Source organism: Puntigrus tetrazona, chromosome 7, assembly GCF_018831695.1.
Source record: "Puntigrus tetrazona isolate hp1 chromosome 7, ASM1883169v1, whole genome shotgun sequence".
NCBI lineage: Eukaryota > Metazoa > Chordata > Actinopteri > Cypriniformes > Cyprinidae > Puntigrus > Puntigrus tetrazona.
The window spans coordinates 3,064,726-3,136,814 of record NC_056705.1 but is presented as its reverse complement, the minus strand read 5'-3'; the positions used below and the strand labels follow the sequence as shown (position 1 = coordinate 3,136,814).

The 72,089-nt window shown below is 37.2% G+C and overlaps 2 protein-coding genes across 3 annotated transcripts; one reads left to right on the top strand and one right to left on the bottom strand.

Moving 5' to 3' along the window:
- The first annotated feature begins 25,715 nt into the window (after positions 1 to 25,715).
- On the top strand, positions 25,716 to 32,852 carry hapln1a (hyaluronan and proteoglycan link protein 1a). Of its 2 annotated transcripts, none has more exons than XM_043245747.1 (4): positions 25,716 to 25,989; positions 29,852 to 30,181; positions 30,854 to 31,180; positions 31,267 to 32,852. In XM_043245747.1, the coding sequence occupies exons 1-4, from the start codon at positions 25,926 to 25,928 to the stop codon at positions 31,554 to 31,556; spliced, it is 1,011 nt and encodes a 336-aa protein (XP_043101682.1). In that variant the 5' UTR covers positions 25,716 to 25,925; the 3' UTR covers positions 31,557 to 32,852. The 2 variants fall into 2 exon arrangements, with proteins under 2 accessions (XP_043101682.1, XP_043101683.1); XM_043245748.1 differs by having other exon boundaries at positions 25,719 to 25,989; positions 30,878 to 31,180.
- Positions 32,853 to 34,056: 1,204 nt separating this feature from the next.
- Positions 34,057 to 71,567, bottom strand: vcana (versican a). Its single transcript, XM_043245569.1, has 15 exons — positions 71,420 to 71,567; positions 69,912 to 69,983; positions 68,755 to 69,126; positions 67,784 to 67,958; positions 67,514 to 67,641; positions 66,045 to 66,338; positions 61,696 to 62,868; positions 41,578 to 59,085; positions 41,349 to 41,456; positions 40,828 to 40,941; positions 38,940 to 39,098; positions 38,532 to 38,614; positions 36,478 to 36,622; positions 36,024 to 36,206; positions 34,057 to 35,534 (listed from the first exon to the last, which is right to left on the bottom strand). Exons 2-15 carry the CDS (start codon positions 69,973 to 69,975, stop codon positions 35,389 to 35,391), a joined length of 20,652 nt encoding a protein of 6,883 aa, XP_043101504.1. The 5' UTR covers positions 69,976 to 69,983; positions 71,420 to 71,567; the 3' UTR covers positions 34,057 to 35,388.
- Between the last annotated feature and the right edge of the window lie 522 nt (positions 71,568 to 72,089).

Genomic DNA, 72,089 nt, shown 5'->3' with positions numbered 1-72,089 from the left:
AAAAGTAAATAACTATTGAAGAGCATTTTTTTTTTTACTTTAAAACCCTAAATGAATTATGGTTCATTCATTTAATATAATACTCCCAGTTTTCATTTTTAAAAAGTTTAAAAGCAAGCAGCTTCATCATAATTACAATACAAAAATTGTACTGTAAACAGCAGGGGGCCTCAAATAGATTTGTGAACCACTGATGAGGGTCACTGAGTGTGTGGCATTTGCAAGATATTTCACAAAATCTGCATCAAATTTACTAACCAAGCTTATTAGGTTTAATGTAGGCTCCGTCTCTTCTCTGGTCTTTTTTTTAAACTGTGAAGAGCAATAATATAATTTTGAATCTTGACCATCTATAAACATTTTAAAAATATAAGCAGATAAAGGTTAAACAGATATCCAAACTATACCATGAAAACTGCATGACTTCGGTAAGCTGTAACTGAAATAGCCATGTCAAACTGAAACAGGCAGAAAGAGGTCAGTGCTAACAGTCTTCATGTCAGAAATGTGTTTGTGCCATCTGAAACTGACACTCTTTTTCTCACCACTTCTCTCTATTCTCTATCTCTTTGTCAATAATTCAAGGCCAGAGAGCTGCTGTGAACATACTGTAGATGACCTCAATTGGACCTCCTCTTCCTCTATTGAGAGGTTCTGAAACAGACTTTGGTAATGAAGAGAAGTGAACATTGGTACCATCTATCTATATATATATCTATCCATCCATCCATCTATCATATTAAGAAAATATACATAATACAATAATGTAGTTTTGATATCTTAAATTTAAAGGGATACTCCACCCAAAAATATAAATTCTCTCATTAATTATTCACCTTATTTGTGTTTTTAAATAAACACAGACTGAAATTTAGAGAGTATACACGCACTTACCATTTAAACCTTTTAAAACTTTGGTCAAGTAATGTTTAAAAAAAAAGTTTTAATGTTACAGTAAGTGTTGTACCATAAACTCTGTTCTTTTGAAAATGTTCAAAGAATTCTGATGAAAAAATACTAAAAATGAAAACAACTAAGCACCCAATAATAATAAAAATATTACGCTATTACAAAATCACAATTTTTCTGTTTTTGAATAAGCACAAGAGATGTCTTTTAACTTCTTTAGACCCTGCAGCCTCATATTATATTTTAGTGAATTTCTCTGAGACTATACATGTCACAGTTTTAAGCCTGGATGTCCTGTAAAGAGTACATTCAGGGCTTTTCAGAGATATCTAATGTTTGGATGTTTCACCATGACCTCTCCTTGGTCATCAAATATGAAATAAATTTTGTGACACTCTTAATATGAAAATATTTTTATATTTGTCTATTTTTTTAATTGTGTGTCATAAATCAACCTCTCAGGAAAATGTTATAGGGTTTCAAATCAAAATATGGCTTTCTGTTCCGAAACAGGAAGTTAATTTCATACATGTATTCATATGAGGACACTGGGACTAAAAGCATGTGTATTATGCATTTTGGGAGACATAACAAATGAATAAGGAAAGAAATTATATTTCAGTATTCTATTAAATATTACATATTATTATGAAAATCTTGTTTTCCTATTATTACTCTTCTTTTTTCACGATACGTTGCCCCAAAAACGCATTAATATGCAAATTGGATTTAGTTTATAGATACATTGTACAAGAAAACCTGTTTATGACCTTTTCACACTCATTTTGCTAAAATAAAAATGGTATATCAATAATTCTGTTATAACATAGTTGAGGAAATCATCTTTATACAAAGTCTTATTATCTATTATCTTAAACTTAAAATGTATTGGTGATTTTAAGAATCAATGCTTTGCCTATGCATGTTCATTCATGTATTTTCATTATTTTAAAGAAATTTCAAAGAAATATCATTTGTTATTTAAAAAAAATGTATGCTGATTATCTTTAATATTGTAAATAATGTAAAGACATTAAAACATATATTCATATATATATATATATATTTTTTTTTGCTTTTTTGATTCTTTATAGATATGTTAATAAATAAGCCTATGATTTATTTATTTTTTAATCTGCCCTTTGTTTTTGTTTCCTGAATTAAACATATTTTTTTTACCTGTGTACTAGGGCAGAAAACTCAGCACACAGTTGATGAACTGCTCGAACTAAGCTTGAAAAGTGTTTGAAACATCTAGTTCTGTGTGCTGAGGAAGACAAAACTGATGAAAAGAGCATCCCCTGATACTCAACAGATTATAACAAACTTAATTCAGTGTGCATAGTGCCCTCTGCTGGTTGAAGACAACAAAACCCATTGGGGAGCTGGGCACCTGGGAACTGAGAACACATTGAGCAAATCAGAGTGCATCGCGGTGACCTTAAAACAAAGAGTCATATTTTTCTGTATATTTTAATTGACAACAAAGAATGAGCGTACACTTTTAGGTGGAATAAAAATAGTGTACTGATAAGGACTGACTAGAAAAGAAAATCAAACTCTCCTGTTTAAAATGTTTAGCAGTAATTAATTAGTTCTACCATGTTTCTTTTAGATATGGTAAGAAATGCCCACAAAATTAAATTCAACTCTCAACAATTCTGTGGAAAAAAACGGTGGCTTTTCCTCTCTCTTGATAAGAGGAAACAGAGACAAATTGTTGTGAGACTTAGTGTTAGATTAGGTGAGGATTAAGGTGAAAGATAACTCGAGGGACGTGAAACATTGCAAGCTATCTGCCCTTTAACAAATGACAAATGTTGCCTTATTATTTAAAGCTGATTTCAAGATAGAACCGTGTCGTAACGGCTCTTGAGTTATGTGAATGGAGCTCCCCTTACTGGCCTTGCCGTGTCAACACAAATGTTTCTGGATCAAAGCTACTTCAACCCCCATTCAGGTTCTTAAGAGTCAGGCCTAAAAGAAAGAATTAGAACAGTCTGGAAAGACCAAGTCCCTGAAGACAGGGTTAAATGCTTAAAGGTGGAGTACTGAGATTTATGGGAAGAAATATTTCATTATAAAAGGCCTGTGGACTCAAATGGACTTCACCTAGAGGGTTAAAGTAAAGGGAGGATGAGCATATGGTAACATCATTATGGGAAGGATCTGTTGCCTGTGGAGTCACTTTGTCAGTGGAAATGTGAGGCAGCAGAAAAATGGTTCCCATAGGCAGAGAAACTAGCTGGGTTGAGTCTTCACTTTCCCCACAGGGGACAATGCTGTACAGCGTGTCCCATTTTCTCAAACAAGTTTAGAAAATGTATTTCTTGCACTACAAAGAAGCTCTTCAGTCAGTCATATTTTGAATTAATCTCATTGATTGAAGGGAATCAATACAGAACATTCATAAAACACTGTTATCTATAATAGAATCTTAGGCTGATGATACACTGGGCAACGTTTTGAGCAATTTTGCAGAGCAATTTATTGAGCAATGTTGCTTGGGCACTTTTCAATTGAGGTTTGGGCCCTGTGTTTCACCTGGTTGACCGTTTACAACAACATTTCCTAATGTTGCCTGCAACATTGCTCAAAATGTTGCTCAGTGTATCATCAGCCTTAGGCTTGACAAAGAGTCTCTTATCAAGAAGTACTTATTTATTTTTTTATTGGTTCTTAAAGTTAGTTACATGGTTCTTTATTAAAACATCACTATAACACTTTACAACAAAGTTGCCAGTAGTCATGTATTCTATAGTATTTTTTTGTATAAATGTACAATAATTTTCATGTATTTGGGTGGTTGTTGTTGGTTGTTTGTTTGTTTTTGTTACACTTATCTAACGTTGATTAATTGAACTTTAGTTCAAGAGTTAGATTGTAAGTTCCTCACATCAGTCTGTTGTTTCCACCACAAAGAAAATGTACCACAAAGTGGTTTTCTAAAGAATCAAAGGGCTTAAAATTTACTCCTAATACCTTTCAGGCTCAGGCCCTTTATTTTAAAACTGTGTAGTTCCTCACAATAAGCCACTAACAATAGAAGACAAATGTTCAGCATAGTGTACAGTACTATTTAGAGTTTGCTCAGCTGAAGATGAATGAAGGGAGTTTTATTTCTGTGGCCTGTGGGGAAATCGCCTTGAACACTGCGATCTTGAGCCACCACAACACATGTATGTGTGTGTCTTGGTCAGTGGAGCAAGACGGTCCCCCTGTGATAACTTTAATATACTGTATCAGCCTTGCTGTCTCTTTCTTTTTCACCCTGTGATGTACGACATGATAGGCACTCATTTGTCATGCCTGTAACACCTACAGTAATGGAAAGGAGAAGAACACCACAGTCCGAGGGAGTGGAAAGGCGACACAGGGAGAGTTAAAATGAATTAATAGCTTGGGTGAACTGGCAAGGACAGTGATGGCTCAATAAAAGTACTGCTGAGGAGGAATGATGGGTTCTGGAGTTTGTTTGCTTTGACTTTGAGTGCATGTGTGGGGGCATAACAGCTCTAAGGGGCAATAGTTCAGAGAGAAAGCTGAACTCCAGGTAGCCATATTAAATATCGCACACACCATTCAAAGGTTTGAGATGAGGAATTATTTTTTTGTTCGCTTGCTTTTGTTTTTGAGTCTCTTGAATGCTGCGGCTGTGTATATTTGATCAAACATTGTAAATGAGTAATAATGTAAAATATATTTGTAATTGTGTATTATAGTAGCTGTTTTCTGTTTGAGTATATTTTAAAATTATTCATGTAACGTCAATGGTGAACTTTCAGCTCTTTACTCCAGTCTTTAGCGTCACGTGATCCTTCAGAAATGATTCTAATATGCTGATTTTCTTTTTATTAATGTTGAGATCAGTAGTGCTGCTTTATTTTTTATTATTATTAATCCTTTAAATAATCAGTGTAATGAAATCTTATTAATATAACGTTACATAACATTTTGAATGCATGAAAAGTATTATAATGTAAATATAGCCAATTCTAAATACCCAAAAGTATGCAAATACATTTGATATTTGCAAACATTTGGATATTTAATGTATATTTACGTTATTGTACATTTGTCATATTTACCCTTTTGTATCTACTAATGCTAATGTTTGTGTTAAAGCCAGGACGAATGCTAGACAATTTACAATATAACCTCAGTGAACACCTTTGAGGTGAGCTGAAACATGGACTGTCAGACATATCATCTAACATATAATCTAACATCTTATCATCTAATTTACCTCTCATTATGTCAGAATTGTATTATAGTATAGCAGCTTTGCTGCTGAAGACCTTTTGAACATGCATGACTTAGGCCTACCTTTAGAACTCATTGCATATCTTTGCATGTATTGTTGTTGTTGTTTTTAATGTTTTTTTCCAGTGCAAAAAGACCCTGGGCTAAGAAACATTTTACTATGCAAAAACATGCATTCATTGACATGGACCATCCCTCCATGTCCAGACAGAATCTCTCTGGAGCTTTAAGTCTTAGAACTAAGAACATTATTGCTGATACAGAGTTACAGTAATAGTACATTGTGCTCCAAGGCAAGCACTCTCGTTCTCGCCTATCGCTTTCCCTTCTCTTCTCTGCAGAAAGCTTGCAACTCTAACTTGTGTTTGACACTATGGCAACTTTTTTTTTTTCTTTTCTCCAGCTGAAGTTTGCTCAGCTGGATTTGGAAATGTGTTTATTCTCCCAGCTCTGACATCCTTCAAAATCAGGGCCGTGTTTATCTTTCCTCTGGATAGAAACACTTCTTTCTTTTCTTTATTCAAGCCCTCTTGTATTTCGTCTTGAGAATCTACAAAGTCCATCTCCTCTTTTATTACGAGTACATGAACTCACAATGGAGTACACCTCCTTCTGGCTAGAAACCAGGCAGAGCCAATATTGACCCTGAACATTGCTTTGTTTATTGTGTGTGACCTCTGATCTGGCCCAGACTCCCCAGGCTGCTTAAGATGACTGACATTTCTCACAATATTATGCGATAATAAAAATCTTTTTCTTGTTCTCTTCAAGAACAGACAGTGAAGTCAATTTTATATAATGAAAAAAAAAATTCTACTCTTAAACGAGTATAAATAGTGTACCAAAAAATACCAAAAGTCACAGTAAAGTAGTAAAGACATTTATAATTTTACAAAAGATTAAAAAAAAATATATGTTTTTAAACTGTACTTATTTAACATATTTAGATATTTATATATTAATGTTTGTAATATATATGATCTTATATTGTGTATTCTATTTTTACATTTTAAGTCAAAAAATCATTAAGCAGTGAATACTAAACGACTGAACTGCATCTTCTTATGCATTTAGGGACCAATCTGAGCAGATAATATTAACCCAAGCCTTTTCAAGCTGAACAAAAGAGTCCTTCAGTGGCTTGTGCCCTTCTGCCCCTTTTCCCAGGCTAAATTACCTGACAGGCTGACCAATTGGTTTCTCGGGGAATGGAGAGAAATGACTTTTTCCTGTAATTAAAGGCTTTGCAGACTTTTTCGCTTCCCTGTCTTTGGCATTTTTCATGTGTGGTCAAGTATGTGTAATGATAGCTCATGGGATGTAGTTGTCAAGAAAAAAATAAGTATACTGTGTCATACTGTTCGTGTATCTTTTTGCTGCTGTTTAGATAATGGAATGAAATTGCAGTTCAAATCATTAATCGTTAATCGTTGATGAAAAGTTTGTTCAGTGCAAGGCAGCCAATCTCATCAATTAGAACTATTGTTCTTCTTATTTTCCTTTTTGATTGTTTGTTTGAGAAAGTACTAATACAGACATGTTTTTACAATTGAATAAAAAAAAACTTCAAGTTCATGTATTATAATCAATAATACATTGAAAATGGAAGATTCATGTCAACCACTCATAGCAACACTGTTTGTGTATAACAAAAGTGTTTAACAAATACGCTTTAAACCAAATAAATCTTTGTCCCTGCAGAACAGCTCCCCCAAACTTTCCATGCAATCATGTTTCTTTTCAGCTTTTTATAGCCAGGGGGTTATATTTCAGGGTGGGAGGGCATGTGTTAACGTGAAGGGGCTCACGTAAACCAAAAGAGGGTGATTAAAAAAAAGAAAAAGAGGCTTTCCTGTGTTTATTTCACTGAGACCCCAAAGCCTGACCTTAGCCATCTGTGTGTGCAGTTAGCAGGCAACCTAAACCTCTCACACTCTCTCAACACTCGAGCAGACAGGTCAGGCATGGAGCGCTGCGTAACGTGACAACTGAGCACCTCTGTTTAGTCAAGCTTACCTTTTCAGTAGCAAATTTTATGGACTAATTACTGTGATTATCAAGCAGGTTCTAGATCTGCCATGACATCCCTAAATAGAAATCCTTCTCGCTTTCTGGATAGGACAATAGACTTATTGACTGTGGATGTTACGCACTCAGCTTCAAATAATCAAACCCATTTTTAATTAAATGCCTGAGGCAGCTTTTCATAAGCAGGATGTGAAGAACTTTATATCTGAATTGTAGACTGGGGTATATGTAAATGCTCTGCAAAGTCTGGTTTTCTCTTTGCAGTCAGAGTTGTTTTAGACTTCTTCTGTTGTTTTTAAAACCACATTTTGTTGGAAATGATGGGACTGAAAAATTATGCCATTTTAGGGCTTTGGTACTTACAGTTTAGATTTTCCATTCAATATTTACATGTTTAACAAATTATCAATCAAACGATTTGCCAACTTGTAATATATGTACAAATTTGTCATGAGACTGTTGATTGTGAACATTTTGATAGTTAGGATTAATGATATTATGTTTTTATAATTTTTTCGTTTTTTGTGTAATGTTTTCTTAAATTACCATTTGCAGCATGACGTGAAATTGCACTAACATCCCAAGCATCATGTTCATTTTTTACCATAGGTTCAGTCACAGAACACCAAAGACATTACAGTGGTTTAAAATGCTTCCCTTCCATCTCTTTTTTTTACCATAGGTTCAGTCACAGAACACCAAAGACATTATAGTGGTTTAAAATGATCTCCTTCTATCTCTTTTTGTCTGCTTTAAAAAAAAAACACTGAATAGAGTTTCTCATCAGGTTTTTACTACATGGATTTATTTGCACATGCAAACTGCTCCTTACATCTCTAAAGTACATGCCAGCAGTCAGAGCACCTTATCAGTTGCTTAGCTTACACAGTAAACTGTCCTTTTAAACAGATGGTGTAGCATGAACAGAACAGCTTTAACCTCTTGGGTTTATAGCTGTGGGTGTGTTAAAGTGGATGTGTGTAAAACTTTTTAACACACTTTCACTCTAATGCTTGTTGAACCATGTTATCAAGACAAGATTTCCATCAGTTTATATATTGAGATCATTTTATTCTCCATAACGGTTTAAGTGGTCGTGTAGGTTACTGCATGCATGTCAATTGATAGGCTGTTAGAGCTATTAAAAAGCCAAATGTCTAGAACGTTAATTCTCAACTGTCCAGAACATTAGTTATTTAGCAGGACAAAGAAAAAAATACATTTGAAAAGAGCCAAATGGTTTCTGCACATTTTCATGTGTATAGACATTTCTGGATAAATGAGAGAGTTGATCTTTATGGCAATACTACGTCCCATTCGACTGCACAGAGCAATTGGAAAAATCTTTTTCAGTTTAAAAACATTGATAAACATGGTCATATTTCATGTCACGACATACACAACAATCTACTTTATTTATGATTGGCTTAAACAGTTTTCTAATTAAGGAACTGAAGGCTCTTGATTTGAGGGTTCAGTCATCAGTTGAGCTGCAAAGCCATGTTCTCATTGACAAGGAAGTGCTTCACGGAGGTTGCCTTAAATTGTGTTTACTCATATACTTTGACATTTATAATTACATTTTCTCTTTCAATCATAGATATATACAAAGTTTTAGTAGTGCTCCCCAGAGGAAGATTACTAATACATACTAAAACAATCATTCTTTCAGTAGAGTTTTGGCGCTTTAGTAGGTGTTTAATGGTTGTGGATCAAGTGCTCATGGAAAGTAGTGAGTGTCTTAGGTGGAGTTTGGAAAAGTTATTTCATCATCAATAGACAGTGAATGTGACATACCTAATCATACAAGCACTATGTCGCACCACCCAGCATGTATGCAGTTCATTTTTTGATTTTTGAATTCCAATACAATACATTTGTGCCTAGTTGGTAATGTAAAAACTGACACTGCTTTTTCCGCACCACACATATCAAACATACTTTTTTCTATTGTATGCCGGTGCAGTCTAGTCTTGTGTCTAGTCTTGTCTTAAGATGTCAAGAGCCTGGTCAAGGATTTTCACGTCATGTTCAAAAAAAGGAAAGTTCTGATGTGTTTCACTTAAAATTCTTTCCACTGTCCATGTATAGGTACAGTCAATTGTCCTCTTCAAAGAATGGGCCTTCAAACTCTTAGGCTGATAAAACATGACCGCTCTCTGAGTGCTGGATGTCTTTGTGACTGTTCATGACTCATCACTCATTTAGATGAAGTTCTGTTATTATTAGAGCTAGCAATCAATCTAGCCTGTTCCTGTTTAAACCCCATACCTCTACTTTACATAGTTATCATAAAACACAAACAAAGGCTTTCAGAGGGAAGCTATTCTTAGATGCGCTCTAGTTTTTTACGTTTGTAATGTTGATTGAGACGTCACAGTGCACAAGTACCTTTCAAGCAGGCCGTATAATCAAATATTTTTACTTTCATCATCCCTTTTTTAAACACAAAGTCAGTGTGAGCAATTAGGGTAATATTCTTAAGCATTAAACATACTTGAATTTTTGAACTGTGGATTGAACAATCTATTTAATGTAGCAATTATTTATGGACTAATTTTGAGTGTCGGTTTATGGGAGTATTTATGGACAGAAAAGACGGCACGTTTTCAGTGCTAAACTAAATGTGACCCTGAATCTTGCTTTAGTGCCCAGGGAGGAACAGAATTAGAGATGTGTATCCTAAATTATGACTCAAAAGGGCACATGAACAATCTTCCCCAGGGAGAACTTCACACTAGGTCAACAGCCATAGATTAGCTGCTGACAATTATAGTTTTTTCAGAGTAAAGGCAAACATTTAGAGTAGGACTCATTTAGAGTAGAGGAAAGACCCAAGAAAGAATACTCGATAAAAATTGTATGTGAATGTACAGACATTTGCATAACTTGTATATGCCCTCTATCCATATATTAATCTTTTACAAAATGGATAGTTTTTTTTTTTTCATTATTATTCTAATGGAGCAGTTCATTCCATCTTAAGTAATCTAAACATTATAAAGTTGGTTGCTTTACCATCACTACTTTTCTGGGCCTTGAAGTGTTCATTACTTGGCAGTCAATGTGACAGTCTGCCTTTGTTTTTATCCAAACTATCTTAAATTGTGTTCAGAGGATAAATGAAGCTTTTACAAGTTTGGAATGACATGAGGGTATGGGATTAATGACAAAATTTTCATTTTGGGTTGGAGTAACCCTCAAATGGCTTCTTTTATGTTTAGCCATTCATACAGAGCTAAAACAACATGAGTGTGAGTAAATTATTTAAATAAAAAAAATGTTGTTGAATTATAGACAGAATAAAGAATAATATACAGAATAAAGTATAAATTTGAATGTTTTTTTTAAACACTTTAGATCAGGAGTGCCCTGCTCCTGGCGGTCGACTGTCCTGCAACGTTCAGTTTTTGATTAGAGTTTGGAGCTAGACTTTGCAGGACAGTCAATTGCCAGGAGCAGGGTTGGGCACCCCTGCTTTAGATGGTCTACGGCTAAACCAAATCTGTGATAATTTCTACAAGAATATTATTGCTACTTGCTGTAGGCTTGTGCTGTGATAAAACAAAAAACAGCACCAGGATGAGACAACTGTTCTCCATGCGTGTATGTTTATAACCAGATAAATCTGCTGCAAGATGATGACAGCTTCCCAGCTGTTGGTGTTACGTTAATGGATCAACTTTTCTGTGATGGGACAAAATAACTAAAGGGCGTGAGGGCTTAGTGACGCTAAGACCGGATGGTGTGGCCAACTGATAAATGGCCCACGGCGCAAAGTACAGCTGGATGGGATTCACTAACAATGTGTGGAGGGATGTGAGCATATTGGCTGTGTCTCAAAACCTAGTAAGCTCCCTAAAGAGACGCGCTGTACATACAAAAAAACTGCATATGGAACAATTCCATTAAGAGCGTAGTACAGAATGACTGTTTCCAAGCCTCTGCTGTTTGTTGGGTTTATCGGATACATGGGGCTTACCATTTAATTGAGTAAATCCATCTCCATTTTCCAGAGCTCAAATGAATACAGTTGGAAAATGTGAGAATGCAATGGGGGTTTAATACTTTTGAGAGAAACGATTTATGGAAATATGGTGCTTCTAATAAATTGCTCTGACAAGAATGTGACATCTTGTTTAAAGACAACATAAAATGCAGTGAGATAACCACTGAAAAAACAATTTTGAAGTATGGGAAAGAGTGTTATGGTTAATGCATATACTCTTTATTCTGTCAAAAATGTCTGAAAGGCTTATGCTATATGGAATTTTTGTTCAGACGTTTTGATTTTGGTTTGTGAATTAAAAACAAACACATTTAGTGGACCAATGGTTATGTAATTGTTACTGCAAATGTTGCGTCTGACTGTCTTCAGTGTATCTAAAGACACACACACACACACACACACACACACACACTCTCACTTAAGTGATTCCAAATGTCTCTCTGACAAACAATGAGGCACTGTTTTTTTTTTTTTTTTTCTTTCTGTACTTTTATGCCCAAACCAGAATTTGCTGAGTTTGGTTCAGTCTCATGTAGAAAAATCTTATGTCTGGCATACATTTAGTGTAGTTAAAGTTACCTCCACTGAGTTTTTTGATAGTTTGTGTGTGTGTGTGTGTGTGTGTGTGTGTGTGTGTGTGTGTGTGTGTGTGTGTGTGTGTAGACTTGACAGAGTAATTGCCATTGTGAAGACATGGGGAAAAATACAAAAATGCTGTAAAACATTTCACTTCTGAGACAGACTTTTAATTTCAATTATAGCCTTTGATAAACATAGTTTTGAATCAAATGTCATAATATTTAAAATGCCAGATATGCCTACTTTCTCTCAATTAGCTAGCAAAATAAATTAATTGAAAAGCATTTACATTCAAGATTATTCAGTCATTCTTTGTTTTTTAATGCAGAGGCAGACTTTTTTGTACATGAGCACTAAGGCTGGAAATCTAGAGGGACTCTCTGAAATGTTATATAACTGCATGCTGGACAGTATTGCTATCTGAGGCCTTATAATGTCCAGGATGGAAATGACTATTAAATCAGCGAAGGATGCTGGAACTTTGTTATGTTTGTTCTGATGTTCTTTATTATTCTGATGCAGACCATCTGAGACCGTAAAAAACTGAGATCTTAAACTGAGATCTTTCCCTAATCAAAACCACTACTCATATGCACACGAAAAACAACCATTAGACACTAGGTGGTGCTAAAATTAGAAAATATAATTTTTCCCCCTTTATAACTGTGGAACTATATTTTTGATATCTGTAGCTTTATTTTGAAATGAAGCCTTAAATCAAATTTCTTCAAATCTCCATCTAAAACTTTTGGCAACTTTTTTAATTTTTAACCAAACTAATTTTAAGCTGCCAGTCATTTCAGTTGTGAATGTCCGATCAGTGTAAAAAAAAAATGGTGTTTACCTTTTACTTTAGTTATGGCCTGTAAAAGATAAGAGGAGTTCAAAAAGGTTTATCTTTTATGCAATTTATCTGTTTTGCATAACATTTGATGTGATGTATGCTATCTAGAGGCAAAAAAAAATCACATACATTTGTACACTTGGACACCAGGACCATTATCAGTGCTGAAATTTCAGTTGTGCTGAAATTATGGTGGTGGGGAGTAAGAGAAACCACATGGCTGTGCCACTGTGATCAAGGAAGTTGACACTGCACCAACACTATGCATCCTCTCATTTTGCAATTGCGCTATTTTGTCTTCTTTTCCAGTCTGCTTCGATCGCAGTGATTTTTCTCTTGTGGCTGTATTGAGCCAACTGTAATGCAGGGTGATAATATATGTCTGAACTGGAGGTCCACACTCTGACTAATGCTCTTTTCAGCTCAGTGTTTATCAGGAAATCATTACTTTATACTTCTTACTTATTTGAATAAAAACTATTGCCTGCAAGTGATCTTTGGATTCACAGCTGAAACTGCAATTGTAGTTTAGATGTGGGAACATGTGCACCCAGGAGGCTCTGAGAAATCAGAAATGTGGTGGTAAACTCACATAGTGGGAGAGAACTAGTGAGATGCATGAGGGACGGGAACTGCACATTTCAAAGTATTAGGCAGAATCAGGTTACTTAGCATTCTTAGCAGGAAGCAACTTGGGAAAAGAAGAAAAATAAATAAATTGGCTGAAGTTAAAGAATGGCTGATATCCAGTCGTTATAGAGATCTGAGTTCATGGTATGGTTTTCTGGCCAACCTCACTGAGGTCTCTTTGTTTGGATCAGAGCAGCGGAAGAGGGATGTCTAGACACTACTGCACTGGTGTTGAGGCGCACGTGTTTGCATTGTGTTTCATAACAGCACTGGGCAAAGTTTAAAATTGGGTCCAATTCATATTTTCATATTTGAATTAAAAAAGCTGAATATTCTGACCTTTTTCAGTGGTACAAGAGAAGATTTTAAGATTGCTGTTAATGAAAACATTTGGGCTTAAATTGTATTAACAAAAAGGGCATTTCTCAAAATATCTTTTTTAATTATAAAGTAAGAAATAATTGATGACAGAATTTTTAACTTTGGATGAACTATCCCTTTAAACTGGGTGCATCCACCAGGATGTTGAATTGGAACGATAGGAACAATAACCTGAATTGCAATTGCAATGGAATTCCACAACAGTAAAACTGCATAAGCTCAAACCTTTTTAAGGCAAAATATTTAACTCACTTAAAATAATGAAAGATTACTTTGCAATTTCAATGCAAATGCATTCATTATTTTTTTCAATTCTAAATTAACCCATTAAATACACTGATAGGTAAGAAGCATACATGAAATACGTCAATGTGGGCATGATGAATTCATCACAAGGCTGCAATTGCTAATGTGAGTCTTTAAGAAATTCTAACTAAATTCACTAAATCCATTTTCAAATCGCCAAAATTATGCTCTGCAGGTCTCTGTCAACACACGCTGCATTTCTTGTCATATTGCATGTTACATTTTCCCAATAGACTAGCAAGGATCTGTAAAACATGTCAGAGTTTCTGTTTTGTCTTACTGAAGGAGGCCCACAGCATGTTGATACACAAAGGGGGCTTTAGTGGAGTTTCCTTCCTCTCTCTTAACCCCATTAAATTTCCTCCTCCTTCTCCCACATTCTCTTTTTTCTTCCTGACAGTATTTTATCAGTAACTCTTTAACACTGCAGCCGTACCATTTTTTTTCAAAGTTTTTACTTCAGTAATCTCTTTGTGGCCTGCTGGTGGGAAAACAGACAATGGATGAAAGACAGCTTGACTCTCCAGTAGCCAATGAGTTTTATTAGCTTGCTGGGAGGGGTAAAATAGACTCTATGGCCAAAGCGAACAACTCAGGTTTGGCAAAGTAGAAACTAAGTATTTCAGTATGTACAACCTGCTCTCTTATGTTCGCCTCACATGACATGAAGTGCGCTGTACATACGGGACACGTAAGTAATAGGTTCCATGAAGTAACCCTGTCATAGAGCTCTCAAGCCCCCCCCCCAACATCCAAATGGAGCAGCTGGCTCATTATACAAGACTGATGAAAGGGCTTTCATATAAAGGCACCCGGGCTCCAAGGACGACCCCCTCACGGCCTCTCCTTGTTTCCCACTGCCCTCCCTCCGCACTGTACATGTGGAAATTATTTGCACGTAGCCGTCCAGGACTCCTGGTTAGATGGGAACAGGACATGGAGAGGGGAGGCAGCTGTGGGCTGTTGTAATGGCAGCACAATCAGGCAGTCAGGCCAGAGCTGATTTAAACCAGCTTCCTCCGAACATGCGTTTGTCCCTTAGCTGCTTGACAAAGAAAGGCAAAGAGCAGCAGGGACAGTCAGCACTGACTGGTGCAATGTAAGACTAACGGAAGCAAGCCTGTCATAAATCAAAACTGAGGCCTCAATAAGTTTTCATCGCTTGCTGATGGATGACATTGAAGGTCAAAGATATATTAGTCTGAAACAATTAGTCTTTTACTGGCATGCTAATATGCAGAGTCTGAGTGCAAATCCTTAGCAGTGTTTTACACTAGGCCATGTGTTCACACACAAATGCCATTGAAATTCTGAGGCAGACAATTGGCATAGTGTTTTAAGGGCCAGTATAGTAATAACGATTGAAATTTTATAGTCTTTAGAGTCTTGCATCAAAAACTACTAATCACCACGTCATAGTACTTTATAATAAAAAGCAAATGTCCTCACAGCTCTTGGCAGTGGTGTCTTCAACTGCGTCCAGATGGGATTCGACAGCTGTGCTGTGTCCCACAACACCAACTCCTGGACCTATGGGAGTTGTAGGGTGGTCTATACCCCTATGGTGCTCTTCTCAATCTTTTCAAGATTTTGGGGTGGTCTCAGCCATGCCCCTGCAGTGTTTAACTTCATTTCCTGTATGGAGCTTTGTGGCCTAGCGAAGATGACGAAAGATTGAGGAGTTTTATAGATTGTTGTGTAAACTGAACTTTTATGTTTAGAGCTTGTCAAACCTTTGTTGCTCTAGAAGGGTTAAGAGTACAGTGAAAGCAGTTTGGCTCCTTGCAGTCAATAGTATATTTAAAAGGGTTTGTTTTCAAAGTTTATTTCATAAAAGCTGGCAAAAACAGTTTTGAATGGTTTTAAAATCAGAGGCATCAGCATCAGCAGGCGGATACATTGCCTTCTAAAACAATAGGCACTCTTTTGGTGGTACATCCTCCTGAACCCATCCAAAAACACATGAGGGCCCTCAGCTTGTAGATGCTACTGAGATGCCAGGAAAAGGTCTAATGCAGATCATTTATTTGCCAGGAAAAGGTCCGGTCTGGCTATAAAATTGTAATGAGCTGAGGCAAGCATAGAACTGCCATTATGGGAATGGTTTTAATCCTTTCTAAGTCTTTGTCTAACTCCAACATGCAAAAAAAGTTTTTGAAAACGGTTGTTTGTTTGCAGTGGTGCCCGAATGGTTTTTAAGTAATATTCACTGAGCCACTGTGTTGCCTAGAGCTTTCCTAGTGTACAAATGCTTATCTTGCTTTTGAAATATGTGGGCAGTTATCGGGCCACTGATTTAGAGAAGCTTTTTGAGTTTGCAATGACACACAACCTAGGGCAACTTTGAAAATTCTTTACTTAGAAGTGAAGGAAAAAACAACAACAAATAGAACAATCCACCAGAGTTTTTTAAATACCCCGTGATTCTTTGGTTAATTAGATTAAAAGGACCAAAGATGCATTATATTGTGTATTGACTTCATGTCTGGCTATCTGTATTATGTCCTAAAGTTTTTAACTTCTGACTTTTTAACTTTGATTCTCATGGCATTTTTGAATGTTCTTTCACAGCCCAAATAATTTCTGCTGTTTCTAATGGATAGCGTCTCTATGTTTTGATTCTAGTGGTGTCCTTCTTCTTCTTTCACATCCGGAGACGATATGTATTAAAGGTATCCATTTTCCAATCTGTTCTGCTTCGTTTGTGGGTTGCTCGCCATGGGACAACAGAGCTGATGTTAAAATAGAGGACATCTGGTGTGGAAATTTTTACAAAGTCAGTCATAATTCTGTGGAATTTTTACATTTAGTTGTGCTTATTTATTGTGCTTATTTTCTAGCTTTGTTACAGCTGCTAATAATTGATAAAAAAATATATATAAATTATAATTGTAATATGTAATTGTATATGTAAATTATTATATGTTGGGGTATGATTTTTAGACATTTTTGAGCATCTAACCTGACCCCTGCCTCAAACTGATCCATTTTACAGTATATATAAAAAAAATAGAAATATATAAATAAAAGATTGATAGCAAATGAGTTCCTAGTTTATCTATATAGCAATGCCAAGAGGTACCTTTAGAGCCTAATATTGACAGCCGTACTTTGTTTTTGAAACAAAAATGGATTTTTCATTTTTTGAATTGTTTTGAAATGAATTCAAATGGATTGGATAAACTTCTGTGCCATAGATTTTCCAACATTTAAAGTAATCTTTTTGATTTTTTTTTTCATGTTAACTGCTGAGGCATTTTGAAACCTGTCTTTAAGAATTTGTAACTGAAGTCCAAGACTTCACATGAATTAACACACATAGCTTATGTGATAGATAAGGATTGTGTTTCTTATAGGCTTGATTTACAAAGAACATTATGTTCTATTTTACATGTTCCAAGTTGTGTTTATTGTTATGAAACTGAAAAAAAGTGCACATATGTTTTTCTATTCATGCAAACAAGCCTAATGTTTTTTAGCGTTTGTTTTGTTTGTTTGTCTGTTTTTTCAGATGTTTCACATTTGTCCACTGCTTTTAATCTCAGCTTGTAATTAAATGACACAACAGCAATATGAGACAAAAGGAGAACAATGGACAGCCTGGATTTAATTTATAGGTTTGGATGTTTAGCTGAGGAAAGCAGGTGGTGGTGCAGACCACCGCCTATGTCTTTGGCAGACACTGGATTTGGGCTCAGTAGATAAACAGATTGTTTGAAATGTTACAACTGCATTTATACAACAATAGCAAAAAAATACATGTGACTGTAAACGTGACTGGAACTCATGTGTATTGGATTATCCATTAGGTCCACCCAATTTCCCATTCATCTACTGTTCATTCTTCTTCACTCAACATATTATTAGCCAAATAGAACAGTTCACTCCTTTCTTCACAATAGTTGATTTCTCCAGAGTCTTTGCTCCGAGTCCAAACTAGCCAACTTTGCTAATAACTCGAGAGGACACTCCTAAACCTGACATCCCAGGTCATCGTTTATCTCTCAACCAACGCAATTGGCTGTATTTTCTTTTTTCTGATTGTGAGAGCTACATCTAGCGTGAAACCGCAATCCAAATAAATTGCCAAGCTTTTATTCCTGTTCTCCTTGGCACCTACGTCAGCATTGTCTTGTTCATCATGTTCTTTATTTCAGACATGAAGGAACCAAGTCTGTTGTCGGTTAGTCGTCATCTTGTGCTTTGTGAGCTCCTGGCGCCATACCAGCAACTGTTCTCATGGCTCGAAGGGCCATTTTTCATCTTTTTAATGGGATCCAGAAGAATATTGGTGAATGTAATTCATACCATTATCTGTGCCCTTGTGTTTGAGCTGTTTTAGAGGGATCAGCAAATGAAACAGAACATGAAGAACATACTTCATACACTAATAAATGAAAGGTGAAGAAAAAAGTTTTGAATACATTTCCAGTACAACTGTTGCTCTAAGATTATAACTTGGTCTTATAAAAAATGTGTACCTTACTGCACGTTTCACCATAGTTTCAAAGAGAACTATCCACTGGGTGGCGCTAAAATACTGGTTTAATACGTGAACCATTGCATATTTTTATTACATTTACATAGGTAATTTTTGCTGGGTTTTTTTATTATTACGTTGCTTTAGTTACATATTGCGACGGTTTAGAATTCAAATTTTCGGGGACTGTCGCTAACATTCAATGCTTACCCGATAGTGTTAACAAATGCAAAACTAATATCAAAACGCATTTGTTGATGCAACCGTACCATTTCAACTGCCTTTTACGCAGATTTGAACTGTAAAACTGTTGTTTTACATAGGAAGTGCAACAGCACATTATGTGAGTAAACCCTACAGTCAATGAAAATCCATAGATATGAAGTTTGATATGTGCGATGCTAACATTCAAAAGCACCACTTTTCAAATCTCCCAACATATTAATATTGTTTTGATCGAAACTCTGTACATTTGCATGAATAGGAATAAAAGTCTTAAGTTTCACTATTGTTTCACTAGTGTTCATTTATTTTGGAAACTAAGTACTTATTGGCATGCATTTCGTGGCTCGCTAAAAAGTTTCTGATTTCCATTCACGAATCAAACCAGAAACCACAAAGTCACTTAATTTGTTGAGAAAACAATATTTGTTGATGCACATCTACAAATGAATTTGATAAATGTGTGTCTTTAGTCTTTTTGCCAAATAAAAACTGTATCTTAATCAATGATGTGAACACGTTTTGGAGGGAAGAAGAGGTTAATTGAGGTTTTCACCCAGCATTTTATGCAATATTAAAATGTAACGTATGATGAAATTCTAATGTAGGTGAATAAGTTTATGCATTTTACAATGCCAGTGGCTTTGGCACATAGTTTGGAGTGTTTCGTTTTCACATAATGTTAAGCTATTGTGCACTTATGCCAGACTTATTCATTTGTTCATTTTGTTTTCTAGTTAAAAAATTTAATACATTTTAAGTATTTAAAGTATCTTTTAAGTATTTAATGTAGCGGTCATTAAATGTTTATATAAAAAATAGTTCTGTACTATACAGTATAAAATGTTTGTACAATGCTTTGATGCTTTTTATGAATATTGAGATCTTTCTGTGGCAGCTAGTGGGTTAGTGTACTGCAGATGGCAAAGACAACACAGCTCAATGCAGAAAGCAATATGTGAGCATTACTCCATTTAAGTAGGTCCTCAGGCTGGTCAGGAAGTGTGGCCCAGTTTCTCTTGGATGTGACAAGCAATGGGAGCACAGCCATTGTGGAGTGGAGCTGATCACGTCCAACCTGTGATATATATATATATATACTACACTGATTGAAAACCAGCCATGCTCCTGGAGGAAAAGTTTCCCAGATTCACTTCCTCAGAACTCACTGCATGATGAATATGTTATTCAAGTACACGTCCAGGTATAGTGGCAGTCGAATACTGGTAGGCACTTTGAGCACTGGTCATCCATCTGCTTTAATAGCAGGGTTTAAAGGCATACATTTGAAGTATAATTTCCTGTTGCCAAAGCCTTGAACCTAATGTGCTGTTGTTTAAATAATCAAGCTGTTCAAGTATTATGAAAGAGTGTCACTCTTTCATAATAGTTAAGTGCTACTTTACGTCTTCCAGAATTTAGCTTGACCCATCTGTTTTTCATTTGATCCAAGGCTGTATTGATTTCACCTCCTCCTTTTGGGGCTGTTGCACCCTAACCACAAAGAACACAGTTTAGTGAATATGCATCACAGAGATGTGCAAGAACAGGCAACTGCCATAGCATGTTTTGGACAGTTACTCTTCAATTACACTGTCTATTCCACTGGCCCCGCTCTACGGGGTAAGCCTGGCAATGATCTCATTATTTCAGTGGCATCAAACGCTGCATGCCAAACTCGACTCTTAACACCAACACTTACATAACTACAACAAATATGGTCTATAAAGTCATGCCCAGAAATACAGTGTTATTCTTTTGCTGTCAGTACAGGTTTAGATTTAGTAGGAATTTGCAGAGGCAAAGTGCTGCCAATAGCAAAATGCCTAATCCTGAGCATTGCATGATTTGAAGCTATAAAAGGTCGTAAGAGGCTAGATAGCATAGTCTACTTTTTTTTTTAAGTCAGTAATTGAGTAAAAAGCAAAATTGAAGCTTGCTCACTGACACAGGTTCCTAGAGCCTAGATGGAGAGCAGGGTTGGAGCGAGGAGAGAAACATCGTAACTCCTGTAATGAATATTCTACTGAATTCACACATACAGCATGTTTTTTTTTCACTTTCTTGTAAAATGGATTCAAAATCATTACTAATCACTACAAAATCAAAACTATTCTAGGAGGTCCACCAATTATCATTTGGCCTTGCCTGTATCACCTGTATCTGATGCTAAATTATCAACATCCACGCATAAGTAGCGACATAAAATCAAGTTTAAATATGAGTATCAAATATGGCATAACAAACTTTTAACAAATATTCATTTCTAATCTCCCAGTCTTGTATTGCATTGCCTTATATATTTTGGCCCTTACATTAAAGGTATATAGTGCACTTAAAAGTGAAGATTTTGTTACTGACTATAGAAAGTGATGCAAATACAATGTTTAAAGCCCAAAAATGTTGTAAAGACATTGTTAAAAGAGACCATTTGATATCAGTGCTTCAATCTTCATTTTAAGAAGCTACAGCAATATTTTTTGCGCACAAAGCCAACAAAAATAATGACTGAAAATGAACGAATGTCTTAAATTGTAATGACACGATGAACTAACAAACAACTTTGTTAAATTAACTTTTAAATGTTATTTTCTAAGACATATTATTGGGAGACAAAAACACAACTCATGTTTATATGTACTTTAGCAAAGTAGTTTTATGAATATATAAGCATTCTGTCTTACTTTTTGGCCAGATAAATATCAGTAACTGCAACAATTTGATAAATTATACAAGGTCCCTACCCTGTCTCTCAACCCACCAAGGAGTTTTGACTTAAAAAGTTTAAAGACCCATAGATTAGTAAGGTTGGCATGTAGACTGAGTGGTCATGCGAAGGGAAAAAAAAGTTCTGAATCTGGAGAAAGTTAGATGTTTTTGTTCTCTTACCAAAGAGCTCTGTACTTGATGGCACAATGCAACTGTTTAATAACCCCAAATGCCCCAGTGGTTTTATAGCTGAAGGATCACATTTCAATTATTCAGCCAACCTGTATCTAGGCCATCCTGCTGATGGTTTTGGGCTCACATAGTGACAAGTAACTGGAAGCGATAAAGGCTCACAGTGCCATCATCACCTTATATGCCAAGCATTGAGCACAGATGGTATATCCACATATTTGTGCCAGGCATGTCAAGTCACAACAAATCAAATGCATACGGGAATCCACGTTGACATCACAGGAGATACTCCCTTCATCTCATCTGATCTGATGATCTTTAAATGCTGACAAGAGCACTGCATCATCCCACACTCCCACAATTAATCAGCACCTTCTGTGCTGTTCTCCTGCTTCTCTAGAGAGCTTTTACTAATGATACAATCCACTTTTGAGGGCCATTTCAACAATAATCAGTCTTGATATCTCATTATTTGTGTTTTGAAGTCACAGGAAAATCTGGAGCAATGCAAATCATAATACGGCCTTTGTCTTCTCGTGCGCCAGTGAAACCTTTTGAGGTGCTTGTGCACGTCACACAACTTACCCATGAGAGCAGTGCCTGTGTTTCTAATTATTGTTTCAACCATGACGTATGGGTAACACGTATGAGCTCACGTTTCAAGGGTCACTGGTCACAACTAGTTGTTGCTGTTGAAAGTTGACTTTTGCTGTTGACTTTTAGTGCTGCAGGGAAACATTGACTACAGCTTCTTATTAGTCAATGGAAGTCAACTTTTCTTCCAAAATATATATTTTTTTACTTCCACAAGCTTTGAATGTTATCAAACCTGGTATCGTAGCTTTTTACATGAGCAGTCCCTTGTTTGCTCATGTTTTTGTTGCATTGGCTGAGCTCTTAAAGCCATTATGGCAGGCGACCAGAAAACATCTTGACAGTGATGGGAACTATACCACCCTGCCAAATGCAGAAAGCACAGAGCATCTGCATGATTTGGAAACTGCTGGCCAGCTGTTAATGTGCTCAGCGACTCAGACACTTGGCTCTAAAATGGTGCAAGTTTGGGGAAGGGTCCTGGGTGGGGCAGGGGAGATTTTTTAATGCGCAGTACCACTGTATGTATTCATACTTTTGGTTACGCTTCCTTACACGCTTACTCACTCACTGAGTCAGAAACACATGCACGTTTGAGTAATTTAATAACTGTCCTGGTGCAGTAGAAACCCTGTATGTTACGTGGGAAAGCAACATGAGTTTCCTGCCAACACACACACACTTGAGTGCCTTGTTTGTTTTGAGAGCTTTCCCCTGTAAAGCACTGTGCAGCATATCAAATCTGAATCTTTTGCCATTGCTTATCAAGATGAATCTGTGCACAGAGGCAATTAAACTATAAGGATACCCATGCTTCTAAGGTAACAGGGGATCAGTTGGAGGGTTTAAAGAAATAGATTACCTACATGTTGCTGATGTGTAAAGACTTTTCATTAATTGTTGCCGAAACAAATAACATGAGGGGTTGAGACTGTAATTGTGAACCTTCATACTTTATTTTTGTAACAGGAATTCTCATTCAGTGTAATGGTTCTATGTTTGCTTGATCTTTTACCTTCCATGTGTTCTGTGTTTTTGAATTAAAGGTCTAGCTCACCTAAATATTTAAGTTCTGTCATCATTTACTCACTCTCATTTTATTCCAAACCCATTAAACATAGATTTAAGAAGAATTAAAAAACTAGGGAACTAGGGATTTCTGTCCCTAAAAGTTAGTTTTACAATTTTTAACGCTTACTTATTTACGTACTTACTTTCATTAGAGTGTAAGTAGACTGTCTGATTTTTAGAATGTCTGATTATTATCTGTTAACTGTTTATTGTGATGACCTCCCAACAGACATTCTACTGACTATAGGCAACTTCTCAAGAACATGTCAATATATTCTAACCCTGACCCTGCCAGTGTACTAATACTCTGCTAACACTATAGTGAGAGTTAGGAGATATGTAGGTGCAACTTTACTTATAGTCAACAGAATTTGAAAATTATAGTCCTGGACACCATTTGTTTTTGTTGTATGGAAAAGAGCATATTGGACATTCTGCCATTCAATTCTCATTTTATGTTTAATGAAAAAAAGTCAAATGAGGGTGAGTAAGAGATTTTTTATTTGAACTTTTTCTTCAGCGTGAAGTGAGTAGCATGCGTCATCTATTAAACACTGGGAGACTTGTTTGGTAGGTGTTGCTGTAAAAGCCTGTGTTTTTATTATGTTGCCATCACTAGGCAGAATTAGGGGAATTCAAGAGTGAAAAATGAGTTCTTGGTGAAAACTGTGAATCTGAATAAACCTGAAAAGAACTGTATAGTTGCATGTACCATAAATGCTCCAGATGTGCACTATGGCTTATAGCCATATATTGTGCGGTACAACCAGGCATAGTTTCAACTCCCTAGCCTAACTTTCACACTGAAATGGAGCAAAAGGATTTAGGTCAGGATTAAGCTCTACACTTTCTGGCTTTAATAGAGATAACTAAATCCTTTTATTGGTTATATATCCTGAATTCCTTTGTTCACTGACTTTAACAGGGCTTCACAGTGTCTTTTAAAGCTTTTGTTCTCTTTTGCCATTGTACAATAGTCAGTCATATAGCAGCGAACAAGTAAAAACCTATTTTCTCTTAACTTAAAAACTCAAAATTACACATTATTACACTTTTACCAAAATGGCCTCAATTTCCGAATTAAGCAGTAAAGAGCAAACAATCAAATTGCCCACACTAGCTTTCATAACCACAAAGATCATTTCAGCAAATTGCTTCTTTTGTTTATAAGCATTTGGAAAAAAAATAGTAAGTAATCCATGCCATCATCTGGTGCAATCAAACATTAGTAAGTGTTTAAAACCCACATTATTACCATTCGGTAAAGTAAGTGCAAAGCTATGAAGCACAAATGAAAATGAGTCATCCTCACTGAGGTGAGATTTCCAGTCAGTCATGCTCCAGTCCTGAGACCCTTCCTCATTTTCCACAGTTTTTGTGTAAATCAGTCACTGTGATAGCATTGGCATAATGACCCATGTCTTCTGTGTGCTTTTTTTCAGGGTGGGGAACATATGACTCCATGGAGCTTTAGTCAGCACGACGAGGCCCTCCGGGGATGAAAGGTGGTTTTCTCACCTACAGTCTGTAAATCACAGCTAAAATAACTGCAATGAGGTTTAAAATATCATGTGTGTTGAACAGGTTACTCCCTTTCACCATCACTCCATTGGGACCACTGAGGAAACATCCTGAAAGACCACACATTCTCATTCCACATCTTCATCATATCTCTCCAATGATAATGAGGTCTTCTTATGGTCCGGACACACTTTTGTTTAGGTCAAGTGGGTCATATCTTTATCCTACCTTATCAATGCAAGGGTCCATTAAGTAATCTGAAAAGGGGGTTATGCTAGGTGAAGAAGAGTTTTCAAGAGGAACCAAGGAGAGGGGCAGATGGGAAGGTGGGTGATTGTTTGTTGGGTTTCTTGGTTGATCATAAATCTGTCAGGCAGGCTCTGACGTACAAAATCATAACACAGCAGGTACAAGCAAATGAAAAATCAATCAGCAAAGTCACGTTGCACTAGATATGTATTACAAACAGGTGGAGTGGTTGTGTAATTCTGCATTTGGAGAGCATATGAACGGCGTTCAGTGTTCTGAATTAATATTTTCTTAGTGGGGAGTCCATTGTTTCCAGTGAGACATTATCACTATTTGACAGATTTACTTTGAAGTGCCTAGACTGCATGTTGAGAAAGAAATATTGAAAATGGTTTTCTGATTAAACTGCCTGCACTGTATTTAAATGAACATATTGTGTCACAGTCCTTTAAAAATTATGTTAAAAGGTTTAAAAATAAAAATATGTCCAGTTGTTAAAACTACATTTTGTAGTTTTGAAGACATTTTTAAATAATGCATCTTGAACAAACACCACATTGTAGTCTGCATATCTCCCCTAAAATCTAAACGTAGAGACAAGCATGGCAGGAAGGGAAGCTGTTCTTAAATGAGGGAGTCTACACACACACACACAAAAACGTAGGGTGATGGGCTTCATCTCTCTCTAAGGGGAGGGGGAGTGGCCACAATTGGCCAAGGCTTCAATATAAGCCTTTTGTATGGACCTCTGAGGAGCCCAATCTTTCTTGTGGCACAACTACCAACACCTACACCTCTTCATCGACAACAAGGGGAAGAAAGTATTTTTCCATACTCCTTCCAGATTTATTACCCGATTGCGTTTTTTTCGCCCCCGGTTTTTGTTCAGTTGCTTTTCTAGTCAAAAGGCCTTTAGGCAAAGAACAAAAAAAGACAAGATGATCGCTCTGTTTTCCTTGACATTGGTGGTCTTTGCAAGCAGTCTGCATGCCGAAGCACAAGGTAAGAACCACTTCTGATCCCCTTGTGCATGAATGAATGAAATTATGGTTCAGCATGCACATTTCTTCATTTGTGCATGTGAAGGTGTGGCAGATAAATGTAATACTGAAAAACTGCACGACGTAAATTGTAAAATGTGCGATTTATTTATTATTTATTATTTATTAAGCTGTGAGATGCTAATAAGATTGAGGAATACGATTCCCAATGGATGGACGTAATTTCTTAGATGTTATTACTTGATGCAGACACAATGAACCAGATTTTAATATTCCACTATTCTTCTCTAAAAGACTCCTCCCACTATACAAATGCACACACACCCACAAAGATTTGGCTCACCACAGACTTTCATAAGCTCTAAACCATGTGCGGCAGGTAATTTAGCAGTAGTTTAACAGTTGTTGGCAGATAGCTGGGAATGTGAGCATCACTGAACTGACTGTGAAAAGTGGCTCTGCTGATCACATCTGAGAGCAGTTCTAAGACCTTTCTTTGAGGGTAAATGCAAGATTGGCTTCTGATAGCCAGTGATGCCAGGAGCATACTGGTAAAGGCACTCGATGGACCTTTATATTTCCAGGATGCAGCTGTATGGTTGTTGCCAAATCCTCCGAATTTACACTGATGCTACTGAATGTATGTGTTTGACAAGAGCTACAGCAAGATTAACAGCCCCTGAAAATGTAAAGAACCCCTTGCTGAATACAGTCATTTTCCTTCTGAGGTAATGGTCTGTAAAGTGATGGTTTGCATGAATTGGGCTGGGCTGGGGCTGACGGAGAAGAGGTGGAGACTGGAGGAAGGAGTGAAAGTTTTGTATGGTTTTTGGCTCTTAGAGGCTGCTCAAGATGGGCCTGTTTCACTGACGCTCTGTTCAAGAGATAATGCAGCCATTAGTCAGGCATGGTTGAGTAGGGGGTGTGTGAAAAAGAAAGAGGATGGCTTTGTGTGTGATGGGTGAGAGAAAAGGAGAGATAGCAAAGGAGAGACATTCAGATAAATGGACTATAATAAATACAAAGAAAGAGAGAGAGAGACACCCTAAATGTCAATGCACAACTAGGATGGTTGAGCCCCATCCAGTTGTGTGCAATAATTCATGCTTATAACTCATACTGACCTCTGCTTGCTCAGCAAAGTAGGAAGTGAAGTTTAGCCGTCAAGGCTGTCTGACTGTGAGGGAACGATTCCATATGACACTTGTATACACAGATGTGAAGCCCTAATCAGCGTGTTTTCATGCATTTAGTGTACCTCACACAAAGCGTCATTTTGTACTGTAAAGTGCTCCAGCCCCACTGTTTATACAGCAGATGTGTTCAAGCTGCCAGTGAAGAACAAATACATTTATTAAATGGCCATGTTGATTGAATGTTTATTTCAAAATTGTAGCACCCTCGCTGTTTATGTTTCAGTTTACAAATGTCTCTGATGTACGTGTGTGTGTGTGTGGGGTCATTAATTCAAATGTAACATTTATGTTAACATCTAATATTATAAAATCTAAAATAAAATATAATTATTACACTGTTAAACCAAATTGCTCAGTTCTTAAAGGGTGGGGAAATGCTATGTTAAAATATTTACCCCTTTTTTCCTTGTGTTTGCTTGCATGAGAAGGGTGGGTGGAGATGGGGGATGGTGGAGCATGAGGATTGGTGGGAGTTGGGTACATGGAGAATATTATCAGTTAGTGGCATTGGGATGATATTTGAGGGTACAAAATTGGTACAAAATCTCACCAGCAATAAAGTGTATGTCTTCTGCGAACAAAGAGATGTGTGGAGACCAAATCTGAAAGTCCTAGTTCTAAATTTGCTAAATTGGTAGCTGCTGTCACTGAAAGGTGTACGTAATCATTTTTGAGACATTTTTCATCTGTTCTTTCGGGTTCCAGTCTGTAACTTTGGCACACTGTCTCCTAAGTGAGAGTTTATTAGGAAGAAAGTGAGAGAGAGTGCATGACTCACAGTGAAGTGCAAAAAGGGATCAGATGTGTGGTGTTAATGGTTTAAACGACTGCAGGGCTCAGTTTTAATTACTTCAAGAAAAAGAGCATAATCTCTCATCATTTGGTCATAATTTGAGAGATGTGCTGTATAAATAAAGATGGAAACAGTACCGTTTGACATAGCTTCTGATCCATGAAACATTCAGATGTTAAAACCATTTGTGCTTCATTCTGAGCACAAGTTGGGATCATGTCATTATATGTGGAAAGGCTCCAGCTCATCTGAGTAATAATGGACTAAGGTAAGGTAAGCGGTTTGAAGCATAAGGGTGAAAGTCGCGAGTGCCTGCTAATGAGTCCCATATTTGCTTCAAACATGTGGGAAAGATTTACTGACACACTGCATCTGAATGTTAAGGTTAGTTGTAGAACATGATAGACAGAAGCACAAAAGCTTAAAGCTAAGAAGTCGCTGACTGGAAGACAATTTGTTGTTGCACATAAACCTAAAATGTACTTTTCAGATCAAGTACTCAGATTAGAGAATGCATGAAAATCATTAGATTGCTATGATACTGTATAGAGAAATGGAGAAACAGAATGATAGGACTTATTAAATGTTGTTGTTTTTGGTAACACTTTACAGTAAGGTCTAATGCATTAACATTAATGTATTAGATATCATAAACTAAGACACCATCAATATTTTACATTATAGGAACATTTTAAAATATATTCAAAAAGATTTCTAATGCGTACCAAGGCTGCATTTTAATAAAAAAAAATACAGCCTTGAAAAATACAGTAAAATAATATTGCAGTTTATGTGATTGTAAGTGTTGTCTATTTTAAATATATATATATATTATTTAATTCATTCACTGGATGGAAAAGCCATCAGCATTTATTAGGTCTTTTAGTGTCACATGATTGTTCAAAACACTGTATTACATTGATTTTTAGCCCAAGAAACATTTTTTTTTATTAGTATCACGGTTATAAAATGTCTATGCTGTGGAAACCATAATATAGTCTTTGATTACATTTCATTAAATGGAAATCTTTTTTTAACATTATATATGTTCTTACTGTCACCTTTGATTTATTGTGTCCTTGCTGTACAAAAGTATTCATTTCTTTAAAAAAAAATAATGGTTGAATAATCTGGCAAAACGCATCTGTAGACAGTTTAAAACCACAGAAAAAATGAGAGACTCAATGGTGCCTTAAGCTAAATCTAATCATGTCTGCTGTGCAGTTGACACTTTGATGGTGAAGTGTAGCCAGCCAGGAGAACTCTCGGGTCGGTTTTAGTTTCCTCGGTATCCATCAAATGTTCCATCAAGAGTTGCGATGGACTGGGGCCTCCAAGACTCAGACAGAGATCAGGAAACATCTTAAGGAGCTTAATGGGACAATTATGCCCCTAACCACAAACAGACATAGCAACTACTACCAGAGATATAGACACAACATCTGTGAGCAAAAAGTTGAGCTTTAATGAGAGAACATTTGTCTTCATTGACATAAAAAAGGAAAGTGGTGTCTGTGGTTCCCCAGTGTGTGCGCAAATACATCATCTGATTCCTGTGAATTATAATTAGATTATTTTTTTAAGCTAAGATTTGTGTGCGCTGTGTTTCTTTCTTATTTTGGCTACTGCAGGCTCCTTCACAATGTTAAGATAATATATTTGGATAACCATTCAATCAAACCAATAAAAAATAGTAGCTAAGAAGTTTAATATAATCCAGTGGACTGTAATTACATCTTGAGTAATAAAAGAATCGCTATACTCTAAAATCTTGCTTAATGTTTTTGTAAATCTAAAATAAAACAAATAGACCTGCTATTTGTTTCAGTATAAATAAGCCATTGTTACAGAGGTCCCATTTTGTTTTATTTCAGATAGTGAAGCAAGGATCAAGGTCTACGCCAACAGAGGTGACAATATCACCCTGCCCTGCAGACTGGATGGTCTGTCCAATTTGTTTGGAAACAGAATCAAGTGGACCAAAATTGAAGATGACTCTACAGAAACCGATGTGCTTATCTCCATGGGGTTCCACAAGAGAACCTATGGAACTTTCCAGGACCGCGCTTACCTGTTGGAGATGGATGACAATGATGCTACTTTAGTTATTACAAACCTAGATCTGAACGACTATGGCACATACAGATGTGAGATCATCAACGGCATGAACGACAAGATTGTTGAAGTGGACCTTGAATTGCAAGGTAACTTTATTATTTCACGATTTAGTTATCATTTCACCATTTCACATCATTTACATTAATCAAGTCACTTACTGAAGTCAGCAGTAGATATTTCCCATATATGTCTCTGTATTGCCATATATGCACTGGCTGTAATCTGCAAACATAAAAAAACATTTCATTCACTCTCTACATTTCACAGGCCACATTTGAGCTGTTCATTTCAATAAATAATCTTCATCATTAGCACTTGAAATGTGAAGACACTCTTTTTTTCAACACTTTTGTTTTTGCCACTTATCATTTGCTCGTTCTCCAGTAATATCCTGTAATTGGTGCTCTTGGCCAAGACCACCATTGCAGACTTGGCTCCAGAGAAACACTGGGGATCTTTACACAGAAAAAGTGAGGTGCATGAGCATAATGAAACAGGCTGGCGCAACTAGTCATTGTTAACCTTGGAATTTTGTTAACCTTTTGGAATTGAAAAGCCTAAGCCCTGCAAGTAATTTTCTCTCTCTTTGAAAATTTTTTTCTCTAACACCGTACCACAGAAATCTTTTCAACTAAGCAGGGAGGCTCTTAGACAACTAAAACGTTTTACTAATATCCAACTTACTCGTACAGTGGGGTGGTCCTAAAATACGTTCATCAAACCAGCCTGATGTTAAACTCAGTTGAACTTTTCCTTAGGGGAAAATTCACTTTCTTTCACAGGGGTTGTTTTCCCATACTCCCCTCGTCTGGGGCGGTACAACCTCAACTTCCAAGATGCAGAGGCCGCGTGTCTGGAGCAGGACGCGGTGGTCGCCTCCTTCGAGCAGCTCTATGGGGAATGGAGAAGCGGGATGGATTGGTGCAATGCCGGTTGGCTCAATGACGGAACCGTGCAGTATCCCATCACCAAACCCAGAGAGCCCTGCGGAGGAGCAAGCACCACAGCCGGACTGAGAACCTACGGCCGACAGGACAAGTCCAACAAACGCTACGATGTGTTCTGCTTCACAGCCAGCCTTAGAGGTTAGTTAAACCATTCAATTCTAATATAAAATGAAGCATAACTGTTAGTAGCGTCTTTGTCCTCAACTCTTTGGTTCCCATCACAGGACGCTTTTACTACTTGATTCAGCCTAAAAGGCTGAGCTTTGATGAGGCTGTTGACGCGTGTAAGAGAGATGGAGCTGAGATCGCAAAGGTGGGTCATATATACGCTGCCTGGAAGCTGCTGGGATACGACCGCTGTGATGCCGGTTGGTTGGCCGACGGTAGCGTTCGTTACCCTATCTCCAGGCCCAGGAAGAACTGCAGTCCAACGGAGGCTGCAGTGCGCTTTGTTGGCTTCCCTGACAAAAAGCAGAAGCTGTACGGAGTCTACTGCTACAAACCTCAGCCGTGAAGCTCTATGTGTCACGTCACCAACCAAAGAGCATCTATACACAGGTTTCTACATCCAAACTTATGAAGGACTTTTTGCATGAACTAGCCATAACTGTGACAATTATAGAAAGAATACTGTAAAAAAAAACAGTTTCATACCGCAACATTCTGAATATTAATGTAAACAGTTATTTTACCTATCATTACAGTTTGTACACTATATGTATTGACAATGAAGCGACGGAGAATAACACAAATTGCATTCAGGAAGGATATTTAGCTGGAAGGAACATCATTTCGATCAAAACCCTTTTAAAGTTTGTCAAGAATCTCCATTGTGATAATTCAATAAAATATTTAAATATTACTGAATAGTATAAACTTGACAGAAAGTTTTTGAAACTTGCCCAAACTGAAATTAAAAATGGACCTGACACTTTTCTTTTCCTAAAAAACTTTTGCCATCTTACTAATTTCTTTAAAACTATGTATTTTCTGGTATTTCATATGGTGTTGGTGTCTAGTTTTGGTGTATTAGCCAATGCTCTGAACTGTGATCTTATATTGTCTGTTTGAAATATCAAATGAATGTGTAGTTTTACGATGCTTCGTATTCATAACTTCATGAATATACTTTATATTCATCCATTGTTCCATTGTAACATTCATTCCTCGTGGCTACCCTTTTTTTTAAATGTGTATTCTTTTTGTTGTTGTTGTTGTTTAAATGTGTTTGTCCCTTGATATATTTTCACAAGTATTTCATCAGAGATAGAATATGACACTGCTGATGATGCATTAAAATTTGTTATATGGCAGAGAACTACAAACAGAATTTACACTGAGAGATTCTTTAAGGACCCAGTTGTATATTCAACATTTCACGACTAGCTTGAGTCTAACTGCTTAAGTGTACATGAATCTCAAATGAATGATATTGTTGTATTCCGCTGTTCTCCGCGAAAAGAGAACAGCAGTAAAAGCCATATACAAAATCATGCCCAAGATTGAACACTAACATTGGAATGCTGTGACAGGCATCGTGTGGACGACTTAAGATAATGAGATCTGTTTACTGATTATTGTAACATCAGTTACTTGCCACTTTGAAATATGTTGTTTATGGGAGGGGAATATATTCTCCACTTATAACTTCGCTTTGAACTGCAGAAGCCACAGTGCACATAAACGACATTATGCTTGAGTTTGTCTTTTTTATGCACAAAATATCTTTTCTTTTTTGGAAAACTCTGACACGCATTGTAAGGTTTATGAAAGAAAATTTAAGCGAAAAATAAAACCCATAAAAATGGAATGGCTTTTGTTTCATTCTCCATTAAACTGTGATGAGTTCTCATCCTGTTACAAATACTTTCTGCCCTCTAGCCTATCTAGATAATTATTATCTATGCATATCCAGCAATCGATACGGTATTTTCTAAATGTGTTTGATCTGTGACTTAAGATCTATGAAAAGCCTTGGAAGCATTTGCAGAAAAAGCTTGCTACAGTTATACAGTGTTCTCTGGCTAATTCTGCCTTTTTACGTAAATGAATTCCAGTTGTTTGAAAATAAATAAATCAACGATTTCTGCAATGGAAAATGGCAACGTGTTTTCCAAGTCTTAAATGAGAACCCGTCAATATTAACGAACAATGACACAGCGGTACCAGCGGGGAAACACATTCATGTCAAATTAAATGGGACTACAAAAGCACAAAGCACATCAAAAGTCGGTCTCTGTTTGTCCTTCTAGATTACACGGCACAATGTTCTTACAAAACCATAATCAACAAAGATCCCATGTTGTACACTCAGTGCAATATCTGAATATCATAACAATATTAACCAAAACATCAAACAAAATATTCCCTTCCAACTAATTATGCTTATATCTCAAGGTCATGGTGGATACACGATGGATACAAACAGGTATCACAGACCTGGAGGTACAAGTGATACTGTGGATAGTTTTCATTTCAAACTAAAATATTTAACGTATTCTTTTGTTGCTAAAGTTATTTAGGATAAATGTTTAAAAAAGAACATATCGCGCAATCCAATCCACGTTATGTCTTATCTAGAAACTTAAACAGGTAACTAGTCTCCAAAGGTTCTTACATTGTGTGCTATGTATTTAATGTATAGTATTAATGTTGAAGTGAATTTAATTTTTGCAAAACATAACTGGTAGAATTATTCAGGCGTTCGAGTGCCTTTATGTTAGTGAACTTGTACCATCTGGTGGTCAACATTAGGCACTGCTGATGAAGCACATACTCCAGTCACGGTGTTTTATTATGTATATATATATATATATATATATATATATATATATATATATATATATATATATATATATATATATATATATATATATATATATATAAATCTAATTATTACGTCCTATATTATTAACAATGTCTACCATTAAGCCCTTTCAACAGGACAAAATTCACTTCATATCAGAAGACAAAATGACCAGGAATGCAATTAGAATATAATAAACTTTGTTTACACAGAAGGCATAAAAAAAACATTCCTTACAATTTTTCCATTTCACAAACATTCCAGACAATCACATTTGACAATAAACAAGTTATACTATAAATATAAAAAAGATATGTGCACTTTCGAGAGGGGAGAAAATGATAAAAACACACAAAAGAAAAGGTCTTAAAGAACAAATGCTTGGGAATAAACAAATGGATGACCAGTTCAAAAAAAAAATTGGTGTTAAAGCTGTTACTGTGAATCCTCTTCTTTTGGTCCATTGATACACCCCAAATGTCAAGAAACCCATCAAAAATTAATCTATTAGTCACATCACTGCCAGCTATTGACACACCGTCATCTAAACTAATGTACTGAACTATATCACTGTGCAGTTTGGCCAAGTGAAGTCCTCAGTGTGTTCTATATCGCTACAACAATGAGAAAACAAGGAGCAGCTCAAGAAATAAATTATAGGCATCTTGTTAAAAAGGCACTCGTTCAAGTCTTTTAAGCATCTCACAAAGTACATTCTCTTTAAAGTAGTTTTAAATTGTATGAAAAACAATGAAAATGATGATGAAAATGATGTGAAATACATACAGTAAGTTTCATTTGGTTTATAGATAACTGACGGCGGAATGAAATGTATGTGAAACAGATTTGCATTGTAAACACTCCAAGGAAACATCAAACCGAGGAATATAAATAGTCTAAAATCTACATGGCTTTTCAATAGTGAATAGCTTAAAGTCAATGTATTAAAATGTATTGTGTTGACTTTAAGATATCAAAACCGTCCACTGCATTGGATGCAGTTTTTTAAATGATATTATTGGCCTTTTTGTACCACAACAAACACTGACTCCGTGTGAGCCATTGCTCACTCTCTCTATATAAATATATTTTTTCACATTCTTATGTATGATTTCTCGTTTGTTCAGTAAGCATGCAAGGTGTCTGCATACACCTGTGGTTCTTGTGGTTTTGTGTATCAAAATGTACCATTATGTTTAGAAGCAAAAATAGGTTGCGCTATTATAGCTCGCTCGCATCTGGATTGTGAGTTAAAAATTACGAAGGCACTGTGTATTCCCCAAAAGAAGGGGAACAGATGGAGGGCAGGTCAGATCATCTTTTTTTGTGTTTTCAGAGGCCAGCTGAATGTGTCCTTTATGTTTGTTCTTAAAAACCATCTCTCTTCAAAAGATAAAAAGCCACTGTCTCGTTCCAGTGATATTCCACTCTTTTCTGGTCCTTTTCATAAACTTTTCTTTTATAATCTTTTCTTTCGGCCAGCAGGCAGATCCGTCATATGCTATCAAAATACATTGAAAGGTTTGTGTTAAAATAGCAACTATTGTTGCGTCCGATCGCTTTTTAAACCATGGTGATGATGGTGTCGTCGGGGGGCATCAGCAGACGTTTCTGCCAATCTCTTCTGATGACTGCGAAAAACTCTGTATGTCTGATACCTTGCATAGGACCTTTGGAAGTTGGAGGCTGGAAAGAAAATACAAGTACATTAAATTAAACTAATATATTTTTAGAACTTATATATATATATATATATATATATATATATATATATATATATATATATACTGTTTCACAATACTGTTTTAAAGTTTGGGATCGATAAGTTTTTTTCCTTTTTTGCAGTAAAATGGATGATAATATTCATCTTGAGCAGAATGGTTTATAAATTATCACGTGACCCTAAATATTGTAGTTACTCAGCTTTGCCATCATAGGAAAATAAATTTCAAAATAAATCAAAACAGAATACATTTATTTAAATTGTGTATATTATATAAAATATATAACATTTCACAATATTAATGTTTTTATATTATATTATTTTAGATTTTAAATTCGACAACTGCTGACTTGGTGATCATAACACACCCTTTGAATACAGTGTGTATAAAATGATCATTCAAGCTCTATAGGGATTTTGTTGTGATAGATATCTACGGACAGAACACTTACGATTCATGCAGGAAATCCTGGGCAAATCCCATGAACCGTCTCCTCTGCAGCGAATGGTGGGAACATGTCTCTGGATGAAGCCGTCCATGCACTGGTACCTGATCAGGGAGTTGATCTCATAGCGTGGGCGCAGCTGGCCAAATGTGCGGGCGTTAATAACAAGAGGAGGCTGACTGCAGGACACTATTGAAAAAGACACACAGTAGAGTAATCAGTAACTGAGGAATGATAAATGTTATTTCAGAATGTTAGCTGATTTAAACCACTGAGGTCGATAAACAACCAAACATATATCATCCTAGGGTACAGCTATCATCCAAAGTTTCACAGATTCCCTATTATACAACATTTTTATTTAGAAACCACTGGAATTTAGACAATTAGAAAATAAATGTCGACCTATGCATGTCCTATTATTTTAGAAATGCCCCTCATCCGTGTGCTAAAAGCTCACCTGTGCCTTTCTTGCAGGTGAATGTGAGGTGGTAGTTGCAGGGAACATCATTCCACTGGCCGTCCTCGTGCCAGATCATTACCACACAATCCTCCCCTGAGGAAAAGAAACTGTCTGGCTGGTTCGGTCTCCAGTTTTCGTATTGCTGCGGGGGAAGAATGTGGATAGAGATGAAAAAGTTAATGTGAGGGAGACGATTACACTATAGAAGCACATACAGATATGATACAATTTGAGTTATGAGTTGTGTCATTGTATTTTTGGAGATTGCATTCAACACACCTGAACAACTTAAAACTAGACTCAACGTAGAAATATATGGCTTGTGGTGTATGTATTCTTTTACATCCATATGTACGATTTCTTGTTTGTTGAGAGTGCAGCAGGATGCCTACGTACACCTGTGATTCTTTCATATTTATGGCAGTTATCTATATTCAGATCCACATTTACCCTTAAAAATCTTTTATTTTTTCAAAATTATAACTTACGAAAAATGCTTGTAAATCTCTCATTATATCTTAATATTATCACCGCTTCTTGTGTTCTTATTTGTTTGTTTGTTTTGTCAACTTGTTTTATTTCAATTGGCACATGTAATGTAATTCTTCATGTACCTTGCAACTAAATTTTCGAGTGAAATAGCATTATTTGAGGGTAATTTTTTGTGCACACACTCAGATCAACAAGGCCTACATAGTAACTGAAGAAAAACATGTTTATGAGATGTTAAATAAAAAAAACTAAAATTATTATCACATTTAAACTACAATTATTAAAAAGAATTTTTTTTTTTAAATAAAGTGTGAAAGCAATTAAATGCTTTCGAGCTGAGTATGAAAGGAGCACACAGAATGGCAAAAAAAACATGATCATGATAATACAGGCACACTCCAGTAGGGGGCGCCAAGCACACACATCACCACTAAACTGCAACGTGCATCTGCAGTGAGGAGTGTAATGCATTTGGAAGATAGTATTTACAGTTGTAGTTATAGTAGTACATTTATATACAATTGTCATGGCTAAAATTCTATCTTCAACTATCATGGTGAAATTTAAAGTGTTTGGAGGTATTGCTTATTCCTTTACTGAGTTTAGTTCAGACTAAATTGTAAAGTATATTACTTTAACATAATAACAATATGGATTTAAATGTATATTGGCACTCTTCCACCTAAATTCACATTTTTCACATATATTAAACATTATGTAATGATACCCAACCAAGACAAGCTTAGAGCTCCGTTCTTTCAGCAACCCACCGAATACTACACCAACCACACAAGAAGTCCTGTTATTATCCTCTTACAAAAGGAATATGTGCTTCCTCCTGAAACTGACGTAATGCAATTTTTGACCCTCTGGATAACTCCAGTGGCACATACTTAAATACATTACCAAACATCAACTCTTGAGATAGCAGCTCTTCTGTATACAGAATACAATAAGAGTGTTTGCAAACTCCAGAGTACGTGTTTATAGTCCCTCACTGATGCCAACTGGACTGAACAGTCACACGCTCACATATTAGGTCTGGACTGTATCTAGTGCAGCCTTTTCCAGGTGCTGCTCATCCTTCACACCTCCATTACCTGTCCACACCTGCAAGCTTCCTCTACCCTTATTTATTTTCATCCTCCAGTCCTGAGAGGACTTTCCACAGATGAAAACTCCTATCTCTTGCCCTCCAGGGCTTTGTGGCCCTTCCCCTCAAAATACTGCCGTTGTCTTTGAAGTGAGAGCCCAGTCAGGACTAAACGACTGTAATTAGCCACTTTCCTGTTCAATAGAGGAACACCTCTAGAGATGGTTGCATATGTCTCCTGTTTTACTTTTTTCACATTAACCAATTCTTGCATAAAATTACCAATGTTTTTAAAATTCATAGCTTTTTAAAAAAAACTAATCTTCAGCATCGTGGAAAATACGACGATAAACAAATTTTATAAACAAATATTATAAAGATTTAATCTAGACTTTCCACTAATAAAAGTGTGTATCAATGCCATCTTTCTACAACAGAATAAGAACATTTTGAAGAATTTTCTTACCACAACACTACCATCCGTCCACCGGAAATCATTCTCAAACATCTTATCATTCAGACCAATCCACTGGTAGTCATGGCCAAGGCCTACAAGAGAAGACAGAAACAAAAGTCAATTCACCAGCCATATTAGGAACTCTTGGTTAAAAATAAAAGGCATTTTTGTTCTTATACATCACACTTCCTGCATAAAAGGCCGGAGCAGCATTTGGCCCTTTTTACTGGTGAGAAACTAACCTTTCTTTAATGTCCTCTTTAGCTAAACAAATCTTAAACCAGTGGTATATTCTACAGTCCTGACCACTTTTGCAGCAACAAAACAAAACTAATAATAAACAAAACCTTATCCTTCCTCATAAATAACTGTTAGTTTGCATGTAACTGATGATATTAAGACAGAATGTATACTCACGGTTGATGTACTGCTGCTCCTCGTGGGAAAGGACACTAGCAAGGTGTGCCCCCTGGAGACGACATTCGCGCTCTGCTGTGTCCCAGTTACGCCGATGAGGAAAGAATTTGTAGCAGTGGCCCTGGAACTTGTGCCAGCCATAGCTGCATGTTTCTGTGTCTGTAGAAAATCATGTGCGAGTTTTAGGTGATGCACTACACATAAACTTGACATGTAGATACTGAAACTGAGATAATCCTTTTGCTAGAAGTGGAAAAAAAGAGCTTGATATTGTCTACTGTCAATTTCTTTTTATTAGCCCTTTACCTTTGGGCTTACACTGTGAGGCTGTTATCAGTATAATAAATCAAACTCTTTTTTTGTTCAGTGGCACTCTTTTCAAGTGAGAATGATTTTCCACTCATGCTGGACCTGAGGGAATATGTTTTAACTCCCTTTTCAACCTCATTTTAAATTACATGTCAGTCAAACAAGATCACTTAGAGCAAGAGTTACACCCTTGTGTCTATCATATCAGCAAGCCAATTTTGCATAAGAATGTCTACAGTGCAATGGAGAAGAATGGGTGCTTGGCTCTCAGGCATTGTTTAAGAAAGAGGCATTGAAGCAAAGCAGACCTTAAGCAGCCACTAACCATTTGAAAAAGCATATTATGAACCCGGAAATGTATTAGTCTTGTTAACTTTAAAATGATTTTAAAGCTTCTAGATCACCATTTGATACTGTGATCTTATTAATTTGCAAATAATGTGTGTCCTATCAGTCACGGTAAGTATGTTTATGCACACTGTTATAATCAAGCTGAAGCTGGATTTTGAGCTACAGTCTCTGCTGGTACAACTTCAGTCAGACTCACATGATATTTTAGAAAGACAAATTATTGTTTTAGTCCAGCTGAAAGCAAACTTTTAAAGTGCTTGTAAACGCACTTACTGACTGTTTGTGGATCAACCCAGGGCTGTTCTACATCAAGCTGAGAGCTTTGATTCCTTGTTTGAAATCACTGTGATTATAGCAGACTTGCCCTGACTTAACCACTAATTGGAGTGTGTGTGTGTCTAAATTTTTTGCAATTAACATACAGGAGGGAAAATATCAGGTCCTAATGTGTCACTACTGCAACAAAGAATAAACCATACCAAAAAATGTAAATCATTAACAATTAAATCATCCACAACATCAGTACAAATGCATTTCAAAAAAGCAAGAAGCAGTGCTGGCTTATGATTTTGGCTTTTCATTTAGCATTTATTGCATTTAGCAGCCTTTTTTGCATTTCTCTGTAAGCATGTCTGAGACTAAGCCACTTGCATTCACACTGAGTCACTGCAGAATCACTGAGTAGTGTCTGTAATGTTGATGCTATCTCAAGTTTTAGATGGAAATCATGTTCAGAGTACTCAAAGACAGTTCGCTCATGACATCGACTTTCATTTGTTTTAATTCTGACAAAAGTCAGATGTGAGTTGAACTGAAGAGATTTTGCTATTAGCATTTTAACGTGCATAAATACTTTGAAGTGGATAAAACTCTCAAGAAAGTAACCTCACTCGTTTAAAGAGTAAATTAATATCTGTAAGTAATAAGAGAAAGAGTGATGGTCTTAACAGCTGTGCTCAAGTGAGAAGGTTAAAAAATGGTATCCTCTTAAATAGTGGAAAGTACCATCAAGTAAAAATATTTTATCTATCAGGATCTACCGAATCACATTTACCGTGATCATTTTTATTCACAATGAAATCATTTGAAAGCTTAGATGGTATACATGGTATATCTCCACAGTAGTTTCTCGGGCTACATCTGCTTCACACATTGTCAGCAAGTTGATATAGCATTATGACCTTCCACAGGTATCTACAGAGTAATTATATGTTAAATAAACTCTTACCTTGCTCACACAGTGCTCCTGCATAACTTGGGAGACATACACAGCTGAATGAGTTAAGGCCATCAATACACGTCCCTCCATTATGACAAGGGTTTGTGTGACATTCATCAATGTCTATGAAAATAAATCAGAAAAAGTTGAGTAAATAATGTACTTATGTGCATCAAAATTATTTGGAGCTAATGAGCATTTAAATGTGCAATACAGAAAACGTTTTTGTGTTTAAAATTGAGCAAAATCCAATTATTGAATAAAACTTTGGGTGAAAAATAATAATTCATATTTTGAGCAGGTAATTTTCTTTTACAGCATTTGCATTGGTATACTTAATTTTCATAAATAGAGTAAAGAAGGTCTTGTAGTATAGTGATAGACATGCTACTTCATGGCTCAAAATATCAAATTCATTTAAGCAGAAATGATCTAACTTGTCATTTTATGTTTCGCTACAGATGGCAATATTTATCCCAAAGTTCTGTAGTGCACCTTTAATAAATGAATGAAACACTGACAAAGCATACCTATTTCACACTGGTCACCACTATATCCAGGTGGGCAGCTGCAGATCTGTACCCCGCCTCTTTTTACACAAGAACCTCCATTCAAGCAAACATCATCAGAACAGGAGTCTGCAATAAGAGAGAGAGAGGATATATAGGCATGTTATACAAACACACTGGTATATGTTTAGCGTACACATTCTGTTAATTTAAATTTATAGATATGAATAAATCCATGTTTACATCCTACCTGGAATATCAAATGTCTGCCCGATCATTGTGTATGCAAGGTCTGCTGTACTGTGTGTTGTGCTTTCATTCTGTGCACTTGGAGGTGTGCTTTTAACTAAAGAGGCCTCAGAAATGTCTTCAAGGGAGGAAAATGGTGTTGTCGTCTCACTTTGGGTTGTAGGTACTGATGATGTCATCTGATCTTCATTTTGAATTGGAATCTCAGTTTTAAGAGTTACAGCTTCCTCAATATGACCAGCTGCCTCTTGTTTCCTTGAGGCGGTTTCCTTACTAACAATCTTTATATCAGAATACGGTGTCATAAGTAAAGGTGAGGTTGTTGCAGTAGACAGAATCACTGCCTGAACCTCATCAGATGATGGGATAAGAACTGAACTACTCTTCAAACTACTGAAAGTTACAGAGCCATCAAACTGAGGTTGTATGGTGGTGCTGAATCCCGTATCAACTTTTTCTTCCAAGAATTTCTTTTCACTTATAGCAGCAGAACTTGGTTTATCTGTGACATTAGAAAGTCTGGCAGTGGTGTGATGCTTATTGAATAATATGGTGTTTACCTCCCCAGATGTGCTTCTCTCTGAACTACTTGTTCCACTGTTTGGTGAGCTGGTGACTGAAGATTGAGGCTTGACTGAAGTTCTTGAGGTCCTCTCAGAAGTAGTTTCACTTTTAATGTCTGGTTGCACGGTAGTCTTAAAGCTTGATTCAGTGTCAAGCTGAGAGGTAGTCTCAGTATCTAATACTTCTGCTTGTGTGTTTCCATCAACAGTTGTCAGACTGTCTTCCTGAGATGTTGAGAAGGTCTCAGTGCCAGTGTCAATTTTTGATTCTGGGGTGGTTTTGAAGCTAGATACAACTTCAAGCTGTGAGGTGGTATCAAAGCTTGTCTCAACGTCAGGCTGTAAGGTGGTCTCAAAGCTTGTCTCAACATCAGGCATTGAGGTGGGGAAGCTCTTCTCAGGTTGGGTGATGTCATCAATGCTAGACCCAACTTCTGAGCTAATGTCAGTCTGGCTGTCAATGCTTGTTTTGTTCTTTAAATCTGGTATGGAATATACTGTTATATAAGGTTCAGTTTTTGTATCATAATCAATTGTTTCATCTGTCTCTTCCTCAGAGAAAAGTGGAGCACCTGTTTTGTCACTCAGCTCTGGCATGGATGTAGATGAAGGAGATACCAATAATGTTACTGTGCCTGTAGTCATATTAAACTTTGATGCAGATATAAGAGGTGTGGCAATGGTTGTTGATGGCGATGGCATGTCTTCATCAATCCTGATGTCTGTGTAGGCATTCTGTGTCACTGCCATCTCAGACAAAGCTTGGTGATATGGTTCCCCATCAGTTACTGTAATTTCTTCAGGCAAAGAGGTTGTTGCAAAGTGAATCTTAATATCACTAGATGCTGACAATGAATCATCTTCAGATACTGAAGGAGAGTCTGTTAAATCAGACAGACCTGTAACCATTTCAGTTGTTTGATCACCTGAGCCATAATCTGTTGAAGAAAATACTGCACTTTTGGTTTCCTCTGAAATACCAGATCTAGTTGATACATCTGTGCTTGATAATTCACTCCCCTGAATTACCTTATCCGTAGAAGGACTACTGAGTTCAGTGTCATCAAAGCTTGTCATGTACAATGTTTCCTCTGTGTCAGCTGTTAAGTCATTAGTATCAGTTGTTGCTGTTTTGGTGTATGTACTTGTAGTCGTTTTGATAGGTTCAGTCATGCTAGCATTTGATGCAGTATGGAAAGGTGCAGTGCTTGTTAATTCCAATATTTGAGAAACTGACTGTTCAGAGTATGAGATATCACCTGAATATTGTGAAGAAACATTTTCTCCAGAACTTGATTGGACTGATGTTACATCATCCCCAGTATGTGTTGATACATCTTCAGATGAGTCCTCTTCAGCTGAGAACATTTCTATGATTTCTGTGGACACTTGAGATGTCATGGGGGTTAAAGTGGATGTTTCCAGAATACAGTCATCCGTAGACAAAGTGTCTCCAGAGTGTCTCATTGTAAGTTCTGTGGATTCTGTGAAGGTCTGACCATCTTGTGTGTGTTCAGATACATCAACATCAGTAGCTTCAAAAGACTGTGTTGCTTTTGTTTCCTCTTCTAAATATTTTGAACTGCTCAGCAGGATGTCTGGGGTTGATTGGGTTTGTTGAACTATTAACCTGTCTGTTGTGGTTGACACATGTAAATGAGGAAACTCAGAGGCATCCATTCCAGATCCTTCTGGCTCCTCTGTCATAAATCTTGAGGGTTGTGCTGTCATGAAAAGTGGAGTTGCCCCAGCTGCTTCTTCTGTAACAACTGTAGGGGCAAAGGAGGAAGAGTGCTCTAAAACAGACAAAGTATCTGCATCAATGATCATGTCATCCTTAGTGAAAGCTTCTTGTTTGATCGTATCATATCTTATACTCTCAGTAACAGTTAAAAGTAGCTTATCTTCATCTTCCTCCTCCTCTGTAAATATTAAAACTGGACTTGTTGGAGTGACTTGCTGATCACCACGGTCCATAGACAAGATCAATGGAGCAGTGGTGGACACAGGACCTTGAGGTGTCACGAAAGAAGGCAATTTAGTGTGGCTGGTTATCACACCAGATGGTGTTCCAGGGGCTGTAAAGCTAGTGGCTGCTATATCTGAGACAGAAACACCAGAATGGTCCTGCTCTGTTGGTGTTGTGACTGAGACCAGAGCAAAACCTTCAGCATTTGTGTTTGTATGTTCCTGTGAAACACTGTTGACTGAGTTAAAGGGTGATATTTTAATTGTTGTTTCTGTCATCTTTGAGCTTGATAGCAAAGGTGAAGATGTCACAGGAACCAAATCATCACCAGATCCATCTTCTGCTCCATCCCCTTCAGTTGAGTCTTCCCCACTGCCATCCTCTGAAAGTGAAGTTGTTACAGTTGACTGGGTAGCGGTCAGGAATGAGGAAGATGGGGATAAAGTTGACTGATGTGTGAAATCTGTACTGCTTGTGACTGGTGCAACACTTGAGAAACCTGTATTCTCTCTCTCTTCAACTTCTGCCTCATCAGTTCTTACAGTTAGGTCCTCATATGCCTTTGTTGTTGGTGTCTTGAATATCTCAGCAGTGGGATCCCCCGGTGAGGTAAATTCCTTTTCATCTTCTGTAGTTGATAATTCAAACCCATTTAAGTCAGTTTCTGGACTATTTGGCTGTAAGGTACTCTTTTGTGTTTCAGAACCTAATAAAGCCTCAGATGTGTTTGATAGTATTACAGCAGCTGTTGCAGCTTCGGTTTTCTGTGGTTGTGTGATTGCAGTTGAATTTGTTTTGTCCTCAGAGGGTATATCTTGAGGAGGAATTGACTCAAGAGTTTCCAGGGTAGATAAAGATCTTACTGCTGTTTGGACAGTGCTAGACAATAATGTTGATCTAGTTGTGAAGGACATAGAATGGGAGGAACTTACAAAACCCCCTGGCTCTGGTGTGGGGTTAGTCTCACTGATTTCTGCCTCATCAGTATAATTGTGAGACATTTCCTCTGTTGGACTCACTCTCTCCTCTTCACCAGAACCTTCCAGTTGAGTAGTTTCTTGGTCATCTACAATACCGGAGCCTTCTCTGTCTACAAAGGTGGAAGTGATTGAATTTTGTGTTATGGTAATGTCTTTGTCGAGTTCTGTGAAGCCAGTGCTAGTTGTGTGAACTATAGGAGAAGTTTGAGTTTTGATGTCTGCTGATGAAACATGAATGACAAGGGACACCCCTGATCCATCATCATCTGTTGTGTCATCCTCTGCATCAGATGAAACTGTTGTGTGAACGCTATGGCTTTTGCTGGATGTAAACATTGTTTTTGTGCTAAGTGCCGAAGTTGCTTTGTAACTGGCAGTGACTGATGATGTTTGGATGTGTTTGAAAGGAACAGTTGTTGTTTGGATAGCTGAAGGTGTGGTGTGGTCATCTTCAACTGTTGTCACTAAAGTGAGACTAGGTTTACCTGATCCTATTGCAGTATGACTAATAATTGATTCTGTGGTGTGTTTAGTCAACTGTGATTCAGTAATAGTCTGAGAAGGTCTAGAAGACAATGAGGTCTCTGTGAGTCTTGTACTAACAGGTTCTGTTGTTGTGTAACTTGATGTTGTACGGTGGGTGCTAGGTTCATCTGTAAATTTAGTATTTGAAGAGGCAAACTCTCTTTGAGATGTCATGACCTCCTCACTGGTGACTGTTCTGATCATGTTTTCTGATGGCTGCACTCCAGAAGCAGAAGTTGTCTTGTCTTCTGATGGTTTAGGAATGTGAGGTATTGATTCTACCATAGCAGAAGATATGTCCTCAGAGCCATCATATTCAGCTACTGTATTTTCTGCAATGTCTCCACTACCTTGTTCAGAAGAATAGTCTGTAACTACGGTTTGAAATGTGCTTGAAAACAATTCATTTTCATCATTTGATTTGGTTGTTATATTAAGTAAAGATATACCAGATGGCTCAGCTGAATGATCATACGCTGAAGATGGCAAAGCGGAAGTAAAACTTGACAGTGAAACTAAATCTTTGGATGTTGTCCACTTTGGTGGCACTGTACTTGTGAGTACAGCATCTGTTTTACTAGACTTTGAGACTGCTTCTGTGTTATACGGTGTTTCTGTGAGTTGTTCAGTTGAAAAATAAAACGGATGAAGGGTGGTGAACTCTTTGCTAAACATTTCAGAGGTCTCGTCTCCTGAACCTTTGGGCTCTGTGTATGGCAAATTTGAAGAAAATGTTGATGGTAAAAGGACATCTTTGAGGTCTGAGGTTATTGTGAATGTGCTTTCAGATAATATCTCATCTAAATGTCCAGTCTCAGCAGAGGAGAACAGAGTCTCTGAAACATTAATGATTGTGGATTCAGATGATTTTGCTGAAAGATTTTTGTCCTCCATTGGAGTATCAGTGGTTGTTGCTATAGATGAAGTAACATCTTTACTTGTAACTGTTTCTCCCATTGAGTGCCCAGTGCTAAGTGATGAAAATGTATGTACAGCACTAGTTACAGTAGAGTCAAGAGAGAAAACAGGTTCTCTACTATGTGTCTCAGTTGTCTGATCTCTTGTAGCATCAGCATCCGTTGAGCTAGACATAAAAACTTTTTCTGCCAAGTCCAATAATGTTTTAGTAAGTTCATGTTTAGATTTAGTTGGAGTATATAATGAAGTAGCTGCTGTTGTAAACTCCTTGCTAAAAATATCAAAGGGTTGATCTCCTGAAGCTTCAGACTCTGTGGATGGCGAACTTGAAGAAAAACTTGATGACTTTACTGCCTGAGTTGTCTGGTCTCTTGTAGTTTTAGCATATGTTGAACTGGACACTGAGATTTTTTCTGTTGTGTCAGATGATGTTTTTGTAAGGTCATGATCTGATTTGGTTGGACTAAAAAGTGAAGAACTTCTTGTTGTGAACTCTTTGCTTAACATATCAGTGGTCTCATCTCCTGAAGCTTCAGATTCTGTATATGGCACACTTGAAGAAAAACCTGATGGTGACATTACATTTTGGATAGTGGTCTTCTCCAATATCATTGTAACAGTGCTTTCAGCTAATTTCTCATCTAAACGTCCTGTCTGAGCAGAGGAGAACAGAGTGTCTGAAACATTAATGATTGTGGGTTCAGATGGTTTTGTTGACATATCTTTCTCATCCTTAGCAGCTGTAGTTGTTATAGGTGATGTAACATATTTACTTGTCACCGTTTCTTTCTTTGAGTCTCCAGTGCTTGGGGATGAAAATGCATGTACACCACTAGTTACAGTAGAGTCAAAAGAGGAAACAGTTTCTCTACTTTGTGTCTGAGTTATCTGATCTTTTGTAACTTCAGCATCTGTTGAGCTGGGCACTGAAATTGTTTCTGTCATGTCAGATGATATTTTTGTAAGTTTTTGGTCTGTTTTGGTTGGAGTATAATGTGTTGTTGTTGTGAACTCTTTGCTAAACATATCAGAGGCTTCATCTTCTGAAGCTTTAGAATCTGTAGATGACAAGCTTGAAGAAAGACTTGATGATGTTACATCTTTGGCAGTTGTCTTTTGTGAGATTATTATTACAGTGCTTTCAGATAACATTTCATCTAAATGTCCTGTCTGAGCAGAGGAGAACAGAGTCTCTGAAACATTAATCATTGGGGATTCAGATGGTTTTGCTGACAGATCTTTGTCCTCTATGTTAGTAGCTGTGGTTGTTGCTATTGGTGATGTAACATCTTTACTTGTAACTTTTTCTCCTGTTGCTTCTCCAGTGCTTGATGATGTAAATGTATTACTTACAGTGGAATAAAGAGAGGAAACAGATTCTCTAGTAAGCACATCAGGTGACTGACGTCTTGTAGCTTCAGCATCTGTTGAGCTGGATACTGAGATTGTTTCTGTCATGTCAGATAATGTTTTAGTAACTTCATGGTCTGATTTGGTTGAAGAATAAAGTGAGGAACTTGTTGTTGTAAACTCTTTGCTTAACATATCAAAGGTCCCATCTCCAGAAGCTTCAGACTCTGTCGATGGCAAACTTGAAGACAAACTTGATGGTGTCATTACATCTTTGGCACTTGTCTTCTCTGAGATCATTGTAACAGTGCTTTCAGCTAATTTCTCATCTAAATGTCCAGTCTGAGCAGAGGAGAAAAGAGTCTCTGAAACATTAATGACAGTTGATTCAGATGGTTTTGCTGACAGATCCATTGGAGTAGCAGTGGTGGTTTCTATAGGTAAAGTAGCATATTCACTTGTAATTGTTTCCCCCATTGAGTGCCCAGTGGTAAGTGATGAGAATGTATGTACAGTGCTAGTTACAGCAGAGTCTAGAGAGGAAACAGGTTCTCTACTATGTTTTTCAGTTGCCTGATCTCTTGTAGGTTGAGTATCTTTAAAGCTGGACACTGAGCTTGTTTCTGTCATGTCAGATGATGTTTTTGTAAGTTCATGATCTGATTTGGTTGGAGTATAATGTGTTGTTGTTGTGAACTCTTTGCTAAACATATCAAAGGTCCCATCTCCTGAAGCTTCAGACTCTGTGGATGGCAAACCTGAAGATAAACTTGAGGGTGACATCACATCTTTGACAGTTGTCTTCTCTGAGATCAGAGCTGTGCTTCTTGTTGAATGAGATGTAACATCTTTACTTGTGACTGTTTCTCTTGTTGAATCCCCAGCGCTCGTGGATGAAAATGTATGTACAGCACTAGTTACAGTAGACCCAGGAGAGGAAACAGTTTCTCTACTTTGTGTTATCTCAGTTGTCCTGAGATCTCCTGTACCTTCAGCAACTGTTGAGCTGGACACTAATATTGTTTCTGTCATATCATATGATGTTTTGGTAAGTTCATGGTCTGTTTTGGTTGGAGTATAAAGTGAAAAACTTGTCGTTGTAAACTCTTTGCTAAACATATCAGAGGTTTGATCATCTGAAGCTTCAGACCCGTGAAGTGAACTTGAAAGAAAACCTGATGACTTTACATCTTTGGCAGTTGTCTTCTCCAATATCACTGTAACAGTGCTTTCAGATAATTTCTCATCAAAATGTTCAGTCTGGGCAGAGGAGAACAAAGTCTCAGAAAGATTAATAATTGAGGATCCAGATGGTTTTGCTGACAGATCCTCCATGATAGTAGCTGTGGTTGTTGCTGATTGAGATGTAACATCTTTACTTGTAACTGTTTCTCCTGTAGATTCTCCAGTGCTTGATGGTGTAAATGTATGTATGGTATTAGTTAAAGTAGAATAAAGAGTGGAAACAGATTCTCTAGTAAGCATATCAGGTGACTGATGTCTTGTAGCTTCAGTATCTTTTGAGCTGGACACTGAGATTGTTTCTGTCATGTCAGATGATGTTTTTGTAAGTTCATGGTCTGATTTGGTTGAAAAATAAAGTGAGGAACTAGTTGTTGTGAACTCTTTCCTAATCATATCAGAGGTCCCATCTCCTGAAGCTTCAGACTCTGTAGATGGCAATTGTGAAAAGCTTGATGGCAACATTACATCTTTGCTAGTTGTCTTATCTGAGATCATCATTACCGTGCTTTCAGATAATTTCTCATCTAAATGTCCAGTCTGAACAGAAGAGAACAGAGTGTCTGAAACATTAATAATTGTGGATTCAGTTGGTTTTGCAGACAGATCGCTCTCCTCCATGACAATAGCTGTGGTTGTTACTGAATGAGATGTACCATCTTTACTTGTAACTATTTCTCCTGTTGAGTCCCCAGTGCTCATGGATAAAATTGTATGCACAGCACTAGTTACAGTAGAGTCAAGAGCGGAAACAATTTCTCTATGTTGTGTCTGAGTAGCCTGATCTCTTGTAACTTTAGCATTGGTTGAGCTGGACACTAAGATTTTTTCTGTTGTGTTAGAGGATGTTTTTGTAAGTTCATGATCTGATTTGCTTGGAGTAAAGAGTGGAAAACTTGTTGTTGTGAACTGTTTGTTTAACATATCAGAGGTCTCATCTCCTGAAGCTTCAGATTCTGTATATTGCAAACTTGAAGAAAAACCTGATGGTGACATTACATCTTTGACAGTTGTCTTCTCCAATATCATTGTAACAGTGCTATCAGTTAATTTCTCATCTAAATGTCCAGTCTGAGCAGAGGAGAACAAAGTCTCTGAAACATTAATGATTGTGGATTCAGATGGTTTTGCTGACAGGTCTTTCTCCTCCATGATAGTAGCTGTGGCTGTTGCTGAATGAGATGTAACATCTTTACTTGTAACTGTTTCTCCTGTAGATTCTCCAGTGCTTGATGGTGTAAATGTATGTATGGTATTAGATAAAGCAGAATAAAGAGAGGAAACAGGTTCTCTACTAAGCACATCAGGTGACTGACTTCTTGTAGCTTCAGCATCTTTTGAGCTGGACACTGAAGTTGTTTCTGTCATGTCAGATGATGTTTTAGTAACGTCATGGTCTGACTTGGTTGAAGAATAAAGTGAGGAACTTGTTGTAAACTCTTTGCTAAAGATATCAAAGGTCCCATGTCCTGAAGCTTCAGACTCTGTCAATGGCAAACTTGAAGATAAACTTGATGGTGATATTACATCTTTGACAGTTGTCTTCTCTGAGATCATTGTAACAGTGCTTTCAGTTAAATTCTCATCTATATGTCCTGTCTGAGCAGAGGAGAAGAGAGTCTCTGAAACATTAATGACTGTGGATTCAGATGGTTTTGCTGACAGATCATTCTCCTCCATTGGAGTAGCAGTGGTGGTTTTCATAGGTAAAGTAGCATCTTCACTGGTAACCGTTTCTCCCATTGAGTGCCCAGTGCTAAGTGATAAAAATGTATGTACTGTACTAGTTACAGTAGAGTCCAGAGGTGAAACAGGTTCTTTACTATTTGTCTCAGTTGCATGATCTTTTGTAGCTTCAGCATCCGTTGAGCTGGACACTGAGGTTTTTTCTGTGTCAGGTGATGTTTTGGTAAGTTCATGATCTGATTTGGTTGGAGTATTAAATAAAGAACTTGTTGTTAACTCTTTGCTAAACATATCAGAGGTTTCATCTCCTGAAGCTTCAGACTCTGTGGATGACGAACTTGAGGATAAACTTGATGGTGAAATTACATCTTTTACAGTTGCCTTCTCTGAGATCATTATTACAGTGCTTTCAGATAATTTCTCATCTAAATGTCCTGTCTGAGTGGAAGAGAACAGAGTCTCTGAGACATCAATGATTGTGGATTCAGATGGTTTTGCTGACAGATCGTTCTCCTCCATAATAGTAGCTGTGGTTGTTGCTGAATGAGATATAACATCTTTACTTGTAACTGTTTCACCTGTTGAGTCGCCAGTGCTCGTGGATGAAAATGTAGGTACAGCACGAGTTACAGTAGGGTCAAGAGAGGAAACAGGTTCTCTACTATGTGTCTCAGTGGTCTGATCTCTTGTAGCTTCAGCATCCATTGAGCTGGACACTGAGATTTTTTCTGTGTCAGAAGATGTTTTGGTAAGTTCATAGGCTGATTTGGTAGAAGAATAAAGCAAAGAACTTGTTGTTGTGAACTCTTTCCTAAACATATCAGAGGTTTGATCTCTTGAAGCTTCAAACTCTGTGGATGGCAAACTGGAAGAAAAACCGAATGACTTTAAATCTTTAGCAGTTGTTTTCTCCAATCTCACTGTAACAGTGTTTTCATATAATTTCTCATCTAAATGATCAGTCTGAGCAGAGGAGAACAAAGTCTCAGAAAGATTAATAATGGTGGATCCAGGTGGTTTTGCTGACAGATCTTCGTCCTCTATGATAGTAGCTGTGGTTGTTGCTATTGGTAATGTAACATCTTTAGGTGTAACTGCCTCTCCTGTTGATTCTCCAGTGCTTGATGATGCAAATGTATGTACAGTATTAGGTACAGTAGAATAAAGAGAGGAAACAGGTTCTCTAGTAAGCAAATCAGGTGACTGACTTCTCGAAGCTTCAGCATCTGTTGAGCTGGTTACTGAGATTGTTTCTGTCATGTCAGATGATGTTTTGGTAAGTTGATGGTATGACTTGGTTGGGGTATAATGTGTTGTTGTTGTGAACTCTTTGCTAAACATATCAGAGGTTTCATCTTCTGAAGCTTCAGACTCTGTGAATGGCAAACTTGAAGATAAACCTGATGGTGACATCACATCTTTGGCAGTTGTCTTTTCTGAGATCATTGTAACAGTGCTTTCAGATAATTTCTCATCTAAATGTCCAGTCTGAGTAGAGGAGAACAGAGTCTCTGAAACATTAATAATTGTGAATTCAGATGGTTTTGCTGACAGGTCTTTCTCCTCCATGATAGTAGCTGTGGTTGTTGCTGATTGAGATGTAACATCTTTACTTGTAACTGTTTCTCCTGTAGATTCCCCAGTGCTTGATGATGTAAATGTATGTATGGTATTAGATAAAGTAGAATAAAGAGAGGAAACAGGTTCTCTACTAAGCACATCAGGTGACTGACTTCTTGTAGCTTCAGTATCTTTTGAGCTGGACACTGAGATTGTTTCTGTCATGTCAGATGATGTTTTTGTAAGTTCATGGTCTGATTTGGTTGAAGAATAAAGTGAGGAACTAGTTGTTGTGAACTCTTTGCTAAACATATCAGAGGTCCCATCTCCTGAAGCTTCAGACTCTGTATATGGCAAACTTGATGAAAAGCTTGACGATGACATTACATCTTTGCTAGTTGTCTTCTCTGATATCATCATTACAGTGCTTTCAGATAATTTCTCATCTAAATGTCCTGTCTGAGCAAAAGAGAACAGATTCTCTGAGACATCAATGATTGTGGATTCAAATGGTTTTGCTGACAGATCGTTCTCCTCCATAAAAGTAGCTGTGGTTGTTGCTGGATGAAATGTAACATCTTTACTTGTAACTGTTTCACGTGTTGAGTCCCCAGTGCTCGTGGATAAAAATGTAGGTACAGCACTAGTTACAGTAGGGTCAAGAGAGGAAACAGGTTGTCTGCTATGTGTCTCAGTTGTCGGATCTCCTATACCTTCAGCATCTGTTGAGCTAGACACTGAGATTTTTTCGGTAGTGTTAGATGATGTTTTGGTATGTTCATAGTTTGATTTGGGTGAAGAATAAAGTAAAGAACTTGTTGTTGTGAACTCTTTGCTAAACATATCAGAGGTTTGATCTCCTGAAGCTTCAATCTCTGTGGATGGCGAACTTGAAGAAAAACCTAATAACTTTACATCTTTGGCAGTTGTTTTCTCCAATCTCACTGTAACACTATTTTCAGATAATTTCTCACCAAAATGTTCAGTCTGAGAAGAGGAGAACAAAGTCTCAGAAAGCTGAATAATGGTGGATCCAGATGGGTTTGCTGACAGATCTTTGTCCTCTATGATAGTAGCTGTGGTTGTTGCTACTGGTGATGTAACATCTTTACTTGTGATTGTTTCTCCTGTTGATTCTCCAGTGCTTGATGGTGTAAATGTATGTACCGTATTAGGTACAGTAGAATAAGGAGAGGAAACAGCTTTTCTAGTAAACACATCAGATGACTGACTTCTCGAAGCTTCAGCATCTGTTGAGCTGGTTACTGAGATTGTTTCTGTCATTTCAGATGATGTTTTGGTAAGTTCATGATCTGATTTGGTTGAAGTATAATGTGAGGAACTTGTTGTTGTGAACTCTTTGCTAAACATAGCAGAGGTCACGTCTCCTGAAGCTTCAGACTCTGTAGATGGCAAACTTGATGAAAAGCTTGATGGCGACATTACATCTTTGCTAGTTGTCTTCTCTGATATCATCATTATAGTGCTTTCAGATAATTTCTCATCTAAATGTTCAGTTTGAGCAGAGGACAACAAAGTCTCAGAAAGATTAATAATGGTGGATCCAGGTGGTTTTGCTGACAGATCTTTGTCCTCTATGAAAGTAGCTGTGGTTGTTGCTTCTGGTGATGTAACATCTTTACTTGTAACTGTTTCTCCTGTTGATTCTCCAGTGCTTGATGATGTAAATGTATGTACAGTATTAGATAAAGTAGAATAAAGAGAGGAAACAGGTTCTTTGCTAAGCACATCAGGGGACTGACTTCTTGTAGCTTCAGTATCTTTTGAGCTGGACACTGAGATTGTTTCTGTCATGTCAGATGATGTTTTGGTAAGTTCATGGTCTGATTTGGTTGGAGTATAATGTGTTGTTGTTGTGAACTCTTTGCTAAACATATCAGAGGTTTCATCTCCTGAATCTTCAGACTTTGTCGATGGCAAACTTGAAGATAAACTTGATGATGACATTACATCTTTGACAGTTGTCTTCTCCAATATCATTGTAACAGTGCTTTCAGATAATTTCTCATCTAAAAGTCGAGTCTGAGCAGAGGAGAACAGAGTCTCTGAAACATTAATGATTGTGGATTCAGATGGTTTTGCTGACAGGTCTTTCTCCCCCGTGATAGTAGCTGTGGTTGTTGCTGATTGAGACGTAACATCTTTACTTGTAACTGTTTCTCCTGTAGATTCCCCAGTGCTTGATGATGTAAATGTATGTACAGTATTAGATAAAGTAGAATAAAGAGAGGAAACAGGTTCTCTGCTAAGCACATCAGGGGACTGACTTCTTGTAGCTTCAGTATCTTTTGAGCTGGACACTGAGATTGTTTCTGTCATGTCAGATGATGTTTTGCTAAGTTCATGGTCTGATTTGGTTGGAGTATAATGTGTTGTTGTTGTGAACTCTTTGCTAAACATATCAGAGGTCTCATCTCCTGAATCTTCAGACTTTGTCGATGGCAAACTTGAAGATAAACTTGATGGTGACATAACATCTTTGACAGTTGTCTTCTCCAATATCGTTGTAACAGTGCTTTCAGAAAATTTCTCATCTAAAAGTCGGGTCTGAGCAGAGGAGAACAGAGTCTCTGAAACATTAATGATTGTGGACTCAGATGGTTTTGCTGACTGGTCTTTCTCCTCCATGATAGTAGCTGGGGCTGTTGCTGAATGAGATGTAACATCTTTACTTGTAACTGTTTCTCCTGTAGATTCCCCAGTGCTTAATGGTGTAAATGTATGTACAGTATTAGATAAAGTAGAATAAAGAGAGGAAACAGGTTCTCTACTAAGCATATCAGGTGACTGACTTCTTGTAGCTTCAGTATCTTTTGAGCTGGAAACTGAGGTTGTTTCTGTCATGTCAGATGATGTTTTAGTAACTTCATGGTCTGATTTGGTTGAAGAATAAAGTGAGGAACTTGTTGTTGTAAACTCTTTGCTAAACATATCAAAGGTCCCATCTCCTGAAGCTTCAGACTCTGTCAATGGCAAACTTGACGTTAAACTTGATAGTGACATTACATCTTTGACAGTTGTCTTCTCTGATATCATTGTAACAGTACTTTCAGCTAATTTCTCATCTAAATGTCCTGTCTGAGCAGAGGACAACAGGGTCTCTGAAACATCAATGATTGTGGATTCAGATGGTTTTGCTGACAGGTATTTTTCCCCCGTGATAGTAGCTGTGCTTGTTGCTGATTGAGATGTAACATCTTTACTTGTAACTGTTTCTCCTGTAGATTCCCCAGTGCTTGATGATGTAAATGTATGTACAGTATTAGATAAAGTAGAATAAAGAGAGGAAACAGGTTCTCTGCTAAGCACATCAGGGGACTGACTTCTTGTAGCGTCAGTATCTTTTGAGCTGGACACTGAGATTGTTTCTGTCATGTCAGATGATGTTTTGGTAAGTTCATGGTCTGATTTGGTTGGAGTATAATGTGTTGTTGTTGTGAACTCTTTGCTAAACATATCAGAGGTCTCATCTCCTGAATCTTCAGACTTTGTCGATGGCAAACTTGAAGATAAACTTGATGGTGACATAACATCTTTGACAGTTGTCTTCTCCAATATCGTTGTAACAGTGCTTTTAGATAATTTCTTATCTAAAAGTCGAGTCTGAGCAGAGGAGAACAGAGTCTCTGAAACATTAATGATTGTGGATTCAGATGGTTTTGCTGACTGGTCTTTCTCCTCCATGATAGTAGCTGTGGCTGTTGCTGAATGAGATGTAACATCTTTACTTGTAACTGTTTCTCCTGTAGATTCCCCAGTGCTTAATGGTGTAAATGTATGTACGGTATTAGATAAAGTAGAATAAAGAGAGGAAACAGGTTCTCTACTAAGCATATCAGGTGACTGACTTCTTGTAGCTTCAGTATCTTTTGAGCTGGAAACTGACGTTGTTTCTGTCATGTCAGATGATGTTTTAGTAACTTCATGGTCTGATTTGGTTGAAGAATAAAGTGAGGAACTTGTTGTTGTAAACTCTTTGCTAAACATATCAGAGGTCCCATCTCCTGAAGCTTCAGACTCTGTCAATGGCAAACTTGACGTTAAACTTGATAGTGACATTACATCTTTGACAGTTGTCTTCTCTGATATCATAGTAACAGTGCTTTCAGCTAATTTCTCATCTAAATGTCCTGTCTGAGCAGAGGAGAACAGGGTCTCTGAAACATCAATGATTGTGGATTCAGATGGTTTTGCTGACAGATCTTTCTCCTCCATAATAGTAGCTGTGGTGGTTTCTATAGTTAAAGTAGCATATTCACTTGTAACTGCTTCTCCCATTGAGTGCCCAGTGCTAAGTGATGAAAATGTATGTACAGTACTAGTTACAGTAGAGTCCAGAGGGGAAACAGATTCTGTACTATGTTTCTCAGTTGTCTGATCTCTTGTAGGTTTGGTATCTTTAGAGCTAGACACTGAGATTGTTTCTGTCATGTTAGATGATGTTGTAAGTTCATGGTCTGATTTGGTTGAAGAATAAAGTGATGGACTTGTTGTTGTGAACTCTTTGCTAAACATAGCAGAGGTCACGTCACCTGAAGCTTCAGACTCTGTAGAAGGCAAACTTGATGAAAAGCTGGATGGCGACATTACATCTTTGCTAGTTGTCTGCTCTGAGATCATCATTACAGTGCTTTCAGATAATTTCTTATCTAAATGTCCAGTTTGACCAGAGGACAACAGATACTCTGAAACATCAATGATTGTGGATTCAGATGGTTTTGCTGACAGATCTTTCTCCTCCATAATAGTAGCTGTGGTTTTTGCTGAATGAGATATAACATCTTTACTTGTAACTGTTTCACCTGTTGAGTCTCCAGTGCTAGTTACAGTAGGGTCAAGAGAGGAAACAGGATCTCTACTATGTGTCTCCATTGTCTGATCTCTTTTAGCTTCAGCATCCATTGAGCTGGACACTGAGATTTTTTCTGTTGTGTCAGATGATGTTTTGGTAAGTTCAAATGCTGATTTGGTTGAAGAATAATGTAAAGAACTTGTTGTTGTGAAAACTTTGCTAAACATATCAGAGGTTTGATCTCCTGAAGCTTCAATCTCTGTGAATGGCGAACTTGAAGAAAAACCTAATAACTTTACATCTTTGGCAGTTGTTTTCTCCAATATCACTGTAACAGTGTTTTCAGATAATTTCTCATCTAAATGTTCAGTCTGAGCAGAGGAGAACAAATTCTCAGAAAGATTAATAATGGTGGATCCAGACGGTTTCGCTGACAGATCTTTGTCCTCTATGATAGTAGCTGTGGTTGTTGCTATTGGTGATGTAACATCTTTACTTGTAACCGTTTGTCCTGTAGATTCTCCCGTACTTGATGATGTAAATGTATGTGCAGTATTAGGTACAGAAGAATAAAGAGAGGAAACGGGTTCTCTACTACGCACATGAGGTGACTGACTTCGTGAAGCTTCAGTATCTGTTGAGCTGGTTACTGAGATTGTTTCTGTCTTCTCAAATGATGTTTTGGTAAGTTGATGATCTGTGCTAGTTCCAGTAGAGTCAAGAGAAGAAGCAGGTTTTTTACTATATCTCTCAGTTGTCTGATCTCTTGGGATTGTGTTTGTGGTTTTGCTTAGTTCTTGGTCTGATTTAGTTACTGTATACAGTGCAGAACTTATCGTTGTGGTTCTAAACAAAGTCTCATCTCCTGAAACCTCTGAAGATGATAAAACAGAAGAAAAATGTGATGGTGAAAGCTTATGTCTTTCTGTTGTCATTTCCAAATTCATTGTTGATGGCATCATTAATTCAGAAGTTGCCTCTTTCTGCATTTTAACAATATCGCTTGATGATGGTGTAAATGTAAATGTTATGTCCTTTTTTCTTGTTGTTGCTGTCGTACTATGTACTTGAGTTGGTAATGTCAAATTAAACTCTTTAGTTGTCTGAACATTCAAGCCTGATTCATCTGTATCCAAACGGCCCAAATTTGAAGTAGACCCTAGGCCAGAAACAACTGTGTGAGTTGCCGTTTTGATTGAGTCATCTTTCTGAGTTGACATTCCCATAAGCTGTGTTGTAACGGCTGTATCTTTGACTTTATCCTCTGTTGCTGAGCCAGTACTGTGCACTGAAGAAGATATAGATGGCTTAGTAGTGTCATCATGATCCAAAGGAATATCTGTAGATCTAAGTGAGAATTCTGGCTTTACAGAAGGTTGCTTTTCACTGGTGGAGGTTAAAATGCTTGGCATGACAGTTGCTTCAGATATGAGTGTTTCCTCTTCACTAAATGTTATGGGGAGTGATGGTGGAGTGGACTCTACAACTGTTCCTCCTGCGCCAAAATTAATGTCTGACTGAAGGGTTGTGGAATACAAGGGGGACAGTAATGAGGATCCTGAAACCAGTGATTCATGTGGTGTTCTGCCAGCCTCCACTAATGAACTATCAAATTTTAATGTTGCTTCTTCTTCATTTAAGTTGTGTATTCCAAGAGAATCACTTCCAAATGTATCTCCTCTAACTTCTTCTGCCATTACTTTAGGTTGAAGTGTCACCTCAAATTTGCCATTTATGAAGCTGACTGTTGGAGTCATGGTTACTGCTAGTGAGGATAAGAAATCTCCACTTGCTACAACATTCTCCACATTAGCAGGAAGAAGATCATCAGGTATCTCAGGAATGACAGACAACTGGGGAGTGTAAAAATGTGGCTCTCCAGAAGGCATCACACTTTGATTAACTGTTGAAAAATGGGGGGAAAGCAGAGAAAATGTAATTAATTGCCTCTTTTATGTCTGTATGCATTTGTAGCAGGGTTGTCCAAAATTGGAAAATGAAGAAGCGTGTTTCCGTCAATTAATGAATATCAACTACATTTTCAGTTGTAGTTGAAACTGAACTTTTAACTAAAATTTAACACAGGTAAATTATTAAACTAACTTTTTTATCTTTCAGTGAAGGCTTTGTTAAACCAACATTCAATTCTAGTTATATAGACATATCAAGTTCTTTGAATTTCAATTAATTTAAATTCTACTCATCGCAAACCAATATCCTATTTATCACTTCACTTCAAATTCGGTGACCAACAGTGACCAACTCAGAAATTTGAATATTTCAAATGTTACAAAATGACAAAAGTTGAAACATGCTCATTTTTTTCAATGCCTTACTGGATTCATACATTTAAAAAGCAAAGGCTGTTTTTTTCACTTTAAAAGTCTTTTGCCAATGAAGACAGGTCTGGATACTGAATTATTACTATTATGAACTCCTTTACTTCTAAGATCGATACTTTCATGAATAAAATTCTAACCTTGCAGCCGTCAGCTACAATATCACATCAGATAGTGCACTATAGATCCCCTGAGGAACAATTCTACTTATTCTCTAAAATAAGATTGGAAGAATTGTATAAACTTAATTTATTATATAATTGTATGACTTTAAATCATTTAAACCTCAACATGTATGTTAGACCCTATTCCATCTAAACTAATAAAGAGCTGCCTCCAGAAGTCATAGATCCTCTTTTGGCGATTATTAATTCTTCACTGTCATTAGGATATGTCCCCAAAACCCTAAAAAAAACAACAACAAAAAAAAACACATCTGGAGCCCAAAGACTTAAGTTCTCCTATTCTGATACTGTTTAGTGCTTTGACACGATCTGTATTGTTAAAAACGCTCAATAAATAAAGTTGATTTGATTGATTGATTACAACCAACAACCCAACTGGGCCTTTCATTAAATACATATTTTCAGAACTCACAACATTTGATTTTTTCTGCTAGGCTAAATTTCTGTGTTAAAGTAGTAAAGCACTACGTATCTACCAGATTGACCATTTCAGCTCAAAGCAACGTAAGTCATATCAGGTAAACATACCACTCCTCTTATGTGTTTAAAGTCAGATGAAGATTAATATTTTTGAACTTGTCCAGATTAGTAGCTGATGTTGGGAACACCTGCATAGACAAAGATTAATATCTGCAGACACCTGGTTAAGCCAATAGAAGTCTGGACAGACAGAACACAGAAAAAAAACTCCTCCTCTCGTTCTCATTCATTTGCCTATACAGTCCAATTTTCAGACACAGGGGAATGGCCAAACCCAAAGTTCCCAGCATCATTTTATGCATCTGGTAAAAACAAGCTGGAGAGCGCTCAAAACTGAGAGCAGTGGAGAGGGCTGACGGCAGTCACAAATGTGCTTTTGTCCCTAAATAATTACCTCACTGGCCTAAGCAACCTGGGTAATGTTCCGAACTCATTAGTTTAATCTTTGTGTCACAATGTTTTGACATGAAATACGTAATATTTCATTTTTACATCCTAGCTTTCCTTTGGTCTTACACTTATTTCTTATAACCAACCAAACAGGCCAACAAAAGAATGCAACACTCCCATCCTCTTCATTAACACTTTCTCAGCCGTCTCTGGAGACTCTGCTGTAGTGATGACATCAGCCATGTTGTAGCGTCCAGACATCAATGCATTAACAGAGCTCTGTGTTTACATTGGTAATGCGTCCAAAGCCTCATTTTGCCAAGCCTGCCGTCACTGACAGAAATCACTGGGTGAACAGATTTGTTAGGGCATCCCCTAATGAATAGCTAACCTAATGGATACACATCTGTATTGAAACCATTTCTGCCAGATGCAGGCAAAAAAAAAAATTCATTAACAGATCAGACCTGCCCGCTAGTACTGCACCTGTGGTGTAGTGTAGGTAATGATTACTGCCTGGATTACAGGCCTACTGAACACCTATGTGCACCAGTTTGAATCATCACAACAGCATCTTTCTTTCTCACAGAATCACAATGTTAGATATTCAGAATTCACCTGGCTGTCACATAAAAAGTATTGCTAAAGGCAATACAAAGAAGACATGGATAAATCTATGCTGTATAGTACTGTAGTATTTATCCAAAAGGTTATTGAAAGTGACAAGAAATTGACATTCTCAGAGTTTGAAAGAAATAGAGATCATGGGTACTGCTAAATGCCATTCTAAGTGCATTTTAAACGTATAGAACCATTCTTTTCAGGACCCTGGACAGCACAGATAAGAGCTGTTCACACCTAGAATGATAACTATATCAATTACTACAACAATAAAGTTTTATTAATCATTCTAATTCTGTGAGAAGTCAACACAACACAAAGTAACAACATCATTGGGATATACTTTCAGAATATTTTTTTTTTCCAATAGATGAATAACTAAAAGTATAACTAAAAGATGGACAGCCAATCTACCTGACTTCAAAGAGCCTGAACATTTTAAACCACTTTCTTCAGAAAGTAAAAAGCAAAATAGAAAGAAAAACAAATAAATCATACCTGATGAGTGATCAGAATCAGTGATGGTGTCCGTGGCCTTTGTTAGTTTCTCCCTGGGTGCTTCTGAAGGGCCTGTAGTAGATTCTTCATTTGATGTTTCATGATCGGTGAGTGAAGGTATTGTTATCACTGCTCCTGTTTCGCTTTCTGAATAGACAGTAAATGTCTGAGTTGCCCTTTGTGTTGATTTTGAGGTTCCTGGTGTTCCTGTTGATTCTCCAGTTTGTGAGCTTTGCACAAAAACAGTGGAGGTAACTGTAGAATCAGCTGTGGTAACTCCACTAGAGGTCTCTGAAGGTTCAGGTTTTGGGTTGGTGAATCTCTGTGTAGACAGAGGTGGGGGTTCCGCCATAACAACACCAATGCCAGTCTCATCTTCATATTCAGAGAACACAGTAGACTTAGCACTCTCAAGAAAAGTAGCCTCTGTTGCCAGTGTAAAAGTTGACTGCGTGGAAGGGTGTAATTCAGCCTCACCTTGACCGGGACTGGTCTCACTAGCTGTGTGAGTCAGAACCTGGGCTGGAAATTTTGTGATAGATTCACTATGCGAAAATGATTGTGTTTTGTGTCCAGATTCTTCAGTGTTTACTAATGTCTGTGAAGTGGCATCTGAGTCTGAAATGCTGTCTGTTGTTACCCCAACCAGGATAGATTCCTCTGTTTTCCCAACTGCAAACATTGGTTTGGTGCTTAGAGAGTCTGAGAGTAAAATATCAGGTAGAACAGTTTTCACCTCAATTATGCTCTTGTCCTCTATCTCCTCCATTGGTTCCACTGAGGCTGTGGGAACTGTAGTAGTAAGTTCACGGATCACATCTCCACGAATGTTTGCTTCATCATCGGCCTTCTCAGTGCCAAAATCACTAATATCAAAATCTGGAAGTTTTGTTGTGCCAAAGCCTTCCTTAGATTTTGCACTGACTGATTCTAGTCTGTCAGGGACGTGGCTTGTCTTTGGTGGTGCCATGCTTGTAGAAAACATAGAAGGCACGTCTGTTGGAGACAGGTCATCCAAGGTGTCCTGTGATGCATGAGAGGAACTGGCATCAGGAGAGAGAGTCTGGCCTAAGGTGGTCTCTGTGCTGATGAGTGCGGTGGTGGGCTCTATAGTGGTACCACTCTGAACTGTGACATCCACCCATGAGGACTGGTGGAATAAAACCTGAGAACCTAGAGTAATAAATAAATAAATAATATTTTAATAAGTATTATAGACAAAAGAGTGCATTTACTTCATACTGAAATATAGAACAAAATAAATAATAATCAGATTGCAACTTGGTTACTGTAACATAAAAAGCAAAATTATTATAGAAACTATTACTTCAAAAACATCATTATTTACTTATTTTAAAAATAATAGCAGTAATAAAATATTATGATATTTTCTTTTTGTTACATGATTGTCTTGGTTTGATATCCAATCAATCAAACAATCAATGACTTTTATTTATATAGCACTTTTAACAATACAGATTGTGTCAAAGCACTGAACAGTATTAAATAGGAGAATAGAGTGATAGTAATTCTTGATGATGATATTAAACACTTAATTTTCTATTAAATGCAGAGACGGTCTCTGTAATCAAATCTATGATAATCGCTAGAAATTAAGTGTACCCAACTAAGCAAGCCAGAGGCAACAGCGGCAAGAAAAAAAACAATCTTCATTGACAAAATGGAGAAAAAATTTTTGGGAAGAAACCAGGCTCAGTTGGGGGTTAGTCCACCTCTAGCCTGAGCAGCACTTAATATCTAGTTCCATTTTAAAAGCAGAATTGTCAGATTGTGTAAAGGACTGTGTGTGTGTGTGTGTGTGTGTGTGTGTGTGTGTGTGTGTGTGTCTGGTTTCCACGGGCTCATCTAGCTGTTCCGGTCTCCAATGAAGGTCATCTCTGATCTGGATCCACAATAAAAAATTGGTACAAATACCAAATACAGAAATACTTTCTGAGGCCATTGTATCTAAAAACATACCATGGTCTCCAAATAAATCTCTGTTATGGGATCTTTTAATTTTCACACAAACTTTCAACTGTCGGTTCATCTCCTGGGAAATTATGCTTGATTATTACAATGAAATTATTATGAAACATAATCCCAGTACTGCTGAAACAAGACAATGATTTAATCATATCATTCTCAGAGTCTCAGAGAGGCCTATATTTCGAACAATTGTTGAAGCATGATAAAGCTTTCAAATTGTCAATCTGAAAGTGATTTTCACTTCAACTCCATAAAATGAGATTAAGGGCAAGGTAGTTTTTACACCACGTTCTAGGTACAGACAGCTCTTTGTACATTTCATTGCATGCAGTGCTTACATTTTAAATATGTAAAGGTTGGGGTGAATAGCACATCAGATTAACTTGGCTTTAAACTATTCAGTGGATTTCTTTTAACTGAATGGTGTCAGAATGGTTCCAACAACCCATCAATTGTTTTGCAAATTGAATTTCATTCACACAAACAGCTTACATGCTCTAAATGGCTTTTAATTACCCTGTGTTCACCAAGAAAAGCGTCATCTTCAAATAAAACAGGCCAGCAGCCAGGGCTCCAGCTGTTCTCTATTATCAACAGGCTCTCTCTATTCAGTCTGATGTCAGCCATGACATACTTTTTCTCTTAAGAAAAATGTCATTCATCCATGTGATGCATTGTCTGATAGTTTGCAATATGTTATAATGTAGAAAGGTGTGGTTAGAGGCAAAACCCTCCTTTTTATGCAGCTCTGTCACTATATCAAACATTCATAGTCATCGCAGGTCAGACGAACATGAGAACCAAACCCACCAACGTAAAAGAAGACACTTGAACACACTCAGTGCCACAGAACACAGGATCAGAAAGGCTTGACATAGTTGAAATAGACCAAACAAACAACAAGGTCATAGTGTTGAGGTTTAGGATTAACCCCAGGTCCATTACTTATCACAGCAAGTCGGTGGCTGTCATTCTGGGTGAGTGCCCTGCCTAGCATGGGGTAGGTTGTCTAAATTAGCCTCAGTTGAAAAGATAAACCCACCCAGGTCAGGGGTTAGCGAGACCCACTGGTTTTAGCTCTCTGGTTGTAGCTTTCCTCTTTTATTCCCATGTCTGTTCAGATAAGTACTGGTGCAAATGACAGGAAGGACAGGAAGAGTTTGACAGCGGAAAGAGAAAAGTAGCAGGTAACACCTAAGCACTTTTTTTTCTTTGTTGATGGCTGTAGGCCTGTGCTGTGCATCTAAGTTATAAAAAAGGTATGTAATGCAACAAAAGAATTATACGGGAAAATAAAGGCAAATAAACATTAATTTTATTATTATTTAGATCAAATGAATGGCTCAAATGGCTTTCAGCTTTCAGTTAAAAGACATCAATCAGACATGCATTAAGCAGACCTCCCTGAATATGCAGTTAGCTAATATTCTAATTAAAATTAAAACACTACAAACAAAAATCAGGCATTTAAATGCTAAAATTGAAATTGTAATGTACAATAATACAATTTGATTTATTATTTTTTTAATGAACAATGGTACATCATTTGTGTTTTCAAACATTAATTTTGGGTTAGCTTTAGATAACAGCGAAAGTAATCAAAGTAATTGTGCTAATTTTAAAATACGAAATATCTGTTACTGGCTGCTAAATTAAAAAATACCTAATTTTAGCTGTTTTCATTATGATATAAGTAAGCATATGATATCACTAGCTGGTATGCCTATTACCAGTATCTACTCAAAATACCCATAGATGAACTTGTTTTGAAGGTACTTTGAAGTGTCTCAATGCTGTTTATCTTTTGAAACTGGTCCCCCTGGTTGCATAATATTGTTCTTATGAGGTCATCCAAGCTGATGAGAACATCAAGTCTGAAGACTGAGTACCTACAACACCACAAGGCAAAGTCTGACAAGCATCTGTCATTTTAGCCACGAAGCACTACAGTGGCAAAACGGACCTCTGGATGATTAAACCCTCTTGTTAACCAAGCCCAGTTCAGTTGCCTTAGAAACGGGCGGCAACCCAGAATGCAGCAGAGTGAGGTCAGTGAATCACTAGAGAATGAGCAACTCTCATGTAAACTTTTCCATACCAGGCGTCTCAACTTAAAAGAACCTCAATTAACAAAAAGTGGTGCACTTTAACTAATATTCTGCTTTGATTTACTGCCCTTAACAGGCATTCACGGTAAGTCTGGAGCTCATGTTTGTGTGTTTAATGGGGTGAGGGCTCCATACTACGCATACTGAGTGAAATGACGTCAAAGCAGCTGGTAAAATGGTTAGTCTCGCAACGACTCAGGTGTTCGTTTATTACTCCATAAACAATTCATGAGCTTAATGTAAAGTCTTTACCTTTGAAACAGTATGCTCCTAGCCTCATATTGGGATCTGGGAAGCCTGTTTGGTTTCGGTAGCGATACATGGTGCGGACACCCAGAAGACCACCACCGCACTGACTTCTGGGAATGGAGACAGGATGGCGAGCGCTGCCATCAGACAGCCATCCATAATCACAGCGGTCCAGGCCCTGTCTCCAGGCAGCGTGGAGTTGACCAGGTGAGGCCAGCTCTGCATTCATGCTTTCACACTCAGCCTTGGCCTCATCGAAGGTCATCTTACGCAGTGTGGGCGCAAAGAAAACATTACCTGAAATAAAAAACACATACATTAAACATTAAGCATTATTATATCTGAAATTAGACACATTTTGAATTTGTCATAAAAACAGCATGCATGCTAAGAGTATAATCATGATTATTAAAGTCTTGCAAACAAACACCAATCACTGAATCAAAACCCTCATATTGGCTCTGAGTGGAGGAGGAAACCCCTAATAATATGACACATGCAAATTCATTACAGTTTTCAGAAAAGAAAGAATTGTTTTCCATTAGCAAATGCTGTGGTGAATCAAATGAAAATAAAAATGAGGGGGAGTTGTTTTCGCCCAGCCTTGGGTGTAGCTGTCAAAAGCTAAAACTGAGGTTTTTATGACGTCTAAGTAATTTACAGCAGAACTGTAAAGACATACCCAGATCTTCTTTCGTGAAGGAATGAGACATATTAAACACCACAACATACAACAGGGTGTTAATTTCACAAATCCATTTTCCATTTGTTTCTGATGTTAGTTGTTTTTCATGCTTTTGTCACATCATTGAGCAGAGCCTTAGCACACATTAAGAATACCAAGTATCCTGACAAGATATGAGAAAACTTTTTTTTAATCCTTGTTATTTTGGGGTCATCCTGGGATTGTGAAGATCCTTGCACATCAAAATGCTTGCTGACGAAAGCAAAAATGCAGAAAATCAAAGTTTCTGAGGCATTTCATAAATGTGATAAATGTGACATATTTACTTTTTAAGGTGCGAAAATTTCTGATTCAGTGTGCAAAAACCTTAATAAATAAAATTCTCTACAATCTATATTTTCTCATCATTATTAGTAAGTGAAAATGCAACCTTAAACACAAATAAGTCACTTTTTTTCATGTTCTAAATCTGTTTTTTTTCACACTGAAATTGAAATTGAAAAGAAACAGAATTACTTAAAAAAAACGTTGAACTTGTTTTTTGTGGCCGCTAAAATATTGAAAGCTTCCACTTCAATGTTTAATACCACAGATGTTCACTGCCAAATGGTTGATACTCATTTTTGGTCATAACCGCAATATAAAACCACATTAAATATGTCAGCATAGAGCAAATATAATAGATAAACTACTGCTCTTTCACATTACCACAGAACTGCTGGCCATGCGTGGCTTTTTTTTAGATGAGTGAAGTTGTAAGAAATAACATGAACAGTAAAATCCGTACCCTCAAGCTTATCCACATAGCAGTACACGTCAAAGGTCTCTGTGGACCTGCGTTTGCCATACGACCTGACACCAGGTTTTCCAGGTAGATTTCCATAGCAGCCTGGCCTTGGTCTAGTGATTGGATATCTACAGACAAAAACAACACAGATAGAACTCATGATTAACAAAGTAGTACAAGCAGTAAAACCCATGTTGTTTAATACTTATTACAGAGTTTCCCAGAAAAGGATACAGATTGTTTCTGCATGCTGTGTGTGTTGCTTCTAACCTCACTGTTTGATCTGCTATCCAACCAGCATCACACTGGTCAAATCCATCCTCATAAGCAGCTCTCAGCTGTTCTGCTGTAGCGATGGTGGCTCCAACATTGCTGCAGCTCTGCACAGCTTGTGCGTAGTTCAGAGTGTATCTGCTGACCTTTGACCTGTAGTGAAACACCACGCCTGTTCAAAAGTACAAATAAAACAAACAAAAAATTAACATTTCATAACAAAGTCCATTCCAACCATTCACATTTTCATTAAATAGTGGCATATTGTATTACTATCATTGTTGTCAGTGACCACAATAAATATGAAGCCTAATAGAAACTGCTTTATACTTGATTATGTCTGCAAGTTGCTTTATAAACAAATTAATAAAGCAAGCAATGTTGGGACATTCGTTTGAATGAGGGGACATTCCATCCACCCCCATAATTGTCGCTTTGAAATAAATTTAAATTAAATGAGTAATGGATCTAATTAAAATGGCAGTGTGTCTTTGCTGAGAGAAGGGTGGTGCTGCAGTTCTAGAGCCAAAGGAGTTCAGGGTTGACCCATCCCATCCCATCCCATCCCTTCACATGGTCTGAGCATAAATCAGCACATACAAGATGTGTCTCGGCATCACAGTATATCCAAGCAGAGGGAATACATTAAGAGAGGCAAAGTTTATTGGAGTGCATTTGACTTTTTACACTGTAACTGTAATCTGGAAGAGTCCAAAACAACCTTAAAATCCCTCAACAATTTAAATAATCTGTGCTTGTGGGTTTTCTCCCACAAACAGTTCCACTTAACAGACTGAACTTTCATTTATCTATAATTTACTTTGGTTATGACTGTCATTGATCAATTAGCTTTAAGGAATTTACCATATTGGCAGCATATGTGCTTCAGATACAACAACGGTGTCTCTAAAAAGACAAGACAACTTTGAGGGAATAGCAGACATATAATGTGTTTGCAAAAATCTCACCCTCAACATTCAAACTGACTGTGTCTTGTGTGTCTTCAATCCCAAACATCACTTCGCAGCGGTATGTTCCAGCATCACTGGCTCGGAGCTTCACCATTGTCAGAGAAGCATCCCCTATGTCTTCCGGGTGACTTTGCACAGACACACGGCTTCTGTACCCCGAACCGATCTTAATGACGCCATTTTGGGTTACAAGAACAGTCGACTCAACACCACCCTCAATTTTGGTCCACTTGATGCGTAGGTAATCTGTTCCTGAGGCATTTTTGTTTCTAGGTCCAACAGTGGGGATGATGGAGAAGTAACACGGAAGGGTCACTTTCCCGGATAACAAGCCGCTGACAGGACGCATCACCAGTAACGTGCTAGAGACTGAGAGAATGAAAGGCATGAGATGTTACACACACAGCTGAATCCACCGCAAAGCACAGGAAATCATGCCTTACTGTGTTTATGATAATTGTGCGAAGAATTATTTTACTGCCTCCGTGAAGCCTACGGGTGAGCAAACCAGAAACTACTTTGCTATAGAATGACAGATAACCTTGAAGAGTTGGGGGGTTTGAAAGGATCATAACTGACAGAAAATCACCATACTCAGACCAACAATGTGAGAAATGCTTTGGACAGGTGGGATTACCCCTCAGGGTAGCACACCACCGTGTGAGAGCATGGCTTCTCAGAGGGATGAAGTCAAGCCATCTGTTTGCACCAGACTACAAGAAGATCCTAATTAAAAGGTATAGGTGCCTGGAAGTAAACCATTAGAGGCAGCTGGGGGACAATAGTTTGTGGGAATGAGAGATTAAGGTCTTCTCTAAAGTTTGACTAACTGAGAAAAAGCTGTTAATTTTACTAATAAATTGACTTGTGTTACATGAAATGAAATCAGACAGAAAAAAGAAAACAGAACAGAGAATATATATATATATATATATATATATATATATATATATATATATATATATATATATATATATATATATATATATTCACATTGATGTGTGGTTTAGACTCATGCAAACACCAGTCTTAGATTAATTAATCAAATGTCCACCCTTTACATTCAGAAACTCTTGAACCTGTGGAGATGTATTAGCACACAACACTTTAATATTATACAGAATACAGAAAATGCAGAAATATAAAAAGCTTACCAGGTTCAGTCGTTGTTTGGTATATGCAGATCAACCACAATATGTGTTTTATATTTAGCAACATCTTCCTGTCTAGGAGGTGAAAAAAAGAATCATTGAATTACTGGTTACTGAAAAGTTACTTCAGTCTAGCTGTGTAGAGAGTTGAATCACATTTGTTAGCTATTAAGGCACACGTATGCTGAACGGCTTTACTCATCTGACTGAGGCGATGTGGTGGTCATACAAAGTGTTTCCTCTCAGAGGGTGGGTGGCGGAATTGAGTATTCAGTTGCTATAATCCTCTGCGGGGGGCGAGGCGCAAACTTTTGCCACCGCCACACTACAGAACCGAGGCTCACGAGACTGCTACTCATATGAGCATATCAGTATAAAAAGTGTCCGGTTTTTTTTTTTTTTTTTTTTGCTATTGTGACGCGTTACATTCCTACCTGAAAATTAAGATTTCTAGGTTTCCTTCTTCGTATTATTTCATGCAGTTGAACATTTGCCATTGTTACAGTACAGTAGCCTATGAAAAATCAGCCAGTTAAACGTGCTATTTTAAGTTTAATTGCCGCCTCAAAACGTTTAAGGAAAAAAGTGGTGAAAACGTGCAGTGATGAGGTCATCACACTTCTGGCCGTTGTTTAATTAATTACCGAAATCTCATAAAAACCGAGTAGAAGACAGAAGTCATTATGACAAAAATAGTGTAGTGTACGAACACTAAAACAATCGATCTAAAATATATATTTTCATGAAAAAAAAAAAAGATAAAACAGTGGTGTCAAAACAATCCTAGTCTAAACTGTATCTACTTAGAAACGTTTAAAAAGAATGCACCAACGTCATTACTTTAATTTCTTATCGCACAAGAAGTCGTCTGAGATCTCACATCATCACTTTTCATTGACTCGCGCGCACTAGTATTTCCTACTGTTCATCACTCTGTAATATTTAGATTCCCCAGTATACAAATAATGTATAATAGTCAGTTACTATCTGTGAATAGATATTCAGCGCTCTCTCGCCCTAGATGCCCTACACGGAGCTGGAACCTATTACAAGTCACGCCCAATGATGTAAAGTAGAGCATCAGAGATGTGAAGGATTGTAAACGAGTTTTTGGCACTACTTTATCAGTTCTAATTCTCTGTGGTTAATTCTACTTCTGAGGTCATGGGAACTTTCAATACTTCCACGTGACTCAGGTTAAAATATTGTTACATATAGGGCTACTTTATACCGTAAAAATACTACACTATAAAATAATAACAGGATAAAATACGCTAATAAAAATACGACGAAGGCTGAAAAACAAATCTTCAAAACACAAGGTCTTTATAAACCTTTATATAAAAAAATAGTGTTATCAATTATTTTATCATTTATTTAAATGTACTCATATTATCTCGTGACATTATGCATTCGTATTTCGCAGTTAATCACTGAATCAGTTTGACAGACGGCAGCTTCATAACATACAGAGAACAGTAGCCTGCAAAATAATGAATGAATTACTGTACCTTTGCTGAAAGTTATAATTCCAAACGAAAGAAAAATTTACTTAATCCCAGTTCACAGTGAGTCCACATGAAACCTTCATACGTGTCCTTATCAGGAGGGAAAAAAATTCAGCTTCTTCTCAGTTTGATCAGTCTCCCAGGACCGTATGCTCCTTGCTGTGGTCCGGACACAAATTGTGAACGCAAGGCTAAATTCAATTCCATTTTACACCCTAAATAACTCCGTCAGGCACTTAGAGGAGGGGCTCACTGCCCACCCAAAAAAGTGAGTGGACACCAAGCAAAAGGGAGGTGTGGGGAAAGTGACACACGTCACAGGTGCCCCGACACACACACACACACACACACTTACACACAAATACAAGCAGAGAACATTTACATGTAAATAGAAGAGAATTACATTTATAAAAGAGCGCCACTTTGCCTACTCACTCCGACGTGAAGAGCACTGAGGGTAAGTTAATTAATAATATAGCAGTGGAACTATATAGCTCTTGTAGCCAATAACACGTTCACCTCATATATAATATTATTGTATACGAATTTATTTTGGATCAAGTTTAATTTCTGAACCGTCTATTATTGAGGCTCCTGAAAAAATTACGTTAAATCCCAGGTCTCAAATTACCTTAATTTTAATCACGATCATGTGATCATAAACAGTAAAATT

What these genes read in the sequence shown, in the direction of transcription:
- hapln1a (XM_043245747.1), top strand. Translation starts at nt 25,926, where the DNA reads ATGATCGCTCTGTTTTCCTTGACATTGGTGGTCTTTGCAAGCAGTCTG. An exon ending in TCTGCATGCCGAAGCACAAG is followed by an intron (nt 25,990 to 29,851) that starts GTAAGAACCACT and finishes GTTTTATTTCAG; the next exon opens with ATAGTGAAGCAAGGATCAAG. An exon ending in CTTCACAGCCAGCCTTAGAG is followed by an intron (nt 31,181 to 31,266) that starts GTTAGTTAAACC and finishes TTCCCATCACAG; the next exon opens with GACGCTTTTACTACTTGATT.
- vcana (XM_043245569.1), bottom strand. Translation starts at nt 69,975, where the DNA reads ATGTTGCTAAATATAAAACACATATTGTGGTTGATCTGCATATACCAA. An exon ending in GCAGACATTTGATATTCCAG is followed by an intron (nt 41,457 to 41,577) that starts GTAGGATGTAAA and finishes CTCTTATTGCAG; the next exon opens with ACTCCTGTTCTGATGATGTT. An exon ending in GGACGGATGGTAGTGTTGTG is followed by an intron (nt 36,623 to 38,531) that starts GTAAGAAAATTC and finishes CTTCCCCCGCAG; the next exon opens with CAATACGAAAACTGGAGACC.